The 72,089-nt window shown below is 34.1% G+C and overlaps 2 protein-coding genes across 4 annotated transcripts; one reads left to right on the top strand and one right to left on the bottom strand.

Moving 5' to 3' along the window:
- Positions 1 to 23,478: 23,478 nt before the first annotated feature.
- LOC125682563 (uncharacterized) lies at positions 23,479 to 57,873 on the bottom strand. 3 transcript variants are annotated; one of them, XM_048923209.2, is made up of 10 exons: positions 57,732 to 57,873; positions 54,075 to 54,236; positions 51,329 to 51,438; positions 38,128 to 38,188; positions 34,730 to 34,781; positions 31,382 to 31,410; positions 30,404 to 30,472; positions 28,767 to 28,896; positions 27,209 to 27,379; positions 23,479 to 24,895 (listed from the first exon to the last, which is right to left on the bottom strand). In XM_048923209.2, exons 2-10 carry the CDS (start codon positions 54,213 to 54,215, stop codon positions 24,378 to 24,380), a joined length of 1,281 nt encoding a protein of 426 aa, XP_048779166.2. In that variant the 5' UTR covers positions 54,216 to 54,236; positions 57,732 to 57,873; the 3' UTR covers positions 23,479 to 24,377. The 3 variants fall into 3 exon arrangements, with proteins under 3 accessions (XP_048779166.2, XP_056011577.1, XP_056011576.1); XM_056155602.1 differs by adding an exon at positions 47,878 to 47,905 and having other exon boundaries at positions 51,329 to 54,236; positions 57,732 to 57,842; XM_056155601.1 differs by lacking the exon at positions 57,732 to 57,873 and adding an exon at positions 47,878 to 47,905 and having other exon boundaries at positions 54,075 to 54,213.
- A 56-nt stretch (positions 57,874 to 57,929) lies between these two features.
- LOC125682564 (glycogen synthase kinase-3 beta-like) lies at positions 57,930 to 71,085 on the top strand. The gene is made up of 9 exons (XM_048923210.2): positions 57,930 to 58,362; positions 63,184 to 63,374; positions 63,672 to 63,755; positions 64,552 to 64,662; positions 64,841 to 64,971; positions 65,452 to 65,558; positions 66,332 to 66,525; positions 67,616 to 67,802; positions 68,390 to 71,085. Exons 1-9 carry the CDS (start codon positions 58,278 to 58,280, stop codon positions 68,536 to 68,538), a joined length of 1,239 nt encoding a protein of 412 aa, XP_048779167.1. The 5' UTR covers positions 57,930 to 58,277; the 3' UTR covers positions 68,539 to 71,085.
- Positions 71,086 to 72,089: the final 1,004 nt, after the last annotated feature.

Raw genomic sequence — 72,089 nt, 5'->3', positions numbered from 1 at the left:
AGACAATGAAATTGAAATAGACATCCACAATATGGAATTGTAATATTTCCCTGAATGTTAAAATACAGCTTAATTTCGTGGAATAAAGAGAAATACCATAGGGGAAACGAGCAACTGTTTGCAATCTAGAACCAATAAATGGTTTGGATTGATATTAAAACAAAGCGTCATTTCATCAGATCGATTTAGTCTCTTATTTAACAAGAATGGCAGTCAAACCGCGCCATTCAATCTAAATGCAGAACAGAAACTTTAGATACGGTATGCACAAGGTAGATTGTGGTATTCTTAATCAGCTATTGATCGAACCGTCAGTTCTAACTCGAATGCAATTACTTTAAGAGAAATAGATCATTTTTCAAATTCCTTCAGAATTTGTCAACATGAATTAAAGATTATTATTTTTATCAAGATTTGATTATGTACAGTGTATATTTTTTTTTCCTGGTTGCTTTTACAATTCATAATGTCGCAAAATGAATTTGCACTTGTACTTGATAACCTGAAATCAAACAAACCTGAAAAAAAGAAATAAAGGAAAATAACACTCGTAACTGAGTCGCGTTTAGATCAAGATATTTCATAACTAAATTATGTGCAGTTGCAAATATACATTTACATATGTTTTACCCGTTACAAATCTATGCGGTTTAATTGTATTCATTTTCCCGACAACAATATTGACATTGATGTCAATACTCATAAAAAAGAAAAGAAACGAGTTCAGTTACTGAATATAGATAGAGGGAATAAATGTCTGGGTTGTTGGTATTATGGGAATATAAAAACATTGGAAGCAGTGGTTAAATTTCTACACAATCGTCGTCGCCATTTTATGAACATATCAAATTGTTCAATTCAGTGTAGAGTCTTTCATCGAACACAATCGGTTTGTCTTTTGAAAAAAAAATACTGCCGTAGTGCTAATGATGTCACTTCCACACTGTTACGACAATTAAATGAACATTATATTTATGAATGATGAAATTTAGAATGGAAACCGAGTATACATGTATATCTACATGGCTATGTTCTAACAAAGAAAATCCTCATTTTATTGTTTTATTGACGATATGTGTCTTTCGATGAAATACTTAAAACCACGTGTTTAGAATGTATTTAACAGTACATGTATAAGGATATTACATTTATGTTTAAAAGTTATAACAATCCTATCCGGAAATTACAAGGAAAGTTAACTTTAATGTTTAAAATCTTACCAAATGGCTTCAAAGTGGAATGCTGTCGATAACCGAGCTATTCACGTGAGGGACATGGAGTACCGCGGTGCCTTCACTCCACATCTGCATCGACAAATTAAATGCTTTTTCTTGTCCTGTCCTATAAAGTTTAGTTATTACGTGACATAAACTGTTTTCAAACCGATCCAGTGTGATTTGCAGTTGGAGTAACCAAACCATTTCCCCCTCCGCATCAACATATATCAACTGCATTCACAAATAGCACGCTCTGAAACGCAACGCTTTGGAAATCAGGATGTCGTAAACTAATTAGGGATGAAGAAAAGATGACTCGGTCCTCGGAAACATTCGAGGGAACGCAATCCTAATTTTGAGAAAATTTAGCTTTCCGTGATGCTATTCATATGAAAATGAAGAACTTGCAATCTGAACCTCTAAATATTACTCGAGATGCTAAAACTATAAACCAACAATCGGCAGAAAAATCTTCAGATTCGACTGTCGAGGCAAAATATTTAAAAATGGAACTTGATATATTTGATTATACTTTGAATTATTTTTATATTGTTCAACATCCATAAAAAGGCAAGTTTTGGATCTTAATTTGTACTTTCTGTTTCATAACAGATATGCATGCATGCGGTGAAAAAGACGCTAGCTTTTAATTCCACCAATTAAGTCCTTATCGAGATGACTGAAGCAACTAAGGGTCTATGTGGTTTTTCTCCAGTTCAAATACGATCTGTAGAATGAAAAATCTCATTCTTAAGCAAATTAGGGAATTGGAAATCGGAAGAAGGCACTTTCTTTAAGAGTGAAAAAATCTACGGTGACAGGCGTTGTATCCCGTCAAGCTTGTCTGACATCATTTTAAATTATTTTCACAAATCGAATGTGAACCCATTATTCATAGTAAAGTGGGTTTTTTAAGTAACCCATAAAGATGATCTCCATATTGTATTTAAAATCTTGATTGTATTTCATGTCGGTGTATCTCGCTTGATATTAAAATAACAAGAGATTAAATGGAATGAAATGAATTAAAAGATGTTTTTTCACAAAGAATCTAGCGAAGATCATCATAAGCAAACCTCTGTCTAAACTATTGAACTGTGTCAGAAACGTGACATACAAGCAGAATCAAGAGATAATTATATATTTCTATTGACGTCGAAATCTACTTCTTAGTGATATAAAAGAGATGACATGGATTGGTAAACATTTGTAATTTCCTCTAAATGATTTTCAATTAGCTATACTTTATCGCGCATTAGCCAGTGATGGTCTTGTATGAGACAATAGCTCATTGTCATCCAAAATTAAGCTTCAATCCGAAGCAATTAATTTACTGTCATCTTTCGCAGTATTTGTGTCACTAATGGGAAATTTGTGTTTTGGTCATAATATCATCGCGGCAAAAGCAAACATTATGCAATTTTAGTGGATGGCATATTGGCTTCCTTCATAGAATTTCAAATGATACCAACAAAATTTGAACTGAACGGGAGACTGGATCAATGGACTGTAATTTTGATACGCTGTCATATCTGAAGTGTCATCTGAAAATCTAGATAGAATTGTTATAGTTTACTGGGATAAAGATTATTATGGATATTTCATTGGGGGGAATGGCTTTGATGATTACAAAATCTGCAAATCTGGAAGAAGAAAAATGCTTTGGGGTCACTTTAGCAATGTATTTCTACTTGAAATTATGCTAAATTACCTATACCAAACTCCTTGGTTGAAAACAATGCCTGTACATAGTGAGTGTAATATATACACATTATTTCGGCAATTACTCTGAAATGTTATTATATTCACAATAATCGTTCAGCACCGTCCCATATAACGAACAAGACTATCCCAAGAAGTCTGCTAACCTTTACAGAACGGTCAGTGTTGTGTTTTCATTTTAATTTACTAATGGGTATAGTTGCATCCTCCCACGAGAAATAAAAAGCTATAAATGCTTGTTCATCATTATGTAATTCTGAAATAATGTTTTGTAGCTCATAAAATCTTTTCCCCATATCTAATATAGAGGGAGATGTTGTCACGAAGTGTGACATCGCGAATACGTCCAAAAAAAAAATTTAAAGGGTAGGCTTTGAATAGATTTTGTTAGCGAAAAACTTTTAAATATTGCATGGATATGAAACATGAAGATAGAGAGGGTTTAGCTTTATATAAAAAGTCATGGAATTTGTTTGTGAAGTACTGTGTGTTGAAAGTTAGTTCTACGCTTAATAAAGAGATAAAGAAAATGCCTACAGAGAGTGCAATTAAGGGGAAATAGTCCAGTGTAGTAAACTTATAGTGTAAGTAAATTAAATATGTTTGTCCTATGACAATTTTTTGATAACAAAAACAAAAATATATGCAGGTGGCAAATATAAATAATATATTGTCACGTGATTTAATGAACTGATGGGTAACCATGAACCAGAACTAATGATAGAAAAACATCGATTAAATTCAAGCACACCCTTAACGATTGAGCATTAGTCGTCAATTCTCAGCCATTATATATCATTAGTGGTTGCTTAATGGATTACAAAAATGCTGTCTGCTGTCCAAATCCCAGCTCATTTTATATCAATAAACACAAAAAATACAGGGTAACAAATCTGTAGAATTTTTCCTTTCTCTGGGGATGAAAAAAGCGTCGCTGATACCGGAAGAAATCAAGAATTTACAGCAAACTTCATTGATATTCAGCAAGTGGACAGCGAATAAGAATATATTCTTCTTTGTCCATTAGCGACTTTCACCTGCTTCTAACTTAATAATCGGGCGGGCGAGACTAAATTAATTCCTACATTGTGTAATTTTATTTCTAGACTCGGGAGGATACTGAATAAACAGTAAAGTAAAACGTGCTTAAAAGCCTTGCATCTTGTTTGCAATCACTATCAATAAAGCGAACGAAATTTCATTTGTGGACTGTGTTCGTATAGATAAGCACTATTTCACAAGAACAGGTCCGAAGATAGACGTTTTCATTAAGATGGAATCGTTGTCTGTCGTATTTCAATACTCATGGGACTTTGTCTGTGATACATACATTTCTTTTCTCTCTATTATACTTAGATACCAGAGACAAAACACTTTTAAACAGAACCAATTACATCTTTGAAAATTAAATCGAAGTATCAACGATATCAAATTGCATCCTTTGTTCACACTATGATATGCATTGATTCCTTGGACTATATCTTCTGTGAATTAAAGTTGAAAACTTAAATTATATTTTTATTAAATCCTCATTTTGAAACTGTATTTTGAAAATGTGATGTTTATTAATCTTTATGGTGTATCTCTGTTGTATTCAATTGTGATATTTGCAATTCCCCCAAAAAGCAACAAAGTCATCTTGTATGAACTTCATGAACTTACCAACTACTTACACCACCCTGAGTGATTTAGTGAAGAAAAGTATAAACATTGTTAAACGCAATAATCATTGTGTTTAATCGTAAAAGTTTGCGATTAAATGCAATGATTATTGTATTTAAACACAAAAGATTGCATTAAAACGCAAAAAGTATTACAATTAAACTCAAAAGTTTGCGTTTAAACGCAAAAGATTGCAAACTGTTATTGCGTTTAAAACCTTTTTCATACATATTATTCTTATGTCAAACCATTGGATGTTAGAATGCCGTAGCACGAATGACGACGCTATATAACAACATTTTTTATGTTACATAGCGTTGCCGTTCGTGCTACGCTTTGTAACAATTGTTTCATACCGTGCTACGGATGGCAACGGTATAAAACAAATTTGTTACATGTCGTGTGGGAGCTGCACTTTTTGGGGGTGATTTCTGGTAAAAAGTAAAGTCATGTAGATCCTTTTAATCAATGTCTATGTGAGATATGTGTGACTTTCATATAGATCCACATTCAATATTTGTCTCATTCTTACATTATTTGATGAGGAGGTAAATGTCAGTTATAACGATGGTCATTACATCACCACAAAATTATTCTTGAGGTCATATCTTTTTGGTACCGTCACACACACACACACACACACACACACACACACACACACACACACACACACACTCTCTCTCTCTCTCTCTCTCTCTCTCTCTCTCTCTCTCTCTCTCTCTCTCTCTCTCCTATTTTAAATTTTGACCCGAGGTAGCCCAATACTTTTTATGCTTTCCGAAAAATATCGAAGGAGCATATAATCGCCGTCGTGTCTGTCTGTCCGTCCTCCGTCTGAACTAATATCTTTTAAACCGTTCATCAGCAACTAATATAATTGAACACAAATGTTCCTTGATAGAATGTCTTGTGGGTCAAGGTCTTTAAAGGTCATAGTCACTCAACACTCAAGTTCCAATCTTTTATACCTTTCATCATAGATTAATCATTGAAGATCAAAATTATTCCTTGGGACAGGTCATTTTGGAAAGGTCAAATGATTTTCAGGCAAAGGTCACTCAAGGTCATTTTGAAAAGGTCAAGGTTACTCATAACATACATCTTATATAAGGAAAAAGTTCCTTATATTAAAAGTTTTTGAACCGCTATTATCATATATTGGTATCACACAAATAAGTAATAGGTAAATGCCCTGTCAGACAAAGGTCACTCAGGGTCATTATTTAAATGTTAAGGTCACTCAATACGTACCTTATATATATATATACACATATTAAAAACCCTTCATTTCAACAGTTACTGATCATTGTGCAAGTCATGCGTCATATGAAGTACATGTATTTCATTGGTTAGGTGGAGTCTGGGAAGCATCCATCAGTTTTACTAATACTCTTGCTTTTTAAATGCAACCGATATATTTTACCTTCCTTGCTACACCAACAGTATTACAGTGTATTGCCCACACACACAAATTAAAACTCGCTTTCGTGCGTAATCTGAACAAGTTACCCGAGTCTAGCGATGAGAGATAGAAAGAGAGCGAAAGAAGAGAGAGAGAGAGAGAGAGAGAGAGATGTAGAGAGAAAGAGAGTCTGTAGATTGTGGATATTTTTCTCGGCAAAGGGGTAACCAAGTGATATAGATAGAAAGAGGAGAGAGAGAAGAGAAAGAGAGTGCGAAAGAATAAGAGAGATGGAGCGCTTGTAATATTCCGGAAATTTATCCATCGACCATCTAGGTTCTACATTGTAGTTTTCAATGTAAACATCCGTAATTTAGTCACATGACCTAACACTATAAATTCAGCGCGAAACAGTTGTCGTCAGTCAGTTATTGTCGAAGCCCAGAGCGAGAAGACGTGGTGGACAAGATTAAGAGTAAGTTGCAAGCAATAAAGTGATTTACTGAGAAAGCCAGTGTTTGATTCCGTACGTTGTAACGGTGTTAGAGTGGAGGCATTGAGGCTGTCCTTTTAATAGGCTGACCTTAGTAGTAAGAGGCCTGCTACTGTCGAGGTCGACCAGATAAAGGCTAGCCACATAATTCGTCTGTCCTGTGTACTGGACTTGACTGACGACCAGGCTGTTGTTCACAGTGTCTGCCTGAATAAGGCTCTACAGTGTGTGTGCAGCGGTTGAAGGGCTGTCACTTGTACTGTGTGTCCTGAATAAGGCTGCAGTACAAGCGGTAGTCCGAGGTCAGCCAGTCGTTCGCTGAGGGTGGTCATACCCATTGTTAAATTGTTTTGATATTATAAATCATTTGGTGAACCCCTGATCTTTGTATGTTGATTGACTTTCCTTGATTTCATAGTAATTACTAACCTGTGTAGGGTTAGGCCATATTTGTATATATCTGCAGGCCCAATTTCTAATAACATTCCCAATCTTATTTTATCAATGTAAGTTGCTATTCTAATTGCACCTGGAACCCTTGAATTGACAAGGCACGGACTTTGATAGCCTTCTTGCGCATAAGGAAATATGTTACACTCTCTCAGTAAGAGTCGGTAGAGAGTGTCCAAATTGTGGATATTTTTTCTCGGCAACGGGGCAACCAAGTGATATAGATGAAAAGAACACATGAAGATGGAGAAAGAGAGAGGGGCGAAAGAGGAGAGAGAGAGGGGGTAAAAGAGGAGAGAGAAGAGAGAGTGTGAGAGAGAGAACGAAAAGAGAGAGTAGGAGATGGAATTTTTCTTCTTTCTTGAGCCTTTCCTTTGTCTCAATAATAGTTTTTAATAATTTGCGTTTAAACGCAATAATATTTTGTGTTTAATCACAATCTTTTGCGTTTAAATGCAATCTTTAATTAATCAATAATGAAAAAATTCCTTTCTATATATTGGCCTCAATAGGCTTCCATATAAATACATGCATGTATGAGGATATTAAAAACTGTCTATGTTTACCATTTTTAACGAAAATTATATATCAGTATATTATTGGTTACTGATTTCCTATCCAAAATTAGGCATTGCAGTCACCAGACTAAGTAATCAATATGATTTCCGAAATATCAGCTCTTTTGTGATAGAGGTACATATACATGTATGTACGTTCAGTATTCTGTTGAATGCTTTGGTGGGTACAAGATGTATACATACTGGTTTAGTATAGACTGGCTATATAAATAAGGATAAAAGTTATGATAGCGTGGATTTTGTTTATATCAGCCGTTGATATACATTAAACTGACCATATCAAGAATAATTTGTTGGAATTTGAATCTGAAGGAGATTGTTTATTCATTTTTATAACTCAGAAATCCGCAAGAACTACAATGTCGTGTAATATACTTGGCCCGAATGGGGGTGTATTATCGATTTTTGTTTCAGCTATTTTATCATCAAATACTCACAAACTTACTAAATTTGTGTGTCCCTTCAGTTCGAGTGTTTGCATGACGTCTGGTAATCATCCTTTAGGCAATATATGAACGCAGCGATAAGCATTTGTACCCACCGCATGAATACCAAACATATTTTGCGTCTCACTGTGCGTAAGAGTTCAACAAAGAGAAATAACTATTGAGCAACTCTGAAATTGCGTATTGCGTTCTGTGGTTGTTTTTTTAGACGCAACTGCTAGGTGTAGCGTTCATGTAAATATATTTATATTTGGACTCTTATGCCAGAAAACCCAGATGGCCAGGCCTGGAGGTTATAATACCGTACTCATATCCAAACTCATCCATGGTTGTTTTGAGTACATCTCTAAGCAAGCTTGAAGTATAGTCGAAAAATTTGAGCATGTACTCCATTTGAGTATGACAATGACTTTATAAAAGTTTTATAACCTTCACTTTTGAGTTAGCTGCAGAACTGTAGCTCTCTGAAAAAATATTGTGACGGACAGAGAGCTACAGATCTAATCTCGGCTGAGATTCGACTTGGCTGAATATTTGGACTGACGCCTTCACCGAATCTCGGAGCAGTCCTTTATAATTCATATCTGGAAATTTACTCTCAGCTTCAGTAGCTTCAAGCAATTAATGTACACTTTGATGACACTACTGTTCGCTTCAAATCAGTTAGTTGACTATTAAACCAAATCTGAATAACTATTAATGCTGTATTACTTACCGTCTAAGTATGTAAATTCCATAAAATAAACCATCACTAACTTTTCCGTTCAAATGAGGACTTCTATGGCGCAATATTTTATCTCCCAAAATTGAAGAGTTCCTATAGTTTGTTTTTTAAATTAGCGAAGTGCAAGTAGGCATGTAGAGATACAATGTATCAGTAACTAGATAAAGCAGACTATAGGAACTCTTCAATCCCAGGAGATAAAATATTGTGCCATGGAAGTCTTCATTTGAACGGAAAATTTAGTGCCCATTTTCATTTTGGGATTTTTATACCTAGACGGTAAGCAATACAAAATTAATATTGATAGAGAGTTAGTTTGATAGTCAAATCACTTATTTGAAGCGAACAGCAGTGTCACCTAAGTGCACATTAAGTGGTCGAAGCTGAAAGTAAATTTCCAGACATGAATTATGAAGGACTGCTCCGAGATTCGGTGAAGGCGTCAGTCCAAATATTCAGCCAATCCGAATCTCAGCCGAGATTACTACAGATCCACCCCTTATAAAAACCTTCGATTTACGGCGCACAAAAAGCTGATATCGTTGTATTCTTGTGTTGCTGTCACATCAATTTAATATCAAAATATTCAAACTCTATCAGGGCCGTAAGTAGGGTTCTAAATCAGGGGAGGCAGGGGATTGGGGGCCGCCGATTGACTTTACGACTGAAAATGACACTTTTTAAATCCCAATTTATCATGTTTGTGTTTCATTTGTACTATGTAAAGAATCGTAATATGGTGTCAAAGACAAAGGTGCTTGTCTTCATTTTAAACATATATCCTATAATATAACATTTATATAATTTTATTTTCTTTTTTGCCAAAAAATCAGACGAGGCAGTTGCCTCGTCTGCCTCATCGGCAGTTACGGCCCTGTCTATGCTCTAAATCGTACTCATACTCAAAAGAAGCTGCAGAACTGTAGCTCTCTGAAAAATTATTGTGACGGACAGAGAGCTACAGATCCACCCCTTATAAAAACCTTCGATTTAAGGCGCACAAAAAGCTGCGCACGGTTGAGGCCTTATATCGTTGTATTCTTGTGTTGCTGTCGCATAAATTTAATATCAAAAAATTCTTAACAAATTTTCCTACTATTCTTATGTCCAAACATACCTTCAAATATTCATTAAAGCCCCATACGACCAGAAAACTCACAGGTTCAAATGATTTCGTTTGTTGACGTAGCCATGTTAGGTAGCCGGTCAATTCGAACCCTGTTGCTATTGGTATCTATTCATAAAATTCGTTGTAAGTCATGCATTCGCTCTTCATTTGTTATCAACACGAATTATTAACAGAAATTAAAAAATATAGGTTTTCTAAAGGTAAAATAAGCTCTTGACATATGAAAATGCTACAAAAATCCATTATGGTCCTTAACACTCCAGTGTCAGGGATGGAGACCGGACCAAATTAATGAAAGCCGCGTTGCCGTGAGTTTACCTATTTGAATAATTATTGGGATGATATATTATTGAAAATAATTAACTAAAATATTTATGGAGATTTTAGTTCACAGCTAGACGTTTTGTGCAAGTATGGAAATGAACCGGGATTCGAATTGACCGGCTACCTAACATGGCTACGTCAACAAACGAAACCATCAAATGTTGCGAGTTTTCAGGTCGTATGGGGCTTTAATGAATATTTGAAGGTATGTTTGGACATAAGAATAGTAGGAAAATATCTTAAGAATTTTTTGATATTAAATTTATGCGACAGCAACACAAGAATACAACGATATAAGGCTTCAACCGTGCGCAGCTTTTTGTGCGCCTTAAATCGAAGGTTTTTATAAGGGGTGGATCTGTAGCTCTCTGTCCGTCACAATAATTTTTCAGAGAGCTACAGTTCTGCAGCTTCTTTTGAGTATGAGTACGATTTAGAGCATAGAGTTTGAATATGAAAACATGTTCAAAAAAGTTTTATAACCACCAGGCCTGGATTAGAATATTTGTATCCAGTCTCTCATATTAGATATACATGTACTACAGTTACCCTAACTAAGACCAGAGGAATATTGATTTTGGTCCTCTGATCTAAATATAATCCTTGCTGAAACCACAATAATAATTACATCTGAGCTCTCAACCTAGCTGTATCCAGATGTAGCCAGTATAATGTATCCAGTAACTTGGACCATGCAGTTATATATATACCTAGTCTCTGAAGTTGAAAAAATATTGATATGTAGTGTAGCAAACTTAAGTCAAACTAGCACCAGAAAAAATTCCTGTCTCTCAAGATCGAAATTCAACTATGGGCAAGGAGCCTTTGTAACTGGTGATTCATCAGATTGTTACGTACCAGAGAGATAAATCCAAATATTAGCAGATTCTACAAACTAACTTCACGTCTACCATCTTGATAATGAAAAAAACGGAGGGGGTATTGGGGGTTTGGGTTTTGTGTGGATATTTTGGATCCATATTGATATTGGGATGTCACCAGTTGTAACTCTAATATACTGGTATACAGAACAGGTGTACAACTCGTATGTTTCAAAATCTAACGACATTTCAAATTTAAAATATGTGATGCATATTTGAGATATTGTGATATATACATGTACTCAGAATATTGATAGATTATTTCTTGATTCAAACACCTAGTTACCTAAGATATTCATAGGAAACTTTTCTCTTATGAGTAGCCAATTAATAGTAGCTGGTTACTGGTCGCTAACTTTGTAAATCTATAAAACATGACGTAGACTAGTTTGAAGTCTACATAGATTTATATGGCATCCAAGTTACATTGTTACATTTAAGGTAAAAATGACAAGATTTTCAAAAGCAAATATCAAATTACATAATACTGAATTAATGTCCTATTAAGGGTCCAAACGTTTGATCGTACGTCATTGTTGTGTACACTATGTGATGTAAAGTACTAACCTGAAAAGGTTAATATAACGAACAGTGATCAAGGTATAAAGAATTGGAAATTAAGAGTAGAAGACACACGGACCCCTGGACACATACACGGACTCCTGGACACATACACGGACCCCTGGACACATACACGGACCCCTGGACACACCAGAGATGAGATCGGGTGCCTAGGAAAAGTAAGCATCCCCTGTTGATCGGTCAAACCCGCCTTGAGCCATCTACCTTGATCAGTAAACGGAGTAATGCATAGTCAAATCCAGTATGTAAAGAACTACCTAACAATTGGTATGATACACGTCAGAGAGCATTCGGCCTAATGACAGATTGCATTTGAAATTAGACCATTTTAACGGCCATAGAATTTATGAAATACAGACTTTAACGATACTGTTGAAACTCCTGTAACATATTTGTCAGTAGCCTGCCTCGATTTAAAAGCTGATCATATACCGAACGTGCTCTTGCATATCACAATTCGGTTGAGGGGCATAAACACCATATGCAGGCGACAATGGAATACTAATACACAATATGAGAAGTTGACGATGGAAAAACTGAAGACATCCCATTTGTCATAAAGTTGAGTTGCTAGTTTGCCATTAACGTCTGTGTTCACCAAGATATTCAAATATGTAGCAGATATGGAAGATTTTGTGGTATCTAATCTTTTATTTCGAGTTCACTGGGCTGTATCGAATCGACAGATGAATAAAAGTGAGTATTGTTGATATAGTAAAATCTCTTCGATGTATTTAATTGTCGAGTTGAAGGACACAACAAGAGCTTTTTTTCTTCTCATATAGATTTGTAATACATTCTGCCTCATAAGAATACAAAAACAAGTCAGGTGATAAAGGAACACAATTCGTGGCCATTAGGATTCCACAGACTGAAGGATTGATTGTATAACGTCCCTCTCGAGAACTTTTCAATCATATTTAGGCCTATGCTCGGCGCTTACGGCCATTGAGGGTTCTTTAAAAGCGTGCCACTCCTACTGTGACACGGGACATCCGGTTTTTAGATCATCCCCGAGGACCCATGACATTCACACCTGATGCCGAGCGTTTAGCGATGGAACTGCCACAACCTGTTTTAACGACTTAGGTCTGTCGCGGCCGGGATTTGAACTCCGATCTTCCGCATGCGGGGCGAACGCTCTACCTATAGACCACCGCGACTGAAGGAAGATCTGAATAGGAAAATATGTCACTAATAAAGTAGCATGATTTGTGTCCATGATAATTTCAACAGATTGTTGGAAGACCTGATCACCAAGGACTATATTGATAATGTCAATTTAGAACTCCGTCTTTTTAATATCAAATTCAGAGTACTTGTACGTAGAATCAGAGTGATCTTGAACAAAGTAAATCTTTGGATGACTGATCACAAGGTATGAGTATTTTCGAGTTCTATTTTACTGAAGAAGCAGTTGTGTAGCAGGGCCCTTAATGATTATAAATCAAGACAATCGAATCCTAGTAAAAATTTTCAAATGTAGATATCCAAATCATCGAATATAAATCAAGATTTTCGTATATGAATAACAAGATTATTGAATATAAATCAAGATATACAAAATTTTCAAATCTAAATCAAGATTTTCGCATATAAATCAAGATTTGTATAGTATTGTACATAACGTTTTACACGCCATAGAAAATTGTTATTCATATCGCGTTCAAAACTTTACATTCAGAATATTGTAATGTGATATTTACATGTACTTTTGAAAATATACGAAATCTTATGATATATATTTTAGTTTTTATGACATATGTTAGAAAAGCCGGGACTATTTGTTGTAATTTATTTTTAATAGAATGGTGATTTGTTTAATGAATGGATATGGTGGTTGTGTGTATCATGGAGGTATGAATATACTGGAAGCTTGGAGTACTTTGAATGTCGAAATACTCTGTACCCCATAGCTCTTATAAACAAACAAGACATTTATACCTTGTATTGAAAAGTTTTTATGTGAAGTTGAAAGGTCATTTTTGTTCATTTAGGAATAAAATACAGTGAAACAGCAAAGGTACATTACTGAAGATGCTTCGCTAGCCAAGGGTTTACGATCCGCTCCGTTTTCTAGAAGCGGAGCGGATCGTAAACCCTTGGCTAGCGAAGATGTACTGACAGCAACTCTGTGATCGTTTGTGTCGAGGCTATTGAACTGGCATGTGTTTGTTTGGAGAGAAAACAATATCAAGAAAAAAGTTAGAGGAGCTCCATACAAGCGGAGACAATACAGAATCCAAAGTAAGTGGGTTCCGACCTTTACATGAAATGTGGCTTTACTCTGGTATCATTAAGAAGGTGTAATTCTAGTCATTTGATTTTACTAGCAGTTCTGAATGTGTAGCCCATCAAATACTTGATTCAAAGGAGATGTACTTTTATGCGGTCACATGTAGACTTTTTATCCGTAAAGCTGGGTTTGATATAGCGGACAGCTAAATGGTTAACGGCAATGGCTGCAAGACTAAAATGACACTGGTTGAAATCCAACTGGTGACAAAAAAGCGCTGCAGATATGTTTAGCGCTTTAAAAAGTCGATGAGAAAAACTAATTTAATGAGCCCTCTTTGAAATTTACACAAAGTATACAAAGTATCTTTCATAGCCAGACATCTAGGGAATCTTTGAATTTCTTTTCAGTAGTTTTAAAATCCTTTTTTTTTTTTCAAAAGTTTTAAAAGTGAAAACCAAAACACAAACCAGTTGCAAGACGGTTGTAGGCAGATACAAGACGGTTGTAGACAGTTACAAGATGGTTGTAGGCAGTTACAAGATGGTTGTAGGCAGTTACAAGACGGTTGTAGGCAGTTACAAGACGGTTGTAGGCAGTTACAAGATGGTTGTAGGCAGTTACAAGATGGTCGTAGGCAGTTACAAGACGGTTGTAGGCAGTTACAAGATGGTTGTAGGCAGTCGGAGCTAGGAAATTACATCTATTATTCATTATCTTTAACATGCATAGATAGAATGCATTACTTAAAATATATGAACATACAATGACCTTATACCTTATAATACTGAAGTCCTCTTTGTTTTACAGTAGGTCTACGGGAAAAGAAAGCACCACTCGTTAGATAATTGTGATCAAATACAACGAGTGACAAGATGGCTTTTATCAAAAGATTTGAATAAGCTTCATAAAGATCACCGTGCGTTTAGATGTTGGCACCATTAATAACTTGGTATACAGACAAATCCTGGACAGGCAGACCAAGACGTCATTAATCTTAGAATCAGAGGCTACCGAGGGCGGAATTAGATCAATTGTGATGACAAAATTGCATGCAAAAATCAAATTAAAGATGGAATTGACTTGACATTTGACGTTTGAGGACAATGGGACAGCGAATAATATTGAACTCTCTTGTCATTAGACTTATCAGATGATATAATTACTCACTCGTTGATCCTGTATGATTGATTGTGCTTCCATTTGAATAAAAACATGTCTCAAAACAGACTCTCTTTGTTTAAAGAACTACTTTTTTACTTACATTAAATCATTTATCACTTATCAGTCTCAGTACTCAGTTTTACGGAGTTTTGATGTTGGATATTTTCGTGCCTCCTAAGATGTGATAAAGATCCCCTCACTAAGGGGGGGGGGGGAGGGACAAACAAAACTATCCGAGTAGATCTGCTTTTCCATTCTTTAGTAGTTCATTGGGAGTGAGTGATCACAAAACATGAGTAGCTTCTAAAACAGGAGAGAAAGATTTTAATGCCACTGTCCAATTTGATAATTATAATGATGATAAATACTCTGATATACCTCGATTATTGCAGACATTAGTCTTCCCTGAGCCCTATGTACTAATACACATAACACACAAACATACGAATGTGATAAAAAGTAAAGATATAAAATGTTTAATATAAATACTGAATACTACAGTTATAACAATGAGATAAGTTCCTTATTTACAACAAAGCATTTGATATTTTATTGATGGTGAATTTTGCATATCGACATTCCTAACTGCTACACCAAAGTAGTGGAAGAGAACAAACTTCAAGAAGTTTTAAATACGGGTAAATGTGCGCAGAAGCCTATAAATTCTATTAAGAGCGACATCTCACCCTGGCGACAGCTGACCCACCCTCTCATTCCAAACAGCCACGAATTTCATTTCTAATGCCAAGTGCTTGCATGGCGAGGTACAGTTGTCTTTTATAACCCCTTGGTTGCACGACCGTCCGATTACTTAGCGATCACAATTATCCCTTATCTGAAGTCTACATCTGGAGAAAAAAACCCTGGACAAAATGGAGCTAGAATACCAGTATATGCCCCGGTCATTCCGATTTGTTGCTGCCAGAGTGATCCGCCGGAATGTGCGAAGAAGAACAACTCTCGACAATAGCCTGACCGGGAAAGCCAACAATCCAACTCATTCAAAAAAGAGGGTTGTCCCCTTTTAAATTTTGAATGCGTTAGATTTCGATCAAAACAAATAAACGGTGCATTTTCTCCATATAAAGACACGCTAAAATATATGTGTACAACGTACATGTAAAATCATGTCTTTTTAAGTGATAATTAAATTAGAAAAAAATAGTTGCAACAGAGTGGGCAGCGTGACATATGTACATGTATCTTTGTTGTTTTAAATTTTGAAGTGATGTTATTTCAATGGCTTTAAACTATTTCTTATTTTGACCTAAAGGTTTATTTCTCCTGAGGTACAATGCATCATACATAAACTATTTAATTGAATCTCTTGGTAGACCAGATCGTCACCTGTCCTTGAATCACGATAATTATATAGAGCTACAGGAAAATTAGCTAAGATTCTTAGGAGTGGAGGTCTTCACAGTGACTCTCTCAGTGAGTGAAATATATGTTCATACGTCTTTAAATCCTGTCCACACCCTTTTTCACCATTTATAGGACGTATATCATTGAATTTAGTTTGGTGATGAAAATCTAGAAATTGACTTTTCATTATCTCATATAAAATGAACATGTAAAGAATATTATTTCTTGGACATGAACTATACGTTATTGTGGACAATTTTGTAGACATAGTTGAAAGGTGGGGGTGGGTTGGAGGTGTTAGTGGAAACTAATGAGAAATATTTCACACACACACACACACACACCCCTCGGCATACAAAATGCACTTCGTTCTTGCCATGCTCATTTTCGTGGGTTAATTATTTGACATTCTCTAACGTCAAAACTACATGTACTAATATTGCAGATCTCTGAGGTGTAAGTTAGTTCATATTTTGTACTGCTTGCTTATTTCAACAAGCACCTTTTCTTCACAGGCACTCGACGTTTTAAATATCTATAATAAAAAAAATTGTCTTCCTGTAAACATAACATTATGTTCTATATATATTATGTTTACTGGAAGACAATTTTTTTTTATTATAGATATTTAAAACGTCGAGTGCCTGTGAAAAGGACATAATTCAACCTTACATTTTCCACAACGTCCTATCTGTCTGTCTGTAAACTTTTCACATTTTTTACTTCTTTAATATCCAGAACCATCGGGTCATTTCAACCAAACTTGGCAAAAGGCATCCTTGGGTACAGGGCTCTCAAGTTTGTTCAAATGAAGGGCCGCCCACCCCCCACCCCCTCAAAGGGGAGATAATCACAAAAATGCAAAAATATAGTGGGGCCATTCTCAATAACCACTGGGCCAGAAGAGCTGAAATTTACACGAAAGCTTTCTGATTTAGAGAAGATTCAAGTTCGCTAAAACCATGACCCCGGGGGTAGGTTGGAGCCACAATAGGGGATCAAAGTTTATTTGCGAATATACATGTACAGGGCAAATCTTTGAAAATATTCTCAAGAATCACTGGACTAGGAAAGTACAAATTTACATTTATTACTTTTCCCTAGAACATTTATGCCAATAGTGTGTTTTAACTTAATATTTCAGAGTACTTTGCAGTGTTCTACCAACAAAAACAAAACTTTAACTATCGATCTTGGTTTTGAACATGTCTCCAGAAACGATATGTTTGATGATAGTTACCATGGAAACGAACTCACGGACCTATGTCAAAAATGTCTTTTTCTGATAAAATAAATATAATGCTATCCATTTCATTCAATTTTTTTTTTTTAAATTATTCTGATGTCAGCCATACACTTCCGGGTTCTCTACAGGTTTTGAATGCGATGTCTCCAGCAAGGATATGTTTGATGATGGTTACCATGGAAACGAACTCACCGACCTATTTAAAAATGACATTTTCTGTTAAATTAAAACTAATGCTATTTTCTTTAATCACTTTAGAAATGTATTCATTGCTCTGATGTCAGTTCCACACTCCCTTTTAGACAAATACAAATGTAGTAAATTTCACTAAATTATAATGTCTCCAGCAAAAGTATCTTTGATGTTCGTTACCATGGAAACGAACTAACGAACCTATCTAAAAATGTCTTTTTTCGATAAAATGAGTACAATACTATCTATTTCACTCATTTTTAGGAGTTTTTAATTACTCTGATGTCAGTACCATACATCCTCAAGAGCCTGTCTAGCAAAAAATCATGCAATACTGTTCAAATCGTAGGTTATCAGATCTTGATGAAATTTGGTGGGTAGGTAAACATCCAAAATAGTAATTGAACCCTCCCCCCCCCCCCAAATCAAATGTGATTTATTTCATTAAATTTTTTTTCCCCAAAAGTATTTCAAAATTGCAACAGACACTCCTCTTCCAAAAACGGCGTAAGTCATGTTTTATTTGATAATTTTATAGATGTAAGATTTTTATGTCATACTGTCATTTAATTGTGGGTTGGTTTTTTTTATTGTTGCATTCCCCACCGCTACCCTTGTAAAGCGCCTTAGGGTAAGGTTTATATAAGGCGCTAATATAAATTTTATTTAGTATCATTACATGAAAGCTTCCTGGCATAGTGCAGATTTACGTTTCTTAATATCATGGCCCCTGGGGGTAAGTTGGGACCACAATAGGGAATCAAATTTTAACATACAAATATATCGGGGAAAATCTTGTAAAACCTTCTCAAGCACTGGGCCAGAGTTTATATGAAAGCTTCCTGACATAGTGCAGATTTGCAAAAATCGTGGTCCCGGGGGTAGGTTGGGGCCACAATTGGGATCAAAGTTTTACATGCAAATATGTAGGAAAAATCTTTAATTTCTGAGGTGACTCAGGTGAGCGATGTGGCACGTGGATCTCTTGTTTTTACTATATCCTCCATTTGGAGTCTCTTAGCGTAATAAAAAGTTTCAATTGAAATTATCATGTTTAATTTTCTTCTAAAAATTCATGATTAAAAAAGATCGATTTAATTCAACACTTATTTACTCTTGGCCAAGGGGGTGGGGGTGTATAGTGCAGTACTGCACAGGTATCTGAATTTTAATCAATAAATATATATAAATAGAAAAAAGAGAAAACTATTATATATATTTATACATATAGATGGTTTTCTTCCTTTAAAAAAAAAAATATTGATTAAAATTCAGATACCTGTGCCCACTGTCCCTACCCCTGTGACTAAGTCATTGATTCTCAATAATTTTTCAATGTGTTGTTTGCAGATTTTACAGGCTTTTTCTGATATATAACTAATCTGTTACATACGACTAAACTATTTTAAACAGTTTTCACGTTAAGCTTCGTTAAAACGCGCCTTTTTATATGCGGAGTGAATATTTTACATATGTACAGAACAAACTGCCGTCATTGTTTGTCCACCTGTGCCAAAGTTTACTTATCGAAATTTGTCCATTGGCTGTCGTCATCGTAAACTGTTCACATTTTCAGGAAAATTATCCAATGTTGTCTAAATGAAGGGCTGGGCCCTTCAAAGAGGAACTAGTTTCAAGAAGAGGTCAATCCGAGTCTGAGTCACCTTGCTCCTGCTGTGATAATTTTTCAATCTTTATTCCCATGAAAATTTGTGACCCCATTCTGTGGTTCCAACCTAGCCCCAAAAGGGTTCCAACAGAACTATGGCACATGGTTATCAATAATGATATGAAATGTAATGTCTTACAAGAAGTAATCTTTATACAAATTATGAAAACCTTACCTTAAATAGTCCAGGAGATATTGCCTAGCTTATGTTTTTCTTAAAAATAGGCCAAGGTCAAGACCACAAGGTCATGACCCTTCTGTTATTGAGATGAAGATTTTTAAAGATGTTTTTTCTATATATTATATGTAAAACATTGATCTGCTATTGTGGTCCCATGCTACATCCGGGTGTCATGATTTGAACAAACTTGAATCAGCACTACCTGGGGATGCTTGCATATCAAATGAAAGAAAGCAGAAGTGAGCAAGCTCTCATACCCCATGCTCCAACATTGCTTCACATAATGAATGGCAATGCTATGCATTACTGCAAGACGAGGACAAAAGGGCTCAAAATTCTAAGTTCAAAAGGGGCATAACTCTAAGAAAAATCCTTGAATCAGAAATTCCCAAAATATGCACATCTACACAGATGTCCCTATTAACTACAAAGTTTCACGAACTTCTGTTGAGCGGTGTCAGAGGAGTTGTGCCGACAATAAAGGGACTGACAGATGGGTAAAAAAACATTATACCCTCCGCAATTTTGTTGCTTGGGGTATAAATATGAATCATGGCCCTGTTGTTATTGAGAAAAATTTTCCTATATATATATTCCCATGTACAACTTTGATCCACTATTCTGGCAACATTTTGTGCACTATTCGGAGATGCTTGCAAATCAATATGGCCATTAATTTGAACAGACTTGAATCTACACCCATGTCAAGCCGTTGTGCAACATTTTTCTGGCCTAGCGGTTCTTGAGAAGATTTTCAAGTAATCCCAGCCCTATATTTGCCATTTCTTGATTATCTCCACTTTGAGGGGGCATGATCTTTTATTTGAATCAAGGGAGATTAAATTTGTACCAAGTTAGATGGATCTTGAATCAGTGGTTCTGGAGAAGAAGATAGAAATGTGAAAAGACGACGACAACAGACAAATTTCGATCAAGATAAGAGTGGGTGTCTTAAATTGAAGAACAACAGTACCAGAAATGTTAATATTTACAAGAAAGCATTGTTGTAGAGTTCAGATCAGATCTGCTACTCTTGAAAAGAATTTGTTTTAATCAATTTCCTGTATATTCCCATGTCAGACTTTGATCTCCTATTGTGGCTCCACCCTACCCCTGCTGCCCCTAAATGCAACAAACTTGAATTTGCATTACCTGAAGATGACTATAAATCATGACTCTGTTCTTGAGAAGATTTTAAAAAAGATATTTCACTCTATATTATGTTCAACTTTGATCCCCTATTGTGGCCCCACACCACCCCTGGAGGCCGAAATTTGAACAAACTTGAATCTAATCTACACTACCTGGAGATGCTTGGCCCTGCTGTTCTTGAGAAAATTTTTAATGATATTTTCCTATTTATCTATAAAGTAAAACTTTGACCCCCTCAGGGGCCATGATTTGAAAAAACTTAAATCTAGGTGTATATCTAAACTTTTCTGGGCCAGTGGTTGTTATATGTATATTCTGCAGTAGTGTGTTACTCAGAATATTGAAGATATACTTAATATAATTTCTGAATATTATATGGATAACTACTATTCAGTGTACATCAGCCAGAAAACCACACATCTTTTATGAACAAAATCATCCACAGACGAATGGACTGATGATTCCATTATACCCTCTCCTAAACTAATGCAGTAGTCTCTGTGAAAGAACAGATCATTACAAAATCTAACAGAAAATAACTAAGTCAATGAAGTTAAAAAACACACCAATAAAATGAAAATATCCATAATTTCCTTGAATGTTAATGAATCACAATAAAAATGACAAGAGCGTACAACTTCATTGTATACATAATATATACAAAAAGCTTGAATCCAATCTGTTCATTGGTGTTTTTTTTAAATACACTCTGGAAACTGACAACACCCCCTCAAAATGGAAGAAAAATATTCATAACTTCCTTGAATATCAAAATAACAAGTGCACAACTTCATTATTCATATCAAAGATATATCTACACATTTAATGAAATCTGTTCATTGGTGTTAATGATGTCTATGGAAAAACGGATGGACAAGGTGATTTCAGTATACCCCCAAACTTCGTTTCCAAGGGGGGGGGGGTGTATAAAAAAAAATAAATAAAAAAAAAAGGAGTGAATTTACCGTTAGATGAACAAAACAGATCAACAACACAAAATCAATGATTTGACAAATGACCTGCTTTTTGAGAAGCACCTACCTTATTGGGCACAGAAACCATAGTCTTTTCCAAAACGTTCTTGGAATAAAGCATGCTCTCAAGTTGCGCAAGTCCACAGAGATGCATGAATGATTTTAAAGGACTGACTTTACTGACTGCCCTAAATCTGATGGCAATATATTTTAAACTTTTTATATACATTTGTACTTTTTAAAATAATGAATTCTGAAATTCTCTGAAACAGCTGCTATTGATGCTAAGCGTTCCAGTCGCAAATAAGAGTTACTGCTGTCTAGTAATCACAATGCATAAAGATAAAATGGTTGAAATTGTTACAGCACCATTAATGCATTCATATCATAAAGTGTAGTGAATGTATCATTTTATACTTTAGGTATAACAATATGTACGATGCTGTGTTGATTCATTAAAGGTTGCAACATATAGCCATTATCCAACACACACACACATCCCTCCCAATTTCTTTGAACAGTAAAAAAAAAATCACATGTGGGCATCATCAAATTCAAATACCTGTTGAAATTTTACTCACAAATACATGGAAAATATTTTTGATGGTTTTTAAGAATAGAACTGTCTCAAAAATTGGAATTTTAGACACAGATATTCATAATTAAACACTTATTTTGGGATGCTTTATTTCAAAATATAAAAAAAAAAGAATTGGAGACAAGAATTTTCATTTCTTTTTTCTGAATATTTCAACATGAGAATTACTGAATATCACATAAACTGAATGTTTAAGGGAGGAACCAACATTTGCAGTCCTTCCTTGAAATTCTGCACATCATATCATCCATTGTATCTTGTCATAATCGTATTATGTCATATTGTATCATTCAGATTGTTTTATGACTACTGAAACTATTTTACAAAATCAAAGTCATTCTTGTCAATTTCCATTAAACTGTTTTTGAATTTGAAGACAACAACCAGAAATATGCTTAACACATTTGGTCATCTTAAACATGTACTTTATAGCTGACAATATGACTAAAACTCTTAAAGTGGCACCAGCACCACAGAAATTTGAAGAGGAAACTGAGGAGAATGGGAGGCATTTTGATGAGAAAGCCAGGATCATAATTGTTTTACATTTTTTATTATTAAAAAAAAAAGCCATGTTAATTAGCAAATTCAGAACAGTTTAGGAAAACACAAGTGAATGTTTGATTATCTTGGTTCAAACAATTTCCTAACTTTCAGATATTTCTTTACAAAATGTACTACATCTGCATCATTATCAATCAAAGTGGTTAACAGGGACAAAAAAAAAAACCCCAACAACAACAAAAAAAACCCTCTTTTTTTTTTTTAGGAATGCTGATTAAAGTTTACTCTGGTTGAAATTAAGATGGCCAAAGCTTATGAACTAATATAATGAGGTCAACTACATTTGTAAATGAAAAGTCTTTCCATGATAAAAAGAAAATTTGGAAATGTTTTAGGCTTATTGCAACTTACATGTATATCAGAATGTTACCAACAGAGGCACATTAATGCAATATTTTGAAAAACAAATTGTTTCCAATTGAAAAATACTTTTTGAGCACTCTGTCATTAAAATGTACAAGTAATTCCTTATCTATTCTCTGGAGTAACTATCAGTGTATTTCAAACAAAGCAAAATAAAAGAACAGTTTCATAGAAAACATTTTTATGTATAAAGGATTTAAGGGTTTCCATGTAAACTACACGTACCTCTACAACAGAGACAACCTTCACAGAATATAAACAAGATGTGTTTGTGAAACACAAATGCCCCCGATAATGGCCAATTCCGAAGGTGGCCAAGGTCACAAGCGCAAATATTTTGGTACCAGTAGAAAGATCTTGTCAAAAGAAATGCTCATGTACAATATAAAAGCTCTAATATTTACCATTTAGAAGTTATGACCAATGTAAAAAAAAAATTAAAAGTAGGTCAAATGTCAAGGTCAAAAGGTTCAATACCAACGGAAAGGTCATGTCACAAGGAATACTCATGTGAAATATCAAAGCTCTATCTCTTACTGTTCAAAAGTTATTAGCAAGGTTAACGTTTTCAAAAAGTAGGTCAAACTCCAAGGTCAAGGTCACAGGGTCAAAAATGTTGGTACCCACGGAAAGGTCTAGTCACAAGGAATACTCATGTGAAATATCAAAGCTCTATCACTTACTGTTCAAAAGTTATTAGCAAGGCTAAAGTTTCAGACAGAATGACAGAATTACAGAATGACAGACAGGACAAAAACAATATGCCCCTCGATCTTCGATCTCGGGGGCATAAAAATTGATGTGCCTTTCAGTAGTTCCTATCATGAACAAAAAACAGTATGTTTCAGAAATTGTTATGGCAGAAGACCATCAACTGAGAAGAGAACAAGTTTTTTTGCAACAGAGAAAAGTGTTGTTTCATTTAATGATATACATGCCCTTAATGGAAACAAATGCTAATTTTGCAAACATATACAAACTATCACATTGGTACACCAAGGGAAGTAGAAACAAAGTCTGTCATATCCTAGACAGAATTTTTAATCTGAAATCTTTCTTTTCTTCACTTTTCTAGTTTTGATTTCTGTCCTCTTCCTTTTGGGACCTCACGACAGACAATCACTTTATCAGGGTGAGGTTCACAAACATACACTTCCTTTTGCTGCTGGTTTTGATGACCTTTGTTTGTCTGAACTGGCAGTAGCTGCTGTCGATGAATTGGATGCCTGGGGTGGGGACTGATTTTCTTATCAAGTACTTTATACTTCACAACTCCCTTCTGTTGAGCTAATAATCTTTGTGTGCTAGGAAGGTTGGGGGTCACTACATTGTTAAGCTGCCCTATTGTTACATTGATAATGGGTTTCATCTTGATCACACTGACTGGTATACATAAAGGATTCATGGTAAATAGAGTTGGTTTGTTAGGACATGGGCTATCCGATAAAACAGTTCTCTTCTTTGATGAAGTTTGTGTTGAAGAACCTGGTTGGCTGTCATTTGGATTTCTTTGCTGTGATGTACATTGTGAACTTGATTCAGAGCTGCTTTCTGGATTTTCAGAAGTAAAATCCGAAAAATCTGTCAAAAATAAACTCATCAAATTTATATCAGTGATATGACTGGCTAAAGCATAGTGTTATTAGTACTGTTAAATAATTTTGTTAACAGTAAAATACTGTGCTAAGCTTCTCCATACCAAAATGTACAATATTCCTCTTAATTACCAGTACACCCAATGGAGTGCAAAATCAGTGAAAAAAAATAAAATACATGTACAAAACAAGAAACAGAATATTGATGTGATCTACCTTAAATAAGGACATGCCAATACGCAAGTTCCGAGTTACCCAAAAGTTATTTCCCTTTGTCGAACTCTTTCGCATTTTATGACATATGGTGGGTACACAATGTATACATTATATCGTAGACTGGCACTGTGCATAACGATTTCGTACGATTAATGTAATGAAAGCGTAACTTTTGTTTATATTAATCACTGGTATGCATATTCTGGCCATATCAAGCATAATTTGTTTGAATAAGATCATCAAATTGGCTATTAAATCATTATTCGTTTCCTCTTCTACATGAGTGACCCTTTTATTAAAGAAAGATGGCAATTAACAATATTTGTTTGAGCCATTTTGTTATCCAATATTCAAAAACTCACTAAAGTTGCCTTTCCCCTGAGATAGGATGGTCTCAGAAACTCTGGATATCATCTTTTACGAAATAATACAACGATAGTAATTAGCAAATGTACCCACTGTCATCATATTTTACGTCATAATTTACGGAAGAGTTCGATAAAGGGAAATAACTGTTGGGGAACTCGGAACTTCCGTATTGATATTCATTTTGAGTGAGGCTGAGAAAGTTAGTAGAATTATTGCCACTCAGTACAACTAGAGATTATTTTTATGAAAAATCCTGCTTCCCAAATTGGAAGTGCTCCAAATAAAACCTCCTCCCCTTAATATACTGCATGGTATGGAGGACAAAGCATGAGCAGGAACATAGACATTATGAACTCCAATAAGCCGTATAGGAGAAGTGTTCACAAACTATTTTACACCCTCCACCCCTCAGATCCACTATAACTTTAAGTTAAACAATTGAATCCTCCTGTCCCTACAATATGCACATCTGCAAATGACATTGAAGTATTGTACAAAGTCCCAAGTCTATCAGATAAGCTATATAGGAGAAGTGTTTACAAGCTATTTTACATCCTCCACCCCTCTTAGATCCACTATAACTTTTAGGAAAACAATTAAATCCTCCTATTCCAACAATATGAACATTTGTAAATGGCACTGAAGTATTGTAAAAAGTTTCAAGTCTATCAGATAAGCTATATAGGAGGAGAAGCTTTCACAAGCTATTTCTACATCCTCCACCACTCAGATCCACTATAACTTTCAGGAAAATAATTGGACCCTCCTGTACCGACAATATGCAAATCTACATATGACAATGTAGTATTGTACAAAGTTTCAAGTCTTTCCAATAAGCCATATAGGAGGAGAAGCGTTCACAGGTTTTTGTGACAAGTTTATGTGACAGACGGACAGAAAGTACAAAAACAATGTCTCCCCCTGGAAGAGGGAAGACATAATGATCACACAAATTCTATCTAAGAAAGCTAGTATAGAAATTTGTCTAATTTTTTATTTCTCCATTGTTTCAATAAGTCTTAGAAATGACTGTCATTCACTTGTAGAATATAAATGTGTACATTGTAACAAAACTTAGGAATCGAGTATCCCTTCTCACATTGCATTAAGTAACACCACACATCACCTTATGAAAATAGACCCACATGTCATGCATCATTTAGGAAATAAATTTCATTTTTGAAAATACATAAGGGTGAGGCAATGCAGTTCATACCTATAGGTATTTTTTGAAACAAAATTTATAGGTATTTTTTTTAAATGAAATTAATTTCTTATATTTACAATCTACTTTTATCTTCAGTCAGAAATTCCAGCCATTAAAATAGAATGGAATAGATCAACTGAGGTGTTTTTCCTTTTATTTATCTATTTTTTAATGTTTTTTTAAAAAAAAACAAACCTGTATACATAAATACCGAATTTCAGATTAAATGCAAGTTTAAATAAAAAAGATATGTTTCAAGTTTGTTTTTAAAAACAGCTAATGAACCTTCGACTTTGACAGAAATGAAAGAAGAAATCTGATTAAAACATCTAACATCAATGACAGCATCAGGGTTAACTACTTCTGGAATATTTCTAAGTCTGAAAAACCACTACAATGGCAGGATGGAATGACAGACAGACATGAGTAATACTGTAGTCCAAACACTTCATGGTACAGACACAAAAACAACTTGCTTTAAAACATAGTTCAATGTTTGCCCATTACCATTCTCAATAGCTTTCCTGGCTTTAATAAGTGCAGAGAGTGGATCTGACATGTCCACTTTTCCTGCCAAAAGGTTATATTTCCACTGCATGATCTCTCTCTGTGTGGTGGTATTGTGAGACCGTAGGAAATCCACCAGTCCATGGAGCAGATCTAAGACTACTGCTGATTCTGGAAAAGAATCTTACAGTTTGAGTTTGATTTGACTCATGCTTTGCATTGCAATGAAAAGTTCATATATGAATTCATATTGAGGGAAAATATTCTCTCAAATGGCATAACTATATTTCTTTGTGAGAAATGTAAACACGGTTCATAACTATATTTCTTTGTGAGAAATGTAAACACGGTTCACAAATGTCTATCATTTTCACATAATTGTCATCATAGATTAATGGCCACTCAATTTTCAAAAGCAATACAACATAGAATCAGTTTGAAATATAATTATTTTTGCAAAGCTTCATGAGGTTTCAAACATGTGACATTTTAGTTTTAGAGATACATGTATGTCTATTAGTGCTATATTGATGGCTCGCCAAAATTTTCACTTGCAGATATGTTTAGTTCGATCTTCCGAAAATTTCTAGATCTAGCTCTGCCATTCTCATACACATAGGTATATTAAAAGTTGGTCCATAACATGACTTAACTACATAAAGTGTTTGTGAATCACTATTCCCCCCAGAGTGTGGCCACGTTCACATCATGAAAATTTGGTATTGATGATTGACCTAAACCTTTATACCCCCTGGACCCCCCCCCCCTTTTTTTCCCCACCAAAAAGTTTGATTTATTCAATTTAAATGAGTTTTTGAGTCAAAATTATATAAAAGGTGGATATACTTACATGAATTGCATCATTCAAATTTATCAACAACAGTATATCGTTTAATTCTAAGGTAAATTAGATGACACACTGATATTCACTTGTAGAATATAAATGTGTACATTGTAACAAAACTTAGGAATTGAGTATCCCTTCTCACAATGCATTAAGTTGCACATTCTTATCAAATTATTTATTGAAAAAAATATTTTTTAAACTATGGAATTCATTATGAAATTATCAGTGTAATCAACAAAAAACACTTATAATGATCAAAATGTTTCTTAATGTCTTTAATATAAGTATATTAGATTATCAAATCAATTAACCAAGAATTTAATTAGAATACATTCATAAAATTTAGTGTTCTGAATATGATTTTTTTCATATAATTCTCTTTCAAAACCTGTTTTCTGCATTGCTAAAAGTGATACTTTCTTTCATAAGCACATTTCCAATGTTTAACAAAATGAATTAACATTATTTCATTTCCTTTTATACCTAAAATCTATGAACAGATTTCACTTTCATAACAGAAGCTGTTAGTATGTAAATATCTTAGCAGATGTTTAAGAGTTTATAAATCTTACAGTACAACACCGGTATAATAGCACATATAGGTGTATGGCATAAGGTCACAGAAACTAGTAACTAGTATACTGAAGATAAAAGAGCATTCTTGTAAACATGTTCTTCGACATGACAAAATAACATAACTAACACTATTACCTAGCTTTCCCAAGTCAGGGAGTTCACTTTCTGACAACATGCCCGATATGTATCTATAAATAGCCTTGTAGTCTGGTGTAATGGGCCCTGGTGGTGGAAATTCCTCAAAGTTTGCTATGATGGATACCACCTGATTATGAAAGGATGTATGTGTATAGTTAAGGCTCTCCAAAATGAATAATGAGGAGAGAAAAAAAACTTTCTATGCATTTCATATATTATCATAGATGTGTCTTTTGACTGTACAAACTGTTTTCAGAAACATTTCTGATTCACCTATACAACCTAATGTGGCAATCTGATGAGAATCACTAAATATACTTATTTGGACAACAAGGCACTACAGACACCATAAAATACTTTTTCCAGCCTCCTTTTGAAAAATTGTCCACTCTCATTAATTATAAATTAATATATTTTTGAAATCTGATGCCATTCCCCCTACCCCAAAATATTATACAATTGTTGACATATGATTCATTCAGAGTTATCAGTAATAAAGATTGAGATTAATGTTCCCAAAATATATAAATCAAAGAGAAACAACAAAAAGACTTGTAAGTTTAGAAGTATCTCCTGGATAAAAGTCAAACTTAATTATCTTGCTTTGTTAAAAATATCAAAGAGGTGAAAGTGATAATAAACATTTCTAATTTAATAGTCTAACTTAACCCCTTACAAAGCAGAGTAATTAGCACATTTCCTGTAATTAGTAACATATAATATTGCATCTTCGATGTCAGTTTGGTGTTTATATTTACCTAAAATATGGTAAATATTTTCTAAGAGATAATAGATTGTTAACTTTCTGAATAGGATATCCCAAGACTATTTCTGTTGCCATGGCAACAAAAACTAAGTAATACTGTAGAAATTCATCTTAAAAGCTATATTTTAAGGTTCTTCTACAATAGATATGTAATAAATGGTGATAATAAAATCAGAGCAATGTTTTCAAACATGAAAATGTTGTGGTAACACTTTTTATGTTACAAGGTAATTAATTAATCCAGGTGTGCACTAAAATTCTGTACAAAAAGTTATTCTTACAATAGCATTGTATATTTTTCTTCCTGTATCATTTTTCACTTATTTGAGAAAGATTTTCTGGCTTTTGGACAAAAATATACGACATTTGCATAATTTTCTTACAAAAAGTACCAGGTACACCATTGTTTGGATCTTGCTATTTCAAGAAAGATAACTCTTCCATCTGGAATTCCAAAACCAAAATTTTTTATATATATTTTTTTAATATATGGCTGTATAGAAACTTTTTTCAATTTCACCTTTTCATATCATTTATATACAATCATGTGCATTTTCTATTTTCAGAATTTTGATGTTAAAAAAAAACCTTTTTTCCAGAAATAAAAAAAAGAAGACAAAAACTATCGTTTTGCTGTATATTAATTCAAACATCGTCAACAGGAATATCTAAAAAGACAAATGAAGAGTTCTGGGGTATGCAATTAAAAATTGATGAAATTCAATTTTCTTTAAAAAACGAAAAATTGTGAAAAATAAACGACAAATACTTGTGATCTGGGGTTATTACAGAAGTTTCTATGAATATATGAGGAATTGATACAGGAAAAATCACCAGGTGTATCATTCCACCTTAAGGCAGTCTTTACCTTTCCCAAATTAACCGTGTAGTCTTTCTTTTCTTGACTTGTCAAATCACTCAGAAGATTTAGCCAGTACTGAAATACAATGAAGACAAAATGAATTGTTTAAATTCATTCAATATTTACATGTACATACATCACTCCAGTGACCTCGATATGTGTATCAATGATATAGATATGAGTGGAATCTTAGCCATACATGTATCATTGATATCAATGACATATACTTTCAATTCAAGCTTCTTGAACACTAGTAGGTCATTATCTTATTCAAGAAAGACAAATATCACTTATGAATGAAATACACATACAGTAAAATATCTCTATCTCCAAGTCCGAGGGACTTCGAAAAAACTTCGAGATATCCGGGGGATCGAGATATCCAAAATCGATCTTGAGTATATTTTTTTTCAAGGAGGATATTTGATGTTTCAAAGATGAAGCGTGTATTATTAAATGCGATATCGTTATTGTGAGCATTGCCTTCAAGCGCACTTCCGCAATTTTGTGTGTTTATCTAACCAAAATGTTAATGATATAGCGTGTATCATTCAAAACACTACCCCTGAAATTGGGCGTGTTAATTCATAATTGGCGGTGAACTTCATGCATAATGTTGGAAGGCTTCACTAATCACCCAAGCTGTTGAACCAATTATTGCGACCTGGGACCACTCGGAAAAGGCATGCGTAGATTAGCGGTTAGTAATTATAATTAGTGTAGCTGCGGGCATGAATGTGCGACTTAACAACGTCAGGTATGGTAAGCAGAGCGGAAAATTGACTGCACTTCGAGATAAACCAGGTGAATTTAGGGCATGGGACAATAAAAATCCTTCGGCGTAAGCGGGGTATTTGAGATTACCGTGTTCGAAATATCAGAAGTTTTTAAAATAATTCATATAGGGAAAATGGCCGGGACCGGCAGTTGACTTCGACTCAAGCGGGGTATTCAAGATACAGATATTTTACTGTAATTGTTTACCTCTATTGGTGCTTTAGGGCCTCTGTTTGCTGAAAATATACAATGGTATATCAGTACTTCAAAGGAAGATTACAGCATTAGTGGTAGAGAAAGATTTGTTTACATGCAGAATACAGAAACGTGAATCTGCCTGCACACCTTTTTCATGGATATAAAACACCACATATCATCTACAATGCATGTAATAATATCTCCAACAAAGCCCATCAACTATATTTATCTTTTGGGTACTAGATTTGTAGTTCACCAAAGAAATAAGCCCTTACCAGTATTATATGAGTTTGACTCAAAACATTTTCACTATGTTCTTTAAACTACAAAGAACATGACCCACGAACCATGAAAAATGGCCTAGCCTGGGATATTGATAATTTCCGTATATAATAATCTTCGGAATATAGGCTTTCTAGAAATGTTTTTCTTTTTTTCATATATTCTATACTTTTTTGTTAATATGACGTTGAATATTGTGGTATTTAATGTTAAAAAATTAACATTTCGGGATACACGTCACAACAATAAACCTCCAATGACCATGTACAATGTACATAAACCTATAAATCTCTGAATATATCAAGTTATATGCACTCAAATAGCTAGAATGGCTTATTCAATGATCATAATAAGCATTTTTGACCAAATTTGGGAAATAGAAATAAGAAATATTTTGGAAATGATGTTCAAAGCTGTGATTGTTCAACTTTACTTTTAAATTATTTTTACTTGAATATTAAAATACTGAAATAAGAAGAATAAATATAGTATGTAGTCTATTTACATGGTGAAAGAAGTGAATCATTGGAACAATTCTGTTTCATATCATATTCCATAGATTTGGGGGGGGGGGTTGTTTTTTGTTTTTTGTTTTTAGTACTAAAACGACCGAGTATTGATATCAATGGTAACAAAATAAGTTGACACCGCGTCTCGTCAAAACATGTTCAATTCGAATTTACTCGGAATTACACGTTCAACGAGCATTTGCTGTGAAACCTGATTAAAGGAAAATTACTGTAGACACCTAATAGTAAGTATTAAATGATCTTTTTTGTTACATGTACATGTAGATTTCATAGTGTGAATAATAACTACAGAACACCGATATAGGGGATCAGAGTCAGTATATTATTGACTCTGAAAATACGATTTGAGAAATGATACTGTATAAATTTTACTGTATTTATCTTGATCAATAATCGTATATTCCTATACGTATTAATCATGTAAAGATACTGAGGTCTTTTAACCAACAATTTTAAATGTTTGTGCAATACATTATTGACTGACAGAACTTAATTCATGAGCTGTGATCTAAAAATCTTTCAGGCATTAATATAGATTTGAATAGAATTACATCTAGATACATATTTGAAATAGAATATATCCTAAGGCACTGTAGTTTTAAATTGTTTGGATTATATTGCATTTACATGTAATGTATACATGCTTGTAAATGCCACAGAATGAGAAATAATCTAAATTGGCCTATTTTCATAATGTTCCCAAAATAGAAGTATCATGTAGATCTATACAGGAAATAACATTTACAAATCAAATATATAATTTTTTGTTTATCAGAGGCTTTCATACAGTTATAATACGATTATAACTGCATGATGGGCAAATAAAAAGCAACACAGAGAATCCTGGTCAAAGGGAAAACTACTCGAGGCTCGGAAACTGTTTTCCTAAATCAGAGTCCCAATCTCTTGAACTCTGACCATTCAATCCCATAATTGATATTGATCATCCTTATTCTATGGGTAGCTAATGTGTGAAGTTTGTCAAGTAAGGTGAAAGAGAAACCAATTTTGTAGATCTATGTCTAATCTGCCTGACTTTTAACCTTTTAACTTAAAAGGCAAGTCTGTGTATAAAGTATGGAGACTCCACGTAAAAAGAATAATCACTTTAGGTCTGAACAGACAAACAACCTGTTTTTCAGTAATGTAACATCCCTGCCCCTCCCACCCCCACCCAACTTTGTTGCATGGAGAATAAATACCCCTAGCAGTCTAAACTTAACTGGTAACATGCTACATATACTAGTATTTGTTAGGATTGAAACATTGTCAATTTTGGGATTATATTCATAGTAATGTAATGTTGCAATTATATTTTATTGATTCAAACACCTTTTGTATTCTGTTCAATAAATTATAAATCAGATACAACATTTATTCATCAAATTTGATTATCACAGTAACTTGTAATCAGTAGAACCTTTCATAATATCCCATGGGAGTTGGTTTACCATCATTCTAGAGCTAGATTTTAGTCTTCATCAAATGTGATAGTATCTCCATTGCTTTGAGAAATTTTTGCCTCTGGAGGAAAAAATTCAACATTTGATGGGGTACACATGATAAAGTTTGAAACTCGATCAGTGAGATTGGGCTTCAAATTCCTGAAGATTGATAGTAGAATCCAGAAGATTTTTGTTTCCTTTTATTTGTTTATTGTATTGGGAATTAATTCCATGGGTTGTAATTTTTCACATTTAAATTTCTCTTTTTTGACATGATCATGATTTGTTGAATTCAAGCCATTGTAAAAAATAAAAATTATCTTCCTTTACCTGTATTATTCCATTGTAACGCCTTAGTATTAAATAATTCAAATATCAATATTATATTACATTAATAATTCAATAATAATTCTCACTGACCTTAACCTTTACAAAATGACCTTGAGTGACCTTTGTCTGAAAGTCATTTGCCTACTTATGGTTTACAAAAAAGCTACAACACAAATTTCAGCTTGATAATTGACAGAGAATAGAAAACCCTGAACTGACAGACAGACAGACATCGATGTACCATCTAACGACAGGCTTATAATAACACATTAGCATGTTTGATATGATCATCTGTATGCAAACTAGTTTTTCTAATCTATAAAATAGCTTTCAAAAAATAATAATTTAACACTTAAGTTTGCATTTGCTCAAAAAAATTCTGTAATATTTTGAAATTCACTACTTACTCCACACAAACATGTGAAATTAAGAAACCAGCACAGCTAGAGCTGCCTACTCAATACCAGTTTTGCCTGCTTCTAAAACACATAGAGCTCTGTGCAATGTAATAAGACTCTGTTGACAGTAATAGGGACTAAAATACTCTTGTTTCTTAATGTGGAATAAAACACAAAAGCTTGCAATTATTAAATGAGAAATACAACTCAAATGTAAATCTTGCTTTGGAATAATAATCCAAGAAATTAGAATTTTTTCATTGCCACAGTTTCACCTATCTTTAGTACATGCTTATCTCCCTTTGATTGTATGTTTATTCTATAAAACAGGGCTCTGTTGAGCTGAGAAGAAAATTAAAAATTCACTTGTACCTCTTATTTTTCTGACTGCTCCCTTTTTCATTTTACAAATGTACAATTCAATCTGTAAAAAAAAAAATGTGAATTCATAAGTTAATGATCAGCATAATGCACAACAATTACAATTATACCAGCTACATGAACTAATTATTTCACTAGATTAGATAGGTAATAGTCAATTAATAAAAATGGAGTGTTCCATGTGTCACATGCAGGTGATTTATCATAAATGTGTGAATACAGACACATGGACAGATGTTAGACAAAGTTTTTTATCTTCATTTATAACCATGAGAGATCAGATTGATCAAAAGACTTTCTTATGAGTAGCCATGAAATACATGTATAAGGAAATTCCACTCGAGGGCTGCAAAAAAAAAAAAAGGCTGGTAAACCTCAGGCTTTGTCAAGGGTTTTACCAGTTTTTTGCTACCCTGAGGGTGGAATCTCAATTTAGATAATTCATGGCTACTCATAAGAGAATATTTTTCTCTCATATTTCTAATTATTTTTTTGTTTTCATTGTGCCTAGCGATGCCCATTGTCGCAAACCACAGTTTTGAGTCCACTCACGCTCCCTTGATGGAGAGAATCGAATAGAAGCACCTGTGGGTAACCGACGATGAGCGATGCCATATTGAGAATTTTCAAATTGATTAAGTTTTTGCTATACATTAAAAATGACCCAAGAAATGAATTCTACAACTTTAATTACTGGCAGTAAAATCAACCGAGGGGTGATTGAGCGTACAGTATTAGAGTTATTCCTCTTTGAATAAATAGTACTTGTAATTTGCTGTTTTATCTATCAAACATTTAAACATTTAGTTACAAACCTTAACATCAATAGCATTAAAGGGACTGATTCACGATTTTAACCAAAATTTTGTTTTTCACTTTTAATGATCAAAATCTACTGTCTAATGTGTTTCAAGAGATTTCAAACGAAAATTAAGGTTATACATCATCACAGAAGCTCATTTTAGAGAGTTTATTATCTGTTTTGTAAACAAAGATTGCAGTATGTTATTGTTTACGAAATTTCAAAAGAAATGGATATCGATCTAAGTTTATTATATCTTTCACATTTCAAGCATTTTGGGGGTAGAATGTGTCATCTAAAAGTTAAAATTTGTGACTATGCAAAATTAAGATGCTTTATATTACAAAATCAATATTTCACTTGTTTGTTTACATAAAAAGACTTGAGTCTTTGTTTACATAACACAGATTTAAGCGTGGAATATAGAAGGTCAAAATTTTGGCTGTCAACATTAAATGAGTTATATTTTTAATGTTTAACATCAAAAATGAAAAATATTTTGATAAAAAATCGTGAACCAGTCCCTTTAACTGTGGTACAGAAAACTGACATGTAATAAAAATTAGTCAATATTGGAATGTCGTGTGACATCATTTGGCCTACATCTGAGGAGAGTCTTTCAGTGCAGCGCAGTCATTTAATCAATAAGGCCTAATCAAAACCGCACGTTTTCTATTCATAGAAGCATTGATACTGATATTAACTGTACAGTTATTTAATGATGAGTGTGTAAACAGAGATTCCAAGTGAATTTTGTTTTAGTCAGCACAGAGACATGGATTTTACTTTCGTTTCCAACCCTACAAAGGATCAAGTCTCATATACATGGAAACACTCGTTACATCGGAGACACATGTGGAAGAGGGAGTGCAGAGAGATAGTAGTAAAGCTTTCGAAATGCCATAAAATTAGATAAATAAGTATCAAGTTCATTGGGAGGGGGCATTGAACAAAACGATTTTCTCTCTTAGAAAAAATTCTGTCAGTAATTTAAGCTGACTGGCTGTTTTCTTATTTTCATTAGCCTCTATGAAGTCTTCAATGATTAAAGGCCGAAATCTTGAGGATGCTGGACATCACTTAGTGTTGCAATTTTTGTTTTATAGCAAGCAGATGAATTTTAAAACTATTCATCCGTGTGATTATGTCATGTGACATGAAAGATAGAAATACCTTTCATACCTTTCTTTCATACGATATCTGTAGATCTATGCATGTAAGATATAGATACTCTATGAAAGGAATGAAAGGTATGAAATATGAAAGCCCTAGTTTAAATATTTCAAGGAATTTTTAGAAAAGATTTTCCAATATATCAGCAGATCCCCAATTGTGGCCACACACACTTAAATAATAGCATGTAAAACTTTGATTCCCTATTGTGAACCCGCCTCACCCCCGGGGGCAATGATTTGAAGAGACTTGAATCTGCTCTGCACTATGTAAGCAACCCTTCATGTAAATTTGAACTTTTATGGCACAGTGGTTCTTGAGAAGATTTTTAAATGACCACCCTATTTTTGCATTTTCATGATTATCTCCCCTTTGAAGGGGGTATAGCCCTTCATTTAAACCAACTTTAATCCCCTTCACCCATGGATGGTGTATATTACATTTGATTGAAATTGGACCAGTGGTTCTGGAGGAGATGAAAATGTGAAAAGTTTAGAGTCAGATGGACAGACAGACAGCCAGCAAGCTGTGATCAGAATAGCTCCCTTGAGCTTTCAGCTCAGGTGAGCTAAATATTTTGCACAAATATTAGATTTGTGACATGCGTCATCATAAATATATAAATAAATAGAGAGAGGTGGGGGGGGGGGGGGGGGGGGGGGGGGGGAGATGTATAGAAATAAAGTACTAAAAGAAAAAAAATGTAGAACTCAAATACAAAAACTTCAGAAATTTATCTATAATTCATTACCCAGGGAGAAAGTTAATCCATCTTGAGTTCATCCACGTGGATATCTCATTCTCAGGGTTGAACATTTCGCAAACTTTATATCCCTGTCCAAAATGTTCAAGCCCTCAGTTGAGAATTCCCTAATTCCACAAGAGTACTCCTGATGAACTCTTATAACCCCTAGGTGTCCATGTGCTTTACAGGCAACAATGACAAAACCCAATGCCACGACTTACATTGCCATAACTGAAATTGTTCAGAAGAACACCTCATTATTTTCTACATATATTTATTGTAATCCTATGTAAGTTTATATAATCTGGTATGGCATTGTGGTTTTGACATTAATATTCTATAGCATTTTACTAAAATGTTTTGTCAGAGCTGCAACAAGAGAATTCATTTAGCCTTGTAATATGAATTTATGTTTTCTGTGTAATGATCGATTCACAAAATACTGTAACTAATAAAATACAGATCAGATAAACATAATAATCTGTTATCTGAGTGACAAATTGAATGTGTGGTGTTTTGTGCAGTTAATAGTGTTTCAGAGCTCTACATATTGGCAACTGCTATCACAACTTTTACAGTATGTTCAAGGTGTGATCCCTCATTAGAGTTGTATAATAACTGTACATCCAAATATAATGAACACACACACACACATCTATATATACATACCTCTTTCTTGGTTTTAGTTTTCACTACACTCTGTAATGCCTCTAAATCAGATGGAGAGTGACTGCAAAATAATTTACAATAAATCTTTTAGGATAAATATGAACACTTATTTTCTGCACTACCAAATCCCAGTCAAGAAATCATAAACTCATTAACACAGGAACTCTTTAGATTTATATGGAAGGCAAAATGTGATAAAGTTAAAAGAGCAACGGTTACTCAAAAATGCATGTTGGGTGGTCTTAACATGACCAATATAAATAATTTCATAATATCTTTAAAGTGCTCATGGATTCAAAAAGTAATAACATGCAATCAATCCTGGATAAACATTTTTGAAGCTTCTTATGGAAAAGGAGTCGTGAGTAAAATCTTAGATTTTGGGGATAAATATAATATATATATATATTGTCTGCTAAAAAATACTTTTAATCCATTTTGGACTGATGTTTTTACTTCATGGTTGAAGGTAACGAGTTTACACTTGGCATTGAATTCTCCGACGCAAACGGAATTTGTAAATGTTCCAATATGGTACAATTCAAAAGTTAAAGTAGGCAAGTCATATGTGTTTGCAAAAAAGTGGTATGAAAAAGGTGTCAAGACAGTCAATGATTTTGTAGACTCTAACTGTGTTTTTCTAATAATAAATAGATTTGGAAAAAAATTTGATATTGATCATGTTTGTTTTATGCAATACAACAGTATTATACATTCTATTTCTACGATGGCAAAAAAACTGTGTGTCAAAAGAGTTGAGAAAATATGTTAATGGTCCATCCACACCTTTTCACTATGAAGATATACTATTGCATAAGAAATGCACAAATTATATATATAAGAACATTACTTATAAATAAGAAATTCCGACTGTCCATTTTTGAGGGGCTATAGAGATACATGTATCATTACCAAAGAAGTTTTTGAAATATGTTTTAAATCAATGTAAGATTCAGCAGCACAATGGTTGCAATACAGAATTCTACATAGAATTATACCTGTTAAAAGTTACTTGAAAAAATCAAAGTTGTGGATAATGATATTTGCTCATTTTGTGGACAGCTCTGAAAACATTGAACATATTTTTGTGTTTTGCAACAAAATAGGAACTTTGTGGAACCAACTAAGCTTACATATTTATGAGAAAACAACAAATAGAATTGGTTTCAATGTATTTAATATTATTTTTGGTGATTGTCCATTACAAAATTCCAACAAAGTAATAAATTTCTTAATTTTATATACCAAACAATATATATATTTATGTTGCAAACAAAACAGATTACCATCTTTTGAGGGCGTATTACAATATATTAGAATCAAATATGAAATTGACCATTGCATATTTTCAAAAAACTGTAATTTTAAAAAATTCAGTACAATCTGGGCTGTATGGAAAAATATTTTTGATTAATGCCTTTCCACTCTTTACTTGGTACTGTCAACCTTAATATGTTATTACATGTATAACTAAACCTTGTGTGTGAATGTATGTATGAATGTTATTATCAAATACTAAAATTTGCAACAACAACAAAAATATGAACAAGAGGCCTCTGGACCTTAAACATCCAATGTATAGGAAATAGATGTATTTCTAAATGGTGAATGTTGTACAAAATAGTTTTAAATAGGAAACCATTATGTTTGTGTAATTTCAAATCGTTGTGTATTTCTAGTTTATCTGTTTAAAAATCGCTAAAATGCATCAAAGATGCGTATGGCCAAGTTGCAGTTTGGAATATATGCATGCTTGCATTCACGAAGTAAAAACAGGCACGCATGTAATATAGTTTATAAGTATGAAGCTTTGAATGGCCGCATTAGGTATTTAGTGTGATAATGACCTTGACCTTTGGGGATTTCAACAGCAACATGAATCTTGAATGTCATCAGGATTTGAAGTCTGATAAACATGCACCAGCAAGTACATGTATAAAAGTTAGAGGCAAGCTCAAATTTACAGTATATAGTGAAAAAGAGACCTTGACTTTTGACCTCAAAATAAATAGGAACCTTCCTCTTTTAGATGTGATCATGTTATGTAAGTCTCACAAAGATGCATCAAAAAGTATGAAAGTTAGAGACCGGACAAGCTAATTGTGGACGCCGCCCGCCCGCCCGACTAGACGCCCATTCTTCACCAATTTAAAAGCAGAGATCTGCTACACAACTCGGCTAAAAATCACCAAATTTGATGAGAATCGACAGAGTTACTTGTCCTTTCTGAGACATCATCAGAGACAACCAACATCAAGAGATGCTAAAGATACCGTTGTCGTTTTTCGTAAAATGGCACATTCTAGTGACAGTGTTGGTGATATATCAGAGAAAGATAAAAACCTACATGTTTGAGCCAATTACGCAAACTGTACACCTCATAAATGTGATTTTTATTCAGCCGATTCATCCATTGGACTGGTGAGAATGAAACAAGAGGCCAACAGGCATTATCAGTCACCTGAGTATTAGTTAAAAGTATCACTAGTGCCAAGGGCTATGAAATCCTATTCTGCATATCTAAGCTAAATTCTAATATTTATTTAGCAACAGTATAAAACAAGACGTGTTCTTAAAAACTTAATGCCCTTGAAATTGCCTATACTGATGAAAGGCTTTACATAATATATGTAACATTAACATGATATGAATAATTTGGACCTGTCCCAGGGTTTGACATTTACTTTTTTGCGCACTAGACCAGTCGGGCTACTTCAAATGATTTTTACTAGACCTGACCTGACACCCACTAGCCCTGACCAACTTTCCAGAAAAAAACCCTGGTGGTTTCTCCATATTTAAATACTTAATTCAAATGACAAACGTTAAAGGACACAACGCATGTTTCTAAACTTTTTCATTTTTTCAGCAAAATTAACTCTTTTTATGCCTAAAACTACTTTAAATGTGTTTTAAATGAAATTTTTTGCGTAGTTTTCGAGTTTGAAAGCGATGAAATTCAAATCTTGCGATATGCATATTTTCTTTCGCTAGTTTACGCGCCATTTTGTGTGACGTCATATGCGCCCTCGGGTTTGAAAACATCTATTAGCCATTTCATAAACAGATTAGATTTAATCGACAAAAAACCAATTGTCACGTTAACGGCTTGTAAATAATAATGCATTAAGATGTTTTGTGCCGTGCTCGGGTGTACTAGTTGTCGGTAGAAAGGATTTAGACTGAGTAATTTTCAATTTTTCGAAGGAAGGTACGAGAAAAAAGACGTGGATAATTTTTTTGTTGGAGCAAGAACTTTACCTTTAAAAACACACCCAGTCACCTTTTCAAACATCTCTTGGACAGAGACCCTGATAAACTGCGAGAAAATGGATATATCGAAGCTATAAGCACTGGTAGGCCTATAGCATACATTCTGTTTTGCTCTTCAAATTCAATACACACTCGGATCAACTGACCTTCACCTTATAACAACATATATCAACGATACAATGTAACTTCTACCAACTGGTAGATTTACAACAACAAAAAATAAAGATACAAAATAATTGAACTTTTGATTATACAAATAATAGAATATTGTATGTCCTAACCTTAAATTGAATTATAAAATTATTTCTTTATTGAACTCGTAGCATCTTGAGTGCGTCAGTAGGCTATAACGCCGTGCTCCCACTTCGTACTTCCTAAAGACGTGCAGATCACAATTCAAAAATAGTAATAAGATTGCTTTATCAAAATAAAATAATGTGATTACCACTTTAAATTTGAATATTTTTATTGATTTGTGTGTGTGTTGTCTTTTTCTTTCTTTCCGAAATGCGCGCGTGACAATAGCTTGGCATAGGGCCTAGTTGTCAACAATTTAACGTATCATAATTTGTGTAATCCTAAAATAAATAATGATTGCACTGTTTATTTTAGAAAAACAGCGCCAATTACAGATGTATAAAGGAATAACATCCCCAAACAGTTTGTAGACAGTGACCCATACAAACATTATTTACTCACAATTTTGCCGATTTCATACACGCTTTACTCGCTATATTTGGGTATTTACATCGTTATATGTGTTCACTGGTGGTGAACACATATAAAACTCGGACAATTTATCAACATCGATTTAAATGTTGCCCATGGTAAATTAATTAGGCCCCTAAAAGTTGAGTTTTTAATAATATCTCGCAGTACTGTCACAATCCGAAGGGCGCATGTGACGTCACTGTACCACGTGACTACCTACCTAATTAACTTGACTTTTTGAAATCGGGGCTTAGATTTAAGTCTGTATTGTGGTTAATTATCGCAAAATTTCGGCGAACGAACTATTAGAATTAATTACTATAAGCATAAAGAAGACAAAATGCATGTAATATTGTATACTTTGAAAACATGTGATATGTCCTTTAAGTTTGAACTAAAACGTACTTAATTTTCTCAAAAACATCTTTAGTCTTGCCATTCAATTTGATACTTTTATTTTCAAACGCATTTTCTGTTGTTGTTTTTATTAAATTCTACCCGGCACAGAAATTCTTTAGTCCATTTCTTAAAATAAAGTGGCCTCAACCGCTTTTTTTTTTAAATTTCTATTTCATAAGCCCTGCTTTGTTTCTTCCCAACCTATTCATTTTTTTTTCTGAATCTCTCGGGACATTTTTTCTTGAGAAGTCGTATTTGAAAAAAGAGACATTCCCGCACATGTGTCAAAACCGAAAAATGGCTGTTTACAACGTAATGTATTACATGTAATTTGATAGACACTTTCTTATATTCAATTAAAATAAACTGTTTTTTTCAAATGAAAATAAATTCAGTTTATATCTATGTATCCGAAACATAACTTTACACACATTAACACTGAGTAAATGTCGTAAAACATCACTCCCGACAGCGACTATCAGTTATTGTTTTTAGTTAAGAATAAAATATCTTATGGTTTAACATAAAGTTTCTTGTTTATTTTTTCAACACGACCAGTCGGACTAGTAAATCGACATTTTGCCCGACCGGACCTATCATTTAGTAGACTCGGTCGGTCGGACGTGCCTTAGTGTCAAACCCTGACCTGTCCTAAAGTCAAAATACTAAGGTTGCAAAATTCATAATTTTGGTACATCCTTTCTTGCTTTTCCTACATGTGTAGTTAGTTTTTATATCATAAGAGCAAACATAAAGAAGTCTTTCAAATGATAAAGACATTAATCACTATAATGATTTTGGCCCCACCCTGATACCAAAACCGTTACCCCATGGGATCATCAAATTTACAATTTTGGTAAACGCGGGTATGTTAAGGCAGGTCATGCTCCATTTATGCACGTAAACTGCATAATTTTTAAAATCTGTCTTGTACAGAGAGAGGGAGCTACTAACTCTCAAAAACTATTTTGGTTGTTTACATGAGAACATTTTGTATCATAACAACATGACAAACATGTGCTTCCGGATGACGTCATTGCATGACTGTTATAAATAGATCATGGAGATACCTTAATAAACAAGAGGCCCATGGGCCACATCGCTCACCTGAGTCACCTCGGTCCATATCAGAAGATTTTCCATATCTATTTGCATGTAAAACCGTAGTCCCTATTATGGCCCCAAACCTTCCCCTGGAGGCCATGGTTTTTGCAAACTTGAATCTACACTATGTCAGAAAGCTTTCATGTAAATGTGAACTTCTTTCGCCCAATGGTTCTTGAGAAGAAGATTTTTAAAGATTTTTCCTATATATTTGTATGTAAAACTTTGACCCCCTATTGTGGCCCCATCCGACCCCCGGGGGCCAGGATTTTAACAATTTAGAATCTGCATTATATAAGGAAGCTTTCATATAAATCTCAGCTTTTCTGGCTCAGTGGTTCTTGAGAAGAAGATTTTTAAAGATTTTTCCTATATATTTGTATGTAAAACTTTGGTCCCCTATTGTGGCCCCATCCGACCCCCGGGGGCCAGGATTTTAACAATTTAGAATCTGCATTATATAAGGAAGCTTTCATATAAATCTCAGCTTTTCTGGCTCAGTGGTTCTTGAGAAGAAGATTTTTAAAGATTTTTCCTATATATTTGTATGTAAAACTTTGGTCCCCTATTGTGGCCCCATCCGACCCCCGGAGGCCAGGATTTTAACAATTTAGAATCTGCATTATATGAGGAAGCTTTAATATAAATCTCAGCTTTTCTGGCTCAGTGGTTCTTGAGAAGAAGATTTTTAAAGATTTTCCCTATATATTTGTATGTAAAACTTTGATCCCCTATTGTGGCCCCATCCGACCCCCGGGGGCCATGATTTTAACAATTTAGAATCTGCATTATATAAGGAAGCTTTCATATAAATCTCAGCTTTTCTGGCTCAGTGGTTCTTGAGAAGAAGATTTTTAAAGATTTTTCCTATATATTTGTATGTAAAACTTTGGTCCCCTATTGTGGCCCCATCCGACCCCCGGGGGCCATGATTTTAACAATTCAGAATCTGCATTATATAAGGAAGCTTTCATATAAATCTCAGCTTTTCTGGCTCAGTGGTTCTTGAGAAGAAGATTTTTTAATGACCCTACCCTATTTTTACCTTTTCTTGATTATCTCCCCTTGGAAGGTGGCCTGGCCCTTTATTTTAACAATTTAGAATTCCCTTTACCTAAGGATGTTTTGTGCCAACTTTGGTTGAAATTGGCCCAGTGGTTGTTGAGAAGAAGTTGAAAATGTGAAAAGTTTACAGACCGACAGACGGACGGACGGACGCCGGAATACGGGTGATCAGAAAAGCTCACTTGAGCTTTCAGCTCAGGTGAGCTAAAAATGTAAAAGTAGCACATTATCCCAAGATTTAAATATTGGTCTAACTGGCGATAATGATGGTAAAATACCCATAGTATATCAGAATTACTGATAGAATCCTACCACTTTCAATAAGAAATAATTATTGAACATTTAAACACGAAACCATCTAGCCCATGTTTTACATTTTGCACTGATGCTATGCAGTGTTCTTTAAAAGTTTTCTTAACAGACGATTCTATCAGTAATTGCCGTGTACATTAGTTTATGACCTTTCACACGGTGTATAAAAAGTCTCTAAAAGTATGCGGTCTAATGTACTACTTTTGCAGTTTTATTTCAGTGTGTGACAGAGGAAAATCGGATCGACATGCTAAATGGAATGTTTTCTCCGTTAAACAAAATTGTCAATGAATGATATCATCATACCTTCTTAATATCAATAAATTCTCAGCGTTTCACATATATATTCCATATATCCCATGTCATATATTTCAAATACTCCACAATTTGATGATATTTGCATGGCACACATAAACAAATTCCTAGCTTGCATGTGTCAACGTCACTCGATGTATAGTCATGACGTCATCAGTTTACTTCCATATCGATCAGACAGAAATTGCACAACAGCAGTATAGCATTTCGAATTTCGTTGGTATGCATAAATAAAACTTAAAAATAAAAAATAAAATCGGAATTTAATATATACTTATTTCAATTATGATGTCACATTGTTTTGCGGATTTTATCCCAGTAAAAATTTTCATAACCTGCCTTAACGTACCCGCGAAGGTCAACCAACTCCTTCTAAATATTTATTTAGTTTCAATTTAGTATCAATAGCATTAAAGAAGATATTATTTAAATGCTTTACACATTTATACAATAAAATAATAAGTTTTGGCCTCACCCTGGGGTCAGAACCTCTATCCTAGGGATCATTAAATTTACAATTTTTGAAGAGGCCTTCTTACTTACTATGTATTCATGATTCCTTACACTTGTTTGATTGTAGAGAAGATTTTTGAAAACCGGTGAATCTTTGGCAGTTTTCGCCCCAAGTCCCCTGGGGGTGCAAGAGTCCTGAAATTTACAATTTATGTCCCTCTTGTCCAAAAAATGCTTCATATCAAATTTGAAAATAATTGGAATAGCAGTTATCAAGAAGTTAAAAATGTTTTATTGTTCACACATTTAATAACTGACCATTTTAGCCCCACCCCGATACCAAAACCCCTACCCCTCACTGATCTTTACTATCATCCCAAGATGGCAGAAGGAAATTCAGGTAAAACCACGTTTACTTATTATATCTATTTGTATTGTTTATTTGCGAATGATATGTAGGTAAGAAATATCATACACTAGCAACAATTACGATCAGGTCTTATTTTATCTTTTATATGGCTCATATGAACGGAAAATTTGTCGTTTAAAAAACAGCGAGGATGAGAGTAACGAAAGTAAAAGTAAAAATAAAGATGATAGTAACGGAAATAAAAGATGATAGTAACGTGAACTTTTGAGACGCATTAAACGTTGTTATTTGTACACATCTCCTATTTTTAAAACTGTCATTTTTAATTTTTCCCTATATCTTTTCTATAAGTAGAGGGACGGGAGGACATTTTTTCGGGACTCTGGGATTGGCTATTTTTTTTCAGCGGGAATTGGGGATTAACCTTATTAGGATTTGGGATTTGCCTTTTCAAAAATTTTTCGAGATGCTGGATTATTAATTATTTTTCTCGAAATTCAGTATTTTATAAACATTTCCCGGGAATCCGAGTTCAGACCCCCTCCTATCCAGCCATATATAAGATTACGGAACAAATTTGATTATCTCTTATATTTACTCTTTTCACGAGAAGTATGGCGAGTTATTTCCATGGCATTTTGTTCAAACTGATGCACGTTCAAGCTTCATCATAATTTAATATTACAATATATAAATTTTCACTATTAGAATCTACTTGTGGAAAAAAAGTAAAAAATTGTGAAAATTTATCTGTGTCAATGTCATTACACATTATACAACAACCTATCTTAAATTTTCAGAGATTTTTCTTTAACAGATTCCAGCAAGAAACGAAATGCATATTAAAAAATTCCTGTTCAAACAAAACGTAACACCCTCTCATCTGACCAAAGTTTGAAAGTCGGCAAAATATTTACTGTTTCAACAATTATTCAATTTTCAGAAATGGATAACATAAATATTAATATGGAACAGTCTTTGAATCAGACATTGGTTGTTGTAAGTACTTTTTATGGTCACATAATTGGTGTTACATGTATATCATCTGACAGTATCTTGTCCATCTATTAATTTTTGTGGGTATCTTTGTTTTTTGATTTTTTTTTAAGTCATGTAAGTTTAATACATGAAAGCTTTGAAATTCACGAAATTTCAGAACTCCATGTTCACACGATGTTCCTGTAAAACAAACATTTCCCTGCAAAATTTATATTAATGTTATGCTTTAAATAAATGCTTTTAGTTTTACTATGGTCTTAAACATACATCTCTATTAGTGTTTTTTATAACTTATATAAAAATAGTATATTAATTACAATGCATGCACATTTAATGATTTAGAAAGGGTACAAAAGTGGTCTTCAGACTGTAGACTTTTTAAGATATGAAGACTAGATAAAATAAAGTGCATTGCCACAGCACATGATACGCCCGTCAATCATTATTTAGTTATCACAAAACAGAGAAGAGTGGATGAAAGAAAATCATGTCAAACTTTAATAGTAAAAAGATCTAAAATGATTTTTCCATTCATAATGCTATATGTACTTCTCTCTGCTGTAGTTTTTTAATGAAAACAAATAGTGCATTTTTATATTTTTTTAACTGGTAGTTTTGGATTTAAACAAATACCAAATCTGCAGCTTTGCTCATTGTATATCTTTTTATTGCCACATCTTAATAAAACATCAAATTACTTATCATTAAAATATGTCTATATACATATTGTAACCATCTGTTCATCTTACTCAGAAATGACACTCTGCATGTTGGTTGCTAAGAAGAAAAAAAATAAAAAAATTATATTGTACAATGTCAAATTAATTTTGATAACTTCATTTTGAAAATAAAGGCTAGCCACCAAGACAGATCACTACTAATTAAGAGGCTTAGATTCCTTCTGCCCAATTCCCTAGAGATATAGATAACACCTGCTTGATCAGAGATGCTCTACCAGAAGTGATTAAGACAGTCTTCTTACACTAAACCCATTAATTAATCTTATCAAAATGCCCTTTGCATGCTACCCCCATGGGACAAGTGGAATTTCTCTTGTTACTGTTAGAAACAAAAGAAACATTATAAAGGCTTAAAAAACTGTTCCGTATATCTTAAAAAAATATGTATTTTCTTGATGTAACATTTTTGAATAAGGTTACTAAAAAACCATTAGATCAGAAGGGATTGTACCCATTAAAACATACACTTTTTAAAACAAATCACCTTAATTAAATGTCACAGTGACCCTAAAGTAGGGTGTGACACACCTTCTACCTAAGATGCATTATTTGACCAAGTTTGGTGATTCTAGGTTTCATAGTTTTCAAGTTATGAGTCAGACAGGGTTTTGCCATATTTGGTCATATCTTCTTAATTAAAAGTCACAGCGACCTGGTTTTAATGTGCGACACACCTTCTACCCAAGATGCATCATCTGACAAAGTTTGATTATTCTAGGCCTCATAGTATTTAAGTTATGAGCCGGACACGAAAAATCTAACAGACGGACGGACATGAAGGCCATAACATAATACGTCCCGTCCTAAGATGGGCGTATAACAACACCAAAATTGTCTGATTTGTATCTGTCCTGTTTTGCTCTATTTTAGGATGTTTCTTTACAGTCTGTAGATGGTATTATTTTTTGTTCTACACTGTTCGAAAAATTTTGAATTGTTCTTAATCACAGGATTATTTTGTTCTCAAGAAGTTCCTCTTTATGTTTGTTTGCTTTGTTTTAATTGTTCAATTTTGATTTTGCATGTCATGATCATTCTTTTTATATGTTAATTTTCAACATATTTATGCAATTTCATGTTTCAAAATCTTTCGAATAATATAACATTCAAATAACACTTTCATATACGTGTATATAATTATGATTGTCTACATGTACATCCTCTTGTCGTTATTATCATCTTTTTATCGTTACTATCATCATTGATACATATATTAAGTTCTTACGTTACTATCATCATTCATTTCCGTTACTCTCATCCTCACTGTTTTTTAAACGACAAATTTTCCGTTCATATGAGCCATATAAAAGATGAAATAACACCTGATTGTATTTGTTGCTAGTGTATGATATTTCTTACCTACATATCATTCGCAAATAAACAATACAAATAGATATAATAAGTAAACGTGGTTTTACCCGAATTTCCTTCCGCCATTTTGGGATCTTGGGATGATTGTTACTATCATCAGTTTAATACCAGTGACCCCTGGGATCATCAAATTTACAATTTGGTAAAGAACTACCTGTTCTTTCTAAATATCCATTTAATAGTTTCAATTTAGTATCAATAGCACTAAAGAAGGTGTTATTAAAGTGTTTTAATGTCATAAACACTATATATCAAGTTTGGACCCTGCCCTGGGGTCAGAACCACTACCCCAGGGATCATGAAATTTACAATTTTGTCTTCCTGCTCTACATCACTATCCATTTAGTTTTTCTTACACATGCACGGTTGTACAGAAGATTTTTGAAAATTGGTAAATTTTTGGCAGTTTCTGCCCCCTCCCTAAGGCCCATGGGGAATCCTGAAATTTACAATTTATGCCCCCTTGTCTCAAAGATGCTTCATACCAAATTTGAAAAGAATTAGAATGGTAGTTATCAAGAAGATTTAAAAATGTTCAATTGTTAACGCATGGCAGAAGACAAACAATTGCAATAGATCACCAGAGTTTACTCAGGTGACCTAAAAAAAAGAAACCCAGCTGACCTGGGATCTCCAAAGAGATTGTAGATAATTGCTATTTTTACTCGACCATTCAATACTGCATAAAATGTATGTGTTCTCCAGTTTATTCATCATACATAAACTCTACTAAGAACAGCCACAGAGGAGCTAACACGGATGTATAATTTCTCAGGCATGTAGCAATGGCCCATCCACCCTTTATTTGAACAATGTACTTTTTCCAAACTTTTACTTGCAAAGTCTGTATTTTTTACATGCAAAGTTTGATTAATTGGTTGGTTGCCTCCCAACCCTTTTTATAGTACATGTAGTGAAAGGTTGGAATGCAAGTTTCAAGAAGTGGTGAAATGAATATATGTATTATAGGGTTAACCTTTTGGGGCAGAAGTACCCCCCCTTTTTTTTTCAAGGTAAATGTTGGGAAGTTAACTCCCCTTCATGCATGTCCACCAGCGAGACGGACAAATCATCAGAAGGATCAATAAATTTAGAACATATCTGTAGTCTGTCCAATGCTTCGGTAAAAAAAAAAACATGTTTGGTTTTTATAAAACAAAAAACTTCATCCATGATAGACTAGCTGGGTTAAAAATGCATATTTTAAAAAAAGCAAATAAAAAAAAAAATCCGATTTAATTTGAAAACTGTTTTATGCACGAGTTAGGAGGCCTACATCCCAAAGATAACCACCCTGTACTTGATGATGTTTTAGATGAAAAGTCTGAGATGTAATTGATAAAAAAAATTTAAAGAAAACAATGGAGTAGGATGACTTTACCACTGCAATATTTCTGAATAAATCGAACTCAATTATCTAAGTACCATTTAAGAGTATTAGTAAAAATTAAGTTAAACATGACACCATTTTTACAAATAAACAAACTTGAGTGCATTTTTCTTTCATCTGTGTTTCGCCAAGTATCTGATGATGCCATATTACCAAAGGGAAGTAACTTGCATGTAAATAATTCTTTGCAGTGAGGGTTTTTGATCATACATGCCAACTTTTAAAAATCCCAATGGGGATTTCGTGTGTGTCAATCCAATACTTTATTGTTGGAAAATTACTACATGTATCTATGACCTAGCATATTATTTTCATAATCCAGAAAACAAACTATTTAGATAAAGTTCATCTTGGCATTAATAATAAGTCACCTATTAGGGTTCTTCCTCTCTTAATAACGAAGCTACATGTGAAGTGTAATATGAAATCAAACAGGCAAAATCTGTGGCCTGTAGAGTGTCTACAACCTCAATATATGGACACCCCCCCCCCCCCCCCCCCCCCCCCCCCCCCCCCACACACACACACGAATGCTCCCCTTACTATATCCCCTCTCACAATCAATTGTATGGGGATAAAAATTCAGTTCACATAATAAATCTTGTAAAGTAGCCATGTTGTAGACTGTAACTTAAAGAATGCGTGTACCATACTACTTCAATGACATCTGTAAATCATTTTCAAAGATCATGCACTTACCATTTAAGAGCATGAAGAAGTACTTTCTTCTCTTTAATTTTCCAAGCCACATGGTTTGGTTGGAATATCTCCTTTGTTTTGGGCTGCCTCGCTCTGCATGATCTTATAAACTAAATCACATGAAAAAAAGCAAATGTAAGAGCACTATGCAGTACAATAGTCCATCAGGTATTGTATTTAATACAGCTCTGCTGACATATTTAAACAATATCAATGTACTAACAAAAGTTCATCCAATATATTGGAAACATATTACATTTGTTGGTACAGCTTACTCCACTTATATGGAAATCGCTTATTTTGAAATAAAACTAAATCCCCACCCTCAGTCTCTCATTTTCTTTGCAGTAAATTATCATCGCTTATATCATTTAAGGAATGAATTAAATTTTTCTTTTAATTATCTTATACGATATAAATTGGTTTGGGGCAGTTTATACTTATAAACCGTGAAGTGGTTTATAAAAAGCGTGAACTGCCAAAAACCAATTTATATTGTATAAAATTAAACAGGAGGCCCATGGGTCACATCGCTCACCTGAGTCACCTTGGCTCATATTTAAAGATTTTCACTATATATTTGATCCCTTTTGTGGCCCCATCCAACCCCCAGGGGCCATGATTTTAACAAACTTGAATCTACACTATTGATGTATTTTTTTTTTCATGCTAAGATAAGCGTACAAAACTAATTTCCGATAAAGGTTTACTGTCGCTAGGCCTAACTATGCAGAGAACAGCTTTATGTCACTTTATGCCAGCAAAAGTTTTGATAAATAAATCAAACGATATTTTAGAGTAACTTTTATTACACAAAGAACAAACTTGAGAAATTTAACAGTCTCTAGATCTCAAAGTATCGTCTTTAAATTAATGTCTCAAACTTACTCTCTCATTGTCCAGTCAAAAACATTATAGATTTTATTCATAGTCAGATTACAATTTAATCAACACAACATCCTAGTGTAGGATGAAAACTGACCAATTAACCAATTATATACTCAAGTGGCCACCTACACAAAATAGCATGGGTGATGTATCACCTATGTAAACACATAATTACCATGACCACACTCGCCCCTGGCATTCAACAAACGCCAGGTAAGGTCCAAGCGGAAATGATTAAACGCTTGAGTAACTGGGTATTGGCTACCATCACTTCGAGAGATCGAGAGTGAAAAACAAGAAAATATGGTTTACGGACCCAACTTCACTTCAAGAGATCAAACGTTCAAGAGATCACTCACAATCCAAGTTTATCGTCTGTGTTCCCTTCGTCAGGGGTTCGACGTTGTCTGGCTGTCCTTATGCTGAGTCTCCAGTGATCACCATTGTGGAGATTGACTGTGTTCATTTGCCACTGCTTACGGTCTTGCCTGATGGTTTCTTTCCATGTCTTCTTAGGGCGCCTGGCTTTCTTTTTGCTTCCCAGTCTCAGGTCTCTGCAAGTGCTGATAGACCCCTTGCTTCTTTCACCATGCCCAAACCAGCGAAGACGGTTTGCCCTTATTAGTACAACAAGTTTTGGGATGGCCAATTTCTCAAGAAGGGTGTCTGACCTAATGTTCTGGATCTGGTCTGGCTTTACGTTGCATATCCACCTAATCATAGCCCTGTCATTTCTCTGGAGTCGGTCGAGTGAGGACTGGGTAAGGGCCCAACACTCACTGCCATACAACATGACGCTTCTTACGCAGCTATCATAGACCTTACCCCTGGTGATAATTGGGATGACTCGAGATGTTAGGATTGGGAGAAGTTCTCTGAACTTTCCCCAAAATATATAGTAAATTTGCTTAGCTATATAGAGAAAAAAATCAGGACCATGATTTCACTTTGAGAGATCGATAACTTAAAGAGATCGAGAACTTCAAGAGATCGAAGTATGCATCATCAACAGTCACCTGTACTTGATATACTGTTTTATATTTCACATAGGACATTGTTGTACATGTCAGAGTTCGTTTTCTGATATTTACCGTTAAGGTTTTGTGTAACTTTATTTGTAAAACAAAAAAGTTTTGTTTAGAAATAATTGGGGAGGGGGATTCAGACAATATCGTATTTTATTGTGCACGTTTAATTTCGTTGATTTTCAATTTCATAGCTCGAAGGCCTATCAACATAACAGTGTTCCATGGTGCAATGTAAAATTAGAAAAGAAAAAGTAGTGCCGTCTTGGTTGTCAAGGGGGTGTGTCCCCATACCAAGTTTCATTTATACAATATAAATGAAAATTTTGAGCATGATCAGCCAATCGAATTGCGTGTTACAAGTAAAATTAAATTATATAATTGAAATATTGCTTATTTTGAAGTTAATTCTTTGTCCGCCAAGGTGATGTGTTGTTTTTATAACGGCTATATCAAAGTCCCCCCAAGTTGGCAATCGTCATGGTTGGTGACTTCATAATTACACAGGTACATACAAATAATCATTGGACACGAAATACGAACAAATAACTGGAATAGATAAAAATTTGAAACCAAAATCTGAAATAGCCAAGGATTTCGGAATGAACACCAGTACTTTAACAATGATTTTCAAACAGTGTGCCACTATATATCAATCACAAAGCATGGCTGATGCTGTCTTCTCAGTGTGTTAAAAATTGTTTTTGCAAGGCCGGGTTCACACTAAAATTTGTTTTTAGTTACAACACCAACTACAAATTGATGTACAAATCAGTTTTTAGATGTCCAGTTAACAATATTCAAAGATGATGACACAAATTTAGATACATTACCTCTTTACGAGATGAATTTTGTGAATTGCATTTGGGTTGGCGTTCATTCAATGACACCTTGGGTCTTCCTGGTCTTCTTTTTGGCTTTGTTTCTGCTTCAATGACTGGGTTACGGGGACTTTGATGGTTTGTATCATCCATTTTATTGATCTATTAATTCATCTGTAATATAGAGGAGAACAGAATACTGAATTTAATCTGATTAAGCCTCAAATTTAATAAATCTCCAAAATGATTTCTATTTTCTTCATAATTTGAATTTATCTCAAATACTTATGAACTCCTTTAGAAAAATTAATTGATGTTAACTTTTGTGCTTTAAAAAACTGGTATATTGTATTTTACTATGTCTGTTTCTACTTTTGTCTTATCACAGACCTAGACTTTATACAACTATACAATTTAGATGGCAGTATAAATCTTGTGATCATATCAAAGTAAAAAAAATCTCTACCACATAACTAGGTGGTGTTGTTTTGATGCATTGTAGCCAAGCTAAATACTGAAATATTGGCTTATATCCAGCTAAAACAACAATTTCAAACAAGAGATCAATGAGCCACATCGTTCACCTGAGTGACCTAAGCCCTGCTGTCGTTGTTCAGCTGTTGTGAGTTTTAAAAGATTTTTTATCAACCTTTATTCCCATGAAAAATTTTGACCCCATATTGTGACCCCTACATAGCCCCATAGGATCACAACATAACTGAAAATGAATTCACATAACACACAAAATATTAAAGCCCTACCTTAAATAGTTCAGAAGATATTGAATAGGTCAGAGATTTTTTAAAAAATAGGTCAAACTCAATGGCTAAAAGATCAAATACCATTGTGTACAAGGTCTTGCCACATAGGATCTATATACAAAATATGAAATCCCCACCTAAAATAGTTTCGAAAATATTTAATAGGTTATGTTTTCTTAAAAGTATGTCAAACTCAGAGTTCAAGGTCACAAGGTCAAATATCATGATATCAAATGAAGGTCTTGCCATAAGAAATATATAAACAAGATATGAAAGATCTACCTTGAATAGTTCAAGATATATTGTATAGGGCAGATTTTTAATAAAAGACTTAAGCAGGTCAAACTTCCAGGTCAAGGGCACAAGATCACACACCATTTGATCACATGAAAAGTCTTTCCATAAAAAATATATATACAAAATATGAAAACCATAGCTTAAATAGTTTATGAAATATTGTTAGATTTCCCCCATATATCAGCATGCAACACTTGGATCCCCTATTGTGGCCCCATCCAACCCCTACTGGGGACCATGAATTGCACAAACTTGGATCTAGACTACTCAAAGTCAGAAAGCTTCCATATAAATTTGAACTTTTCTGGTCCAGTGGTTTTGGAGAATTTTTTAAAGATTTTCCCTACATTCTCAAATGTATATATACTCGAATGTAAAACTTTGATCCTTTATTGTGGTCTCATCCTACCCACAGGAGCCATGATTTGAACAAACTTGAATCTGCACTATGTCAGGAAGCTTCCACGTAAATTTGAACTTTTCTGGCCCATCAGTTCTTGAAAAGAAGATTTTTAAAAAAGATTTTCCCTGTATATTCTCATGAAAATCTTTTGATCCCCTATTGTGGCCCCATTATGAGTTCATGAGTTTCTTTAAATAAAAATATTATAGGATTAAACATTCTTTTTGAAGAATTTATCGATGTGTAAACTCCGGACATTTTACTCACAAACTGAATAAAAGTGCGAAGCACTTTTATGTTATGTTTGTGAGTAAAATGTCTGGAGTTTACACATCGATAAATTCTTCAAAAAGAATGTTTAATCCGTATAATTCCAATTCATTCACTTTATTAACAATTGCAAAAATTTAAATAGTTTCCCCGCACTATGTTATTTGTTTTCAGGCGTGTATGAATACATCGCGTTTTCGGGTTTATTGATGTATAAACTCTTGTTCGGCTTTATTTTTGTCCAATCAAAACAATTGTAATAAATAACATTGGAATTATACAATGATATGTTTAATGCGGGAAATATAACGTGGTTGATATAAACAGTGCATTGTGACATCATCATTAGCTGCAATTGTTTTTCTTTCAAATCAAGCAATTATCCACAACAAAACGTACAAAGGTATGGGAAAGCTTGTCTGGAATTTAAAATAATTTATGGTACTTTCCAAACTCTTTATTTGTTTTATCTACGGGGTTGTCAATGAAGTATACAGCAGTGACGGTAAAAAATTTCCGGAGGCATTATGGGTAGGGCTGGAACGATTCAGCGTTAGCTCGATTCGGTTCGGTTTCGATTCAGAACAGCACGGTTCGATTATTTTCGATTCGGTTCATGTTAGGTCCAATTTATCTAATAATAGCACAAAAATTAACAATTTTAATGAGTAGCATCTTTGATTTCATTTTATTCAAGTTATATAACTATATGTCGTCAATTGTAAACATCATACCTATTTATAATGGCATTTTATAACTTTGATAGAAAAAAAACCCACATTAACAGTCTATTAGAATTTGTTATATTAATGTGCTGCATAAGTTTGGATTATTAAACAAATCTATAGTAAATCTAAAATGTATATGATATTGTTTTCATTGATATGTAAAAATTCAACAACTCTATCAATTGAGAGTCTTTGAAAATCTCTCCTTTATTGATTTACTTCTCTCATATTAACTGTCAAATCTGTGTCACTACCTACGATGTTGATTTCACTCCACCAATGACAGAAATGCTATATGTCATGTAAAGATAAACTGCAATGATCTTACAGACCATATTCTGTTGGTATCCGAGTGGTGAAAATGCTAACTCTCAACACGGTAGTGATTTAAATCCCTGTTGGATAAAAACACATGTTCTTCACATCACTCGGACGTCATATTTGTTGTTTTGGTGTATGTAAAATCTAAACCGAACCGAACCGAAATCCGGAATTTGTAATCGATGCATCGAATCGAATGGTATGAATCGCGGTGCACCGAAATTTTCGGTGCACCGCACAGCCCTAATTATGGGTAGTCCCCATCATTTTTCAGCTGATGAAGAGCAAATCACGCAACTCAATTGTGTAATCATTGGAGCGAGTTTGTCACGTCACTATTATATATGCTTACCATTTTAAATTTTTTGGTTAATTTCGTTTAATTTGTAAGCTTAAAAGCTTAGATTGTAAACGGAATGTATTGTTTATATTGCTTGGTTTGAAAGAAAAAATCAAAACCAAATGTTACGTCACCATGCACAGTTTACATAGGCTAGCATTACATTCCCCATGTTAAATGAATAGGCAGATCATATAATCATCCTCACACATGTTTCCCCTTTTCATATTCAGATGTTATTGGGGGTTCGGCGCAAAGGAAATTTCATTATAAATTATACATTTTCAAGTGAATGGGTATTTCTATTTCTAATTTACCGTATTCAACAGAATTATGATTATCACTGGGGACATTGATCATTCAATGTTTCGCTCGGTCAAACAGTCACACCGTATGTACACATTACCCACAGGCTAAAAAAGTTGATATTTCGACCCGAATTTATGACATGACAGCTTCAATATGTTAATATTCATAACAAGTAAAACTGCATAGTTAGTTTCGTATGTAATACATTAAAAAAAACAAATAATGTCATCTTATATTAACCATTATTCTCAAACACCCTGGAAACACTTTCTGTAGTAGTTTTCTTTCTTCAACTCAGTTCTCCTAATATTTCAAGCGTCTTTCCATATTCAAACGTTTTGAAGACGTGTTGTGACGTCAAAGCAAATTAATTACGGGAAATAACGAAATGCTCTCTCGGAAAATACCGAAGGCATTCCCTGTGATTCTATTGGTCATGCTATCTCTCTCGTATTCTCACGAGAATCTCTCGGAACCGATCATCCGTCATTGTAGCTCACCCATTGGAAACCAAATTTGCATAGCATTGTGTGATATTCACTGTAGAATAAGCAAGGGTAGACGACCACATATCGACTTTATTGCTGTGTATCTTGTTTACGAATATATGTGCTTCGTTTAGGAGAGAATGAACAGTATCTTGGACGGTTTTAAGTGTTCTGTATAATTCAGTGAAAGCCCGAAAATATATCCGTCAGGTTACTCGAGCGCCATTGGGAGATGTAACAGAAAGCTAAGGCTGTACTTTTACAAAGTACGTTTTAATGACTGTGTTTTAAAAAGACAATGAGTACGCGTCCTCGGACCACATCGATTGCTGAGGGTGTGAAATCTGGTTCTAACGCTCAGTTTGGAGGGATGAGGACCATAAGTAAGTGATTGATCCTCCATCAGTAGCTAGGCCAAATTAGGTCAGTCAGAAAACAAACATGGCGACGTATTAAATGTGAAAACGTGAAAAGAAGTGCCCGTAATTAGTGTCATTGTTGTTATATATCTGGAAAATTTAAGTCAGAAAATCATACGTTGTTATTTGAATTATTTCTTTATACTTTTATTTGTGATATATATTTATTATTTTCGGGGACCAAGTGTGGAAAGGTCATGTTGCTCCTATAAAAGCTTCTCTGTGCAATGTGAATATAGGCCTAATTTAATCTAGATGCCTTGCAGTATTAAGACAAAGGTACACTAGTTGATTTTATTATTCCTAAAGCATTTATATTCAGTTTGTACCTAGCTAAGTATTCAGAATTTTATTAGGTTACATATGGTCTACATTTCATTTCAGCTTGTGCAGAGCTATCAGTTGTTCTCATAAAGGAAAACAATGATATGGTTAAAAACTTTGTTGTAAAGGAGAGGTTTTATTTCTGCAGAGTTTGCGAAATTTGCTGGTTTTGTTGGATTTGCCTACAAAAATTTGTAAATGTCCGACAAAGTTCAGTAAGGCCAAAAAAAATAATATGTTTGTTTCAGGTCGCTTCCAATTTTAAAAAAGGGTCAGTTTGGCCTATACCGGCACCAGAAAAATACCAGTCATACCGCAAACTTCTACTGTACAGTAGTTCCTTTGTAAACAATTGATTATTGCACATGGAAGATATATATGGACTACAATAGACCCAAGTTTATTAAACTTGACAGTTTTTGGAGTGATTTCATTACATGTAGCATTTAAATGAGCCTGAAACAGATGCAGATGGAGAAGAAACAGCATTCAGAGAAAGTGAAATGTGAATGAAATTATTTTGAATCCAGTCTATGCGAAAGACGTCGGACCTGACCGATGTGCAGTGCCTCAGGTCCGACGCATCATTTTTTACACCGGACCGGAATGTCCGATGTCTCAGTGTCTGGTTTTGAGCTTTACTATTTTGATGCGGAGTCATTTAAATGTTTATTATAAGTAAAAAAAATAGCACACAAATCAAATACGTAAATGAATGTGATTAAAACCGCATGGACTGTCTAAAGTATTATACGGGAGGGATCCCTGGTATAGTATTACAAGTATAATAAATAAGATTCCTTTGGTTTTGCATTTTCACATGTTTCACTTTTTTACATTAGGTTTTTCGGTCTGACAAAATTTGGTTCTGTCCGGTGTGTTCATTGATTACACAGGACCGAATGTCCTGTTTGGTCCAAAAAACTTTCGCATAGACTGTGAATCGGAATGATTTACATAGAAATAAATAATGACAAAAGCCCAACTACTCTACAATTACTTCATTACTCAGACAATGCTGATTAGGGCCCCGCATGAAATGAGGGAGCCTGACTGTAATCACATTGTCCATCTGTCTGCCCGTCAACATTTTTGTTGTGACACAATAACGCAAAGAGTTTTCACTGTACAATTTTCAAATTGTGGTTACTGTGCAGTCAGAAATACTCTACAATAAAAGGAAGACATCTAAATATTCTGGTTCACATTACCCTGTCTGAATGTATATCAACATCTTTGTAATTTTGTATAAGTCTATTGAACATTGTCAAAGGGAGATAATTCAATTCAAATTTTAGAACTGTTATAATAATTATTAATGATTGATTGATTGAATATTGTTGAACATCCCTCTCGAGAATATTTTATTCATATCGAGACGTCACCATTTCTGGTGGAGGGCTGCAAAATTTTAACGTGTGCTTGTCGCTTATGGCCTTCGAGCAGGGAGGGATCTTTATCATGCCACACCTTCTGTGACATGTGACCTCAGTTTTGCGGTCTCATCCGAAGGACCGCCCCGTTTAGTCACGTTCTACCACAAGTAAGAGGTACTCAGGACCTATTCTAACCCAGATACCCACGGGATATTATTAATGATATTGATATAAATAGTTTGATGAAAAATGATTATTACCCTACAACATCAAGTAAATAAGTATTTATGATTTGAATGTTATACGAAAATGGTTCATGTTACATGTTTTGAATTCATTTAATAAAAACGGTGCATGTCATTCGGATTCCTTGTCAAATTGTCAATCGGGTTCGGTATACGAGGTTAAATTTCTGATATTCATTTGCAAATTGGATATAGGTTCAAATGTAACTTATGCATTGAATCATGTATTCCTTGCACATTACATCTTAGTGAACTGTTCCATCTAAAAAGAATTAAGTCACAAAATAGATTTCCAATGAGTGTGCCCTATTTATTAATGATACCAAACTTTTGTCAGTGAAAATTCCAAAATAGTGTGGTTGTTCAAGAAAAGAAAAAAACATTTTTAGCTCACCTGAGCTGAAAGGGGAGATAATCGCAAAAATAGGGTGGGGTCATTTAAAAATCTTCTCAAGAACCACTGAGCCAGAAGAGCTGAAATTTATATGAAAGCTTCCAGACCTAGTGTAGATTCAAGTTTGTTAAAAGCATGATCCCGGTGGTAGGATGGTACCACAATAGGGGATCTAAATGTTACATACAAATATATAGGGAAAATCTTTGAAAACCTCAAGAACCACTGGACTAGGAAGGTACAAATTTATATGAAAGCTTCCTTTCACATAGTGCAGATTCAAGTTTGTTAAAATCATGGCCCCTGGGGGTAGGATGGGGCCACAATAGGGGATCAAAATTTCAGCCTCTTCCTTTCAACTGGGATGTGTTCTTCAAGTTATTTAGGGTTCGACACTAACTTTTTTAGGCATTAGTCCAGCCGGACTAGTGTCTGATTACTTTTACTAGTCCGCAGGGAATTTTATTTGTCCGTCTTAACGTAGTTCCACACTCCTGTGACGTCATAAGATTTTGCAAAGTCAATGATTTAATGACTGGAACATAAATTTTGTTGGAGTCTTTTTCAATAGTTATTTTTTAAAAAAATTGTCAGCCATAAAATATTTCAAAAGTCTTGGTTATATTTGAATAGTCAATGATATGTTTCAAAATATTGAATCCAAGGACAATAACTCCGTTTTCAATAAATTATTTATCGATTCCATTGTGCGATAGATTTCCTTTATTTTTCACAAACATTTTACCAAGGTGATAAGGAATCATTATCTGTTTCTTTTCTTGAAATTACATAAAATTTTAATCCATGAGTGATTTTGAATAGCTCAGCTGTATGGTGCCAGACTTTGGTTTTTTATGGGGGTATACATACTCTAGAAGCTATAAATTTGAAATTATTAAGGAAAGGTATGGATATTTTTTTTCATAAATAACTATAATAGATGTACATCTACTAATATAAACAGAAAAAATGATATGTAAACCATTCTATAAGGAAATTGTGTCCACATTTGTTTGTTTTTTAACATTTTGGAGAATAACGCTAATTCAATAATCCTGCACTTATTATTCTAAAACTTGATAAACATATTGAAAATGACATGTGTTTTAGTTATTGATATGTTTCTTGATAAATAAATGCAATTAAACAATTTTCTTGTTGTTTTCATTTTAAAATAACGACAAATAATGTTTCCAATGAATTTCATAAAAATCTACATAGGGGTACATGACTTCAGTAGTGTCTGTAATGAAAATTAATATGGAAATCCTTAACTAATTTGCATTTTCTCATTACTCTGAATGTTAATTTATTGATTCCAAACAAAAAAATGCTACCTAAACCCCAAAAATCCAGGACTAAGGACCCACCTTAAATAGAGAAATAAATGTGTAATTCAAAAACAAAAATTTTAAATTAATACAATGTACTTATAATAACCAGTCTCGATTTTTCATCCAAGATTCCTGGAAATCTGGTGATTGGCGAGTCTGATCATACTCCCGATCATGTTCTTTCTTCTCAATATTTGTGTCTACCTTTCGCTTTTTAATACTCTCGGTATCTGCTTTGTAAAAGTCTGACAGCTTCTTCTGTTTCTCCATTGCAGCATGTGTCAAACTGTTTCATGATCACTGAAACGTTTTACTTATTTAAAATCAATTACTCCCAAGTAAGCGTTGACTTGACTAGGAATTGCATAACTACCCGCCATGCTAGATAGCTAAAAATACATTAAAGGTTTTCCAGTAAATTGTCGACAATCGTACATCAATAATTTATACAAGTTGTTAAGCAGAAATTTTTTTAGTCTGATCGGACTGACTAGGCACAGATTTTATTTGTCCGAATTAAATTTTATTAGTCTGAGACTAACGAAATAACGTTAGTGTCGAACCGTTATTATATATTGTTGTTATAGATGGAAACAAAAATTATTAGTACGTACCTAATGTTTTTGGGGGATTGGTGTATGTCATTATGTTTATATTTCATTTAGATAAGTGTTTATGCATTCATTTCAAAAAGGTGGTAGTGCAACACATAAACCTACTAAATAAATAAGCATGAAAAATTGTGATCACTTTAGTATTTGAGAAACAATGTAAATTGATTGTAATTTTTAAGCATAATTTAAACCATCCATCGAATGATCCTTCAAACTTTTGTTTGGCAAGAAAACATGAAAAGAAACCAGTAATTTTTAGTCCCAAAATGGCTGCAAATTAGAATATGATTGTTTTAAACAAGGAATTTAATCTAGTGAAGTTTCATAAAGCTGTTGCAATATGGTGACGTCTATAAAGTAAATATTAAGAGACGGCATTGACTTCCAAGATACATGCTTGAATTTATTATAGGAATGACTTAATAAATTCTACCTTGGGTTTGAAATTAACTTTTTAAGCACTAGTTTGTCTACAATGGACTTTTCTGTAACTTACAGATAAAGATGGAAGTAAAATAACAACAGTGCTGGCCACAGCAGGGACCGGCTCCGACAGAACTCAGGAAGTATCCTATACAGATGCTAAAGTAATAGGAAATGGATCATTTGGGGTTGTATACCAAGCCAAATTGGCAGAGACCAATGAACTTGTTGCAATCAAAAAAGTATTGCAAGACAAAAGGTTCAAGGTATCTATCAAGATTTCCTTTCTACTAGTTCACCATGATCGACCAATTACATATAAACATTTTAATCCCTAAGTATGTGATAAGAATCTGTCTTCTTTTTTTTTTTTTTGGAAAATTTACAAATCGTTTGATTTTGAAAAGGTAAATTTTGAATACTCTGATTTAAGATGAAAGTAAAGTTGGTTTTTTCTCTTTTTATTTAATTGTGCACATTCATTGGCAGAAAAATATTAACTTATTACATGTAGCTATATTCATTATGACCACAGTCCTACTTCACTTCTGTCTCCATTTCAGAATCGAGAATTACAGATCATGAGGAAACTAGAACATGTTAATATAGTCAAGCTGAAATACTTCTTTTATTCTGCTGGTGAAAAGGTAAAAAAAAAAAAATACATTCTTTTAATGCTATTCAGAGGTTTTCTTTCATCAAATTTTGTGAATTTCAAAGCCCATACACCTGATGGACAGTTTATTACTAAAGTAAATGTCCATCATAGGTTTTGGACATGTATTTGAAATCTAGCTAGAAGCAGCAGGTTTAACTATATCACAACACCTGATAAGATTGTTTTGTTTTTTGATATACGGTGTGAATGTTTCCCATGGATTAAGATTTTTTGTAACACATCTCCACCCTAGTACTGATTTCTAACACTTGTAAACCACACACTTAACCATTTTGATTGATATTAGATTTATAGTTAACAGATCAAATAATATTGTTACTGTGGCGGGTTCTTGTAAAATAATAGACATCACTAGACTTAAATCAGGGCTGGCAGATTTTGCAGCCCTTTGACTGCTCATAATTTCATTGTGTTTCCAGTCCAACACTATCCACCATGGAGAGAAGATGGGTTTTTTTAATGCCTTCAATGAAAGTTGCAGTCTTAGCTGAAAAACTTGTTATCATCATGAAATAAAGTTTCAACAAATATTGTAGAGACCTTAAGCATTTAAAATGTGGCTTACATTAGCCTTTGTAGGCCTACACATGATTTGATTTGACCAGCATCAGTTTGGACTAGCAAAACTGTGCATGTAGTTTGCATGTCCATTTTATCACACAAGTTATGTCATTGTCAGCCGTCACAACTTCCTCCAGAGAGAGAAGTATATCACAGAAAAAACAACGATAATATGTATAATAAGGTTTGAAATTTGGTTTCAGAAAGACGAAGTGTTCTTAAATCTAGTTTTGGAATATGTGCCCGAGACGGTGTACAGGGTAGCTAGGCATTACAGTAAATCGAAACAAACAATACCAGTTCTTTACATAAAGGTTAGTAGTGTCACTTTTTATTATGATCGTTAAATTACAGAATATTTCAGTGAAAATGCTATTTTGTCTTAAAATGAAGGAAATATTAAAGCATATTGCAATATAATACCTCTGGGAGTGTGTGTGAAGTTTACATTTCGTATATGATGTGCATTGCATCTCTCCCTTTCCATTTTAGCTTTACATGTACCAGTTATTTAGAAGTCTAGCCTACATCCACTCGCAAGGTGTGTGCCATAGAGATATCAAACCTCAGAACCTGTTGCTGGATCCAGAAACTGGTGTTCTTAAGCTGATTGATTTTGGAAGGTTTGTGAAGCGCACAACATTTAGCACAAATAGAGGAATACATATAGATCCACTGAGAAAAGCATCATATTTTGACAGGTTGCCATTAATCATGTCAGTTTTACCAAAAACTAAACAAAAAACCCATATTTCTGGTAACCTTATTGTTTACTAGTCTGAAATAAGTATTTTTTTTCCCCTATTATCAATGTTAAATATATTCTATATAATTTCCACCTTGATTTTCAACTGACTAGACAGAAAAGCATGGGTATGTCGGTATCATTGGAAATACTGTATCATTTGTCAAATACTTGTATGGTAGTGTGCCATTTTGTTCTCATCAGTGTCTTCCTCTACATATAAACGAAATAATGGCATTTTATTTTATTTTTGTATTTGGTATATTATGATTGTTTTCTCGGTGACACAAGAGCAAACGTTTTCCAAGTTTTCTTGTGCAGTGTAGGAATGATTACAATTCAATTCCTTTCTTTACAGTGCAAAAGTGCTGGTGCGAGGTGAACCCAATGTGTCGTACATCTGTTCACGTTACTACAGGGCGCCTGAGTTGATTTTTGGTGCTTCGGACTACACCTGTCAGATTGGTATTCATCTCAATTTTAGAAATATTCAAACAATTGAATAAAATCCATTGGAATTGCCATTTTTAGAACAATTTCATGTACATATTATCACTAAAATTGCAACTAATTCTGTAATTATGATAGTCCAATATGTGGTTGTTTTTCATATGCCTGGTGCATTAGATGTGAAATCTGTCTTATAATATTCATAGACTGCTTAAAACAAAATATGAATGATTTGAGTCTTTTTGAGGTACAGTAAAGGTCTTGCAATTTCCTAGTTAAAATACCCTGAGCACATATTAAATTTACATGTAAAAGCATAACATCTTCATTCGCTGTTGCAGGATTTATCAGTTGTAAAATTCTGCTTACTAATGGTTGATTGATTGATTGAATCTTGTTTAACGTCCCTCTCGAGAATTTTTCACTCGTATGGAGCCATCACCAAGACCGGTGAAGGGCTTCAAATTTAGGCCTATGCTCGGTGCTTACAGCCATTGAGCAGTGAGGGTTCTTTAGCGTGCCACACCTACTGTGACACGGAACATCCATTTATAAGGTCATCTCCGAGGACCCGTGCATTCACACCTGATGCCGAGCGTTTGGTGATGGAATTGTCACTACTCGTTTTAACAACTTAGATCTGTCACGGCCAGGATTCAAACCTTGACCTTCTGCATGCAGGGCGAACGCTCTACCTCTAGACCACCTCTTACTAATGGAAAACATATTCTTCGATGCATAGTTCACAGAATATCTGGACGTTGGTTATATTACTGTTGTTTTCACAGATGTATGGTCAGCTGGGTGTGTATTAGCAGAGCTTTTGTTAGGGCAGCCCATTTTCCCTGGGGACAGTGGTGTTGACCAGCTGGTGGAGATCATCAAAGTCCTTGGGACCCCAACAAGAGAACAGATCAGAGAAATGAACCCAAATTACACTGAATTCAAATTTCCTCAAATTAAAGCTCACCCTTGGACAAAGGTAAGTTCTTACTCCGTGTGGAAAGTTCTACATGGCAGTTGTTTTGGCACAGTTCTTCCCATTCAGTAACTTTGCCTCAACATTGAAAATTGTTAGCAATTCATATTTGTCATGCCCATTGATCAATCTGGAACTTCAGCTTGACTATAAAATTTGAACTACACATGCTGTATTTTGTGCTTACAAATTGTTATTATAACTTATTGATATCTTATTTATGTTATTATTGTAATATGTAATTTGCAACCTATGAGCAGTACTGCTTTTGGAAATAAACAATATAATACTTAATCACTCTGTGATTACGATAAATAGTGCATGATAAAATTCCTGCTTGATATGAAAATAAAAGGTATTTTTTAGCTCACTTGAACTGAAAAGCTCAAGTGAGTTTTTCTAATCACCCATCGTTCGTCTGTCTGTAAACTTTCACATTTTTGACTTCTTCTCTAGAACCACTAGGCCAGTTTCAAACAAACTTGACAAAAAGCATCCTTGGGTGAAGGGCTTTCAAGTTTGAACAAATGAAGGGCCACAGCTCCTTCAAATGGGAGATAATTACAAAAATGCCAAAATAGGGTGGGGACATTTAAAAGTCTTCTCAAGAATCACTGGGCCAGAAGAGCTGAAATTTACATGAAAGCTTCCTGACATAGTGCAGATTCAAGTTTGTTAAAATAATGATCGCTGGGGGTAGGATAGGGCCACAATAGGGGATCAAATATTTTACATACAAATATAAAGGGAAAATCTTTTAAAATCCTCTTCTCAAGAACCATTAGGCCAGAGAAGTTCACATTTACATGAAAGCTTTCTGACATGGTGCAGATACAACTTTGTAAAAATTATGGGCCCCTCCCCCCTTCCCCGGGAGTTGGTTGGGGCCACAATAGGGATCAAAGTTTTAGATGCAAATTTATAAGGAAAATATTTAAATATGGGCCAAGGTGACTCAGGTGAGCGATGTTGCCCATGGGCCTCTTGTTTGTACTTGAAAATATTGTTCTGTACCTGGATCATTGTAAATAAATTCCCATTATTCAAGTGTGATTATTTACCATCAGTAATGTGTTGATATATGTGTATGTAGGTTTTTCGTCCAAGAACCCCACCAGAGGCCATACAGCTCGTTAGTCGCCTGCTGGAATACACTCCTTCTGCTAGGATTTCTCCGTTGGAGGCATGTGCCCACACTTTCTTTGATGAACTTAGAGATCCAAACACCAGGTTGCCAAATGGCAGAGAACTACCACCCTTGCTGAATTTCACTCCACAAGGTAATTGATGATATGTACTCTTTAGATGCAAATAACATACATGTAATTGTATTTTGTGTTTGTTCGCCTAAAAAAAAATCTTGGGGTCTCTTGATACTTCATTTCAGAATTTTTTAGTTCATCAGAGGCTGTTTTTATTGGGATGAATGTGTATCAGGATTTTTCATTTCACATACTTTACAGAGCATAGGAAATATAAATTTATTTTTATCACTAGAAAACAAGGTATTTGAACTACACAGCTTACAGTATATGTGGTACTTTTGATACACTGGAAATGTTGGAGGGGGGTGCCAATAAAGAAATACCAAATTTTTATTTAGTACATACACGTTCCTGTATATATAAGGCAATCATAATTTTATTTTTAAAATTCCACCAAGAAATAAAGCCAGGAATTTCCGTCTATGACAGAATTTAGATGTCTCATCTGTAGATTTTTTTTTTATTAAAATGAATCTTTTAAGTCATAAATATTATTTGTCAGTATTAATGTATTGAAAAAATATTTGTTCATCCATTAGGCTCAGAGTACAAGATTTACATTAATCAAAATAACATACACTTTTTGTGTCCTCTCCTTTCAGAATTAGCTATTCAACCTAATCTGAATTCTGTCCTTGTACCTCCACATGCCAGAAACGCAAATGATCCTGGTGCACTGTCGGGAGACACCAATCCAGGCGGTGATATTGGCACCACGCAGGGAGCTACAGCTGCCACAGAGCCTGTGTGAAGTTCTAGTTCTGATTGCACAAGCAACTGACTGTTTTGGTAGCATTTCTTGATTGACAGTTTATTGTATGTTATCTGTGGGAGTTTCAGTCAGAGACATATACAGTCATCTAAGCTGTTGGAAGCTTGTCATGTTTTACAAACAAATTTCTGTGATTTGCAACATCATGTCTGGAGTCAATTTCATGGAAACTTGTCTTGCGTGTATTTCCAACCAGTGAAAGGAACAGTGATTCAAACATTTACATTTTTTCCTGTTCAACAAACACCAAAAATAATTATGAGGCTCCCATATGAAATTTTCCTGTGATGAATTAGTGTTTTACTTTTCCTAAACCTAATGATTTGTGAGTGGAAGACACTGCCGGTGCAGAGAGAGACTTGTTCTGTTATGTGGAGTGTATGATTCAGGTTTCACCTGCTACTCCCATAAAGTTAAACGGCTTACATACACTTGCTTGTTTTACATTGGAGATTAGACATACAGATATGTATGATGTCCATTTTTCAGCTGCATGTGTAGTGAATATGATTATTTAGGTCAATTTTCAGTAGAAAGATGAGAAAATGGGTATTGTTTCCTGGACATAAAGTTGATATTATACCATAAAGGAAGCATATCACATGACAGTCTTTAAATGGAATTTGATGATAAATATGAACATTTTCATGGTTTTTGTTGCCAGATCAGATTCTTCTATGATATTGTGAAGTAAATGGCACACGCATGTACTTGGTTGGTTTCTAAAGTAATTGGGTATTGTGAACGTTAAATGTTCTTTTCAAAACGAGTAGCAACAGCACTGAAATTCAGTTCCAATTTATCTTATATGTGTTAATTAGATATCTGAAGAACTTGAGACTGTTTTATAATGTGCAGATTACATTAGCAACTGTACTTTGAAGTAGGCATTTCACATTCAGTTTTAATGAGTGATTGTATGGCTGACAGTGTGATTGTTACTTGTGTACAAGTTGTAGTTTGTTTTATGTTGGGTGAAAAGTAGGCAAGATATTTATAGAAATGTTTTAAATCCGAAAGTATTTAGTCTTGTTCGTAACTTAATGTACTAGTTTATAGTCGTTTTTATTGTTTATATACATTTATATTGTTATCGAATGCAACTGACCTCATTCAGAAGATGATAAAAACATACCATACCTACTTTCAATATTAACATGTTCTGCAACAGCTGATTTTATTAATTCAAGCTCTACTTTGTTTTAAAATAGCATATTTATCGGAGAAAGTTTTAAAGCATTTGAAACCAGAAGTGAAGTAAAGTCTATGAATCTGCTATATGCTTGTAATGAGATCAGTTCAATTTCAATGTCCATGCGTATTTTTGCCGCAGATCTTACACATTGAACATATCTAGTCGTTTTACTCATGTGAAACTTGTCTGTGTATCTGTTGGTACTCCCAATTTTTCCTAAAGGACTTCCAGCTTTGTTAGAAGAAAAAAACATTTTATGATACACTCCTTATCCAATGGAAAGAAGTGTACACTGATTGGAATTTTTCTATTTTTGAATTTTGACAATTACATTGTTACAAGTATGAGAGTCTTTAGTATTTCAAAAAAAAAATATTTGAAAACTTTCAGCAGTAAAATGTCTAGTATCAAATAATTACTAATAGTTAACTCTATGATAAAAATGCAGTTTAAATTTTATGTGGATGTATAATGTATGCACTACTTGCCCAGCACTGGCGAACAAAAAAAAAAAATAAATAGTGATTTACTATAAGAATGTGGACACTGAAAAAAATTCACATATGTAAAATACAGATGTATCCACTGACAACAAAGTAGTGATGAAAGTTTTGTATAGGCTTGTGTGAGATGGGCGAGTCAAATGATGGTGTTCACACTCATACGTATGTTAACATGGTAGTGACAACAAAGGTACTGCATGCCCTGTATCATAGCTTTCTATGTTCAAAGATGTTATTTCGTCCTTCATCATTATATTCACCAAGTGAACATGATGCAACATCAGTCTGAGTGTTGAGACCATTTGTAGATAAAAACGTGAAAATGTTAACAAGAATGCTAGAGCTCTACATCCTTTATTATAAATATGATGAAATTGTTCGGGAATACAAGTTTAACTTAGAATAAATGAAAGAAATTTTCCTTCCTTCTTTCTTATTTATGTCCCAGAGATCGGAAGATCATGGGGCACATTGTTTTTGTACGCCCGTTTTAATGGGGTGTATTATTCCGTTATATAGTTTTCTGTCCATTCATCTGTTTGTAACACTTTGTCCAGGTCATAACTAACCTTCTGTATGCCGGAGTGGATTAAAGTCATGCTTTGTGGAAATGTTCCTTATGGGATGCCGATTTGTTATGACTTTGATCCAAGGTCCTCTGTAAACTTTATTAAATGCACTCCAATAATATATTTACATGGTTTGTTGCAGTAAGTTCATACTTGGTTCAAATGTTCATTTTGAGGAAAGTGATGTATCTATCATGACGTTGGTCAAGATCAAAACTAACATGAATTAAAAAGTTTCCAATGTGTACAGACTTATAAATGGTTTCAGTTTTTTTACTTGGTAATTATGCCTGTCCTATCTTTTACGGGATACTGTTGTAACCTACTGTGAGAAGAAAGGTAGTTTAGGGAGCTATGGTGTTATATTTAGTAAAGCGACAACGGTCACAATTGTGACATGTAGTCTCTGACATAATATTACTTTATCTCTTGATAACAAAGCTACATGTGAAGTATCAAGCAAGCAAATAAAATGTGTCTACAAGCTCGGCGTTACACACATACCCACCCAAGCAGGAACTATCCCGTAACTACGTGTAAATCTATTCTCAATGAATGGCTCATGGAGTGATATGCCTTTGGAAAATGGAGTACTCGGCTGATACCTATGTTAAACCAGTGATGTCACGTTATAGGTCGCAGGTTAAAAACTAGGGTGACATTGAACTCTGTATGTGTGTGCATGCATACATACATATATTTATATTCACTGAATCTTTTCTCATATTTCTTTTGACATTGCTTTCATCATACAATGAATGCATGTTTGTTGCAAACTAGTTCAATCCGGTTTCTGTGTAATCATTACCAAATATGGAGCGTCATCAAGGTCAAAGGGTACAATGGCTTAACGTAAACGAATGGGTCAACCATATGATATTTTATTACTTAAATGGTATATCTTTTTAAGAAATGCATAAAAATATAAACAATAAAATGTCTTTCTTTGTTTCTTCATCGGGTAATGAAGGTAGCAATCATTGCAGAATTATTATTTTTTATTTTTTTTTTACATTTTTTCTGCAATGCTTGCTACCTTCATCACCCGATGAAACAACGACGAAAGCATTTTTTGGTACTTTTAAACAGTGTCCATCAATATTTAACAAGAGCAACGCCAACGTGGCATAATACGCCCGTAGATTTTGCTCAAGGAAAACATATTTTAGTGGGATTCATATTTTAGTGAAGTTAGCACTGTCCTCTGTGAGCTAATTATCATGGTGATCAAATATACCAAGTTATAATACCCAGGAGCTTACG

Source organism: Ostrea edulis, chromosome 2, assembly GCF_947568905.1.
Source record: "Ostrea edulis chromosome 2, xbOstEdul1.1, whole genome shotgun sequence".
Taxonomy (NCBI): Eukaryota; Metazoa; Mollusca; class Bivalvia; order Ostreida; family Ostreidae; genus Ostrea; species Ostrea edulis.
Note: the sequence above shows the minus strand (reverse complement) of the source record. Positions and strands in the feature narration are given on the sequence as shown.

Coding starts and splice junctions, on each gene's coding strand:
- LOC125682563 (XM_048923209.2), bottom strand. CDS start 54,215: ATGGATGATACAAACCATCAAAGTCCCCGTAACCCAGTCATTGAAGCA. Junction 38,189..51,328: donor CTTCTTCATGCTCTTAAATG/GTAAGTGCATGA, acceptor ATTATTTTGCAG/TCACTCTCCATCTGATTTAG. Junction 28,897..30,403: donor ACACGGTTAATTTGGGAAAG/GTAAAGACTGCC, acceptor TTTCATAATCAG/GTGGTATCCATCATAGCAAA.
- LOC125682564 (XM_048923210.2), top strand. CDS start 58,278: ATGAGTACGCGTCCTCGGACCACATCGATTGCTGAGGGTGTGAAATCT. Junction 64,663..64,840: donor TACCAGTTCTTTACATAAAG/GTTAGTAGTGTC, acceptor TTTCCATTTTAG/CTTTACATGTACCAGTTATT. Junction 66,526..67,615: donor AAGCTCACCCTTGGACAAAG/GTAAGTTCTTAC, acceptor ATGTGTATGTAG/GTTTTTCGTCCAAGAACCCC.